The 62,239-nt window shown below is 39.7% G+C and overlaps 4 protein-coding genes across 7 annotated transcripts in view; 3 read left to right on the plus strand and 1 right to left on the minus strand.

Annotated features, from left to right (window-relative positions):
- The first annotated feature begins 4,022 nt into the window (after window positions 1-4,022).
- Window positions 4,023-47,874, plus strand: LOC149019838 (Gut esterase (DUF1350)). The gene is made up of 10 exons (XM_089147819.1): window positions 4,023-4,362; window positions 17,880-17,949; window positions 20,062-20,186; window positions 37,814-37,922; window positions 38,000-38,063; window positions 38,159-38,214; window positions 39,743-39,850; window positions 41,222-41,371; window positions 46,150-46,320; window positions 46,467-47,874. Exons 1-10 carry the CDS (start codon window positions 4,139-4,141, stop codon window positions 46,698-46,700), a joined length of 1,311 nt encoding a protein of 436 aa, XP_089003945.1. The 5' UTR covers window positions 4,023-4,138; the 3' UTR covers window positions 46,701-47,874.
- LOC149019839 (stress enhanced protein 2, chloroplastic-like) lies at window positions 15,818-17,862 on the plus strand. Its single transcript, XM_089147820.1, has 2 exons — window positions 15,818-15,922; window positions 16,020-17,862. Exons 1-2 carry the CDS (start codon window positions 15,833-15,835, stop codon window positions 16,287-16,289), a joined length of 360 nt encoding a protein of 119 aa, XP_089003946.1. The 5' UTR covers window positions 15,818-15,832; the 3' UTR covers window positions 16,290-17,862.
- A 6,207-nt stretch (window positions 47,875-54,081) lies between the features above and the next one.
- On the plus strand, window positions 54,082-60,809 carry LOC149019840 (putative protein S-acyltransferase 7). Of its 3 annotated transcripts, none has more exons than XM_089147823.1 (6): window positions 54,082-54,353; window positions 54,968-55,153; window positions 55,982-56,164; window positions 59,176-59,532; window positions 59,998-60,231; window positions 60,319-60,809. In XM_089147823.1, the coding sequence occupies exons 2-6, from the start codon at window positions 55,037-55,039 to the stop codon at window positions 60,757-60,759; spliced, it is 1,332 nt and encodes a 443-aa protein (XP_089003949.1). In that variant the 5' UTR covers window positions 54,082-54,353; window positions 54,968-55,036; the 3' UTR covers window positions 60,760-60,809. The 3 variants fall into 3 exon arrangements, with proteins under 3 accessions (XP_089003949.1, XP_089003948.1, XP_089003947.1); XM_089147822.1 differs by lacking the exon at window positions 54,082-54,353 and adding an exon at window positions 54,360-54,517; XM_089147821.1 differs by lacking the exon at window positions 54,082-54,353 and adding an exon at window positions 54,613-54,881.
- Window positions 60,810-61,509: 700 nt separating this feature from the next.
- LOC149019841 (DNA repair protein recA homolog 3, mitochondrial-like) overlaps window positions 61,510-62,239 on the minus strand; it is a 12,388-nt gene continuing 11,658 nt past the window's right edge. For both annotated transcript variants that reach the window (XM_089147825.1, XM_089147824.1), the window contains exon 8: window positions 61,510-62,239. This exon is cut by the window's right edge and continues 266 nt beyond it. In XM_089147825.1, the coding sequence (XP_089003951.1) occupies window positions 62,110-62,239 (130 nt within the window). In that variant the 3' untranslated portion in view covers window positions 61,510-62,109.

Genomic DNA, 62,239 nt, shown 5'->3' on the forward strand with positions numbered 1-62,239 from the left:
TAACCTAGAGGGAGAGGAGTTCAAATGGGTCCAATCTTGGCGTCTTGATTCTACGGTTCTACCCTCCGTCCTCTTTTTTTTAAGGCTGATTTTCTCTTCCCTCTGCCCCCTTGTTCCCCGTCGTACATTTTCTTCTTTTCCTCACTCGTTGGGGTTCTAGTGGTAATTTATTCATCAAAACAAGAAAACTTCTTCCGGAGAGAAACAATCAATTTTTCTGATGATGAGAAGATCGAGACGTTTCTTCAATTTTTATTTTTATTTTTTTCATTAAACTCTCTAGAGAATCTTTAGAGAATCTTGTCTGTTCTTAGTCCAGGGGCACTCTAATGTCTATAAGATGGGAGGGCTCTGACGATCCTAAGGCTCTTTTTGTTGGTATTAATTAGAGAAGTTTTTACTATTTTAAATTATTTGGTATCTATTATCAGTTTTGTTTTTATTTAAAATAATAGAAAAACCTTCGAAATTTGTAATAGACTTTTTCTTATTTTGGATTACGAGTGAGAATTTCATTCTCATTTATGCGGAAGTTTATTTGAAATTTTGAAGTTAAAATGAGCGTAAAATAGTCAATATACATTCTCTTTTTGAAAGCCATGTTTTTTCTTCCCCTTCTCACCGTCAAACCCTGACCTTACTTTACTGAGAAAGAACCAGCTGCTCCGTATTGCATCACTCTCTATCACCCATTCTTCCAGGTTTCTAAAGTGCAAGATGGATGGCTTTTTGATCTATGGAGCCGGAAGATGTGTCTGATTTTTAATTTTTGTGGTGGTTTTCAATGCTGGTGAGATGGATAATTTCTCGGCTACTCGACCCAAATCCTGAGACACGCATTATACATTTATACTTTCGTAGTGGTCTTCAAAGATGGTGAGATGGATAATTTCTCCGCTACTCGACCCAAATCCTGAGACACGCATTAGTATAGAAGCTCTCATGGAAGTGGGTTGGTTCAAGAAATCATTGCAGCTTCAAGCCTTCAATGGCATTGTTACCGAGATTCTATGTAGAAGACTTTTTTTTTTTTTTGTAAACGATTCTATGTAGAAGACTTAAATCAGAGAGTTGGGTTATGTTCAGTAAGTGTAAGAGGAAGGTGGTTGTCACTGGCAACCCCGGCAACCCTGGCAACCCAACTGTAATGGTGGATCTGTTCGTGAAGGATTTCCTTGGAGGAGATAAAGTGCTTGGAACAAAGATCGAAGTGAACCGTAAAACTGGTAGATCCCCTAGATTCATGAAGAAGCCTGGTGTGTTGGTCAGAGATCTGAAAAAACTAGGCTCTCTTGAAGGAATTCTCCAACGACAAATTGCTTCATCTTGGTTTGGGATATTGCGAATATGACCATACTTTCATGTTCCTTTGCAAGGTTTGTATCCAATTATACTGGCGAAAATCTTTACGTTCTGCTTCTTTTTTGGAAAATGAAACAGAGTCTCTGGAGCCTCCATGACCAACTAAAACGGAGTAGTAGTAATTGCATTAACAAACATACGTTTTCATTTTTTATCTTCTGGGCTTGAACCAATTTAATGATTTTGTTCTTGGAAAAGAAATTCACAATATGATATTAATATTGATTGATTATAATAGGAAGGATACATGGTTCATCATGACCCATCAATGAAACCTGTGCAATAGGGGAAGCTGAAGAGCGCAATCATCTTCCATGATGGGTGTTTGCTCCAGCGTCCAACCCCAAAAAATGCTATGCTCACCTTCCGATGGGATTTTTTTTCTTCTCTTTGCTTTGTGTTTACATCAATCTTTCACTCCCAGAACGAATCGTGAATTACACTTACACCTTATTTCTTCTTCATGACCCCAAAGCCTGTCTATGAGGTCAAGGTTCTTGATAAGCTTCCTCGGGAGATGACTTGCTGGGGTGGAGGCAAATCCGCCATTGAAGTGACCAACCTTGTTCATATGCTGCTTGGGGGAGTTTTGGGTTTTCAGCATACAATTTTTCATTTTGGATTTACCAAACTTATTTTTTATTCCATAATTTATTCTTGATAAAAGTCACAAAATCATTTTTCATTCTTGACCAATAATGAATTCTTTTACTCGTTTCTTTTAAATAGGCATAATAGAAAATGAGAATTGATACCAAAAAGAGCCTAAGTCCAGTTTATATAGGTATAATAGAACGTAAATACAAGAGTTTGGATGATTACTTATAAAGGGGTTTTTTTTTTTTTTAAGGCAGAAATTACTTGAACTTGTGACATCTTTTAGGTAATTCTAATGAGGCAATATGTCTCTACCAAAAAAGGAAAGAATGACACAATATGATGTGCAAATGAAGTAGCTATGTAAACGGATCGGGTAGTGGTAATACCATATACCATGTACGCATTCTATTATGTTTGAACATATTTAATAATATATCGTATCGATTCTCAGACGGATTTAGTTGGAGTTGGATGATAGTTAGATAGTTATTTTCTTAAGTATATTCTTCTAAAGAGGTAACAATTACGCTTTGATAGGCTTTTCATCTAAACTAATATATATTTTCTTCAATTCAATGCTTCAAAGGCTTGATGGAATTTATGGGGACCACATCTATGAGGATTTTCTATTTCACACACACAAACACACACAGATCCCATAAAACTAGGATCAAAACTCTGGTTTAAAGCTGCATTATTAATGATCTCCTCTTTCATTCTCTCTATCTCTCTCTCATGCAAAACTTACTAGAAAGGCAAAAGTGCCAAAGTTCCCCGTGTCAATTTTCTCTTGCTTACCTACATTTCCTTCTCCAAATCAAACCCTAGATGTCATAGAGGGAGGGGTTGTTTCCAGTAGTTTCCGACAAGATGTAGGTAGAAAATGGGTGACGGGAGATTCTCTTGGAAGAGTTGTGTAGTTTGTAACTTTGAGAGTATGCAATCTGTAATTTAGGACACTAAAAGGTGCAACCCAGAGTTTAAGTCCCACTAAAGCGTGAAACCTATAAAAAACTCAGTTTTGTCTATTATGAATTATGGGTGAGAAATTCATTCTCTCCAATTATGTGCAAGTCACTTAAATTCCAAAGTGTAACATAAGGGTATAATGGTCAATATACACTCTATTTTGAAAACCCTATCTTTTTTCGTCATTTTTTTCTTACTCTCAAACACTACTGATTCAGACCATCATTTCATGATCTCCCACTTTCCCTCCCTTGCATTTATTCTTCCTCTGATTAACTACTAATATTGGATAACTTGTAATATTCAAAGTTTACTATATTAGACAATATGTAATATTGACTACTTAAGTGGACCAGCAAAATTTTGGGCCCAACCTCGAGTTAGCAAAATGAAAAAAACTCTAAAAATTATTTCTTCTCAACTGGTTTTCTGAGATGTAGATCCAACTTCTAAGTCGTCATTTTTTTGAATGAAGCTTAGGCTACGTTTGTTTGCAAAGGTGGGGTGGGAAAAAAGGGGTTGGAAAAATAAATGTGGGTCCCATGTGTAGTGGGGTGAGGGAGAAGGAAAGGAAATGAAACGGTTTTGTGGGAAAATGATAGGGTGGGTCCCACTTTTTACTTTTCCCAACTTTCCCACAAAGTCCCACCAAATATGTGGGGTTTTAAAATGGCATGGGGTGGGAAAGTTGGGCTGCCACATCAGCAGACAAGTTTCCTTGATTTCACTTTCCCACCCCAAGCAACCAAACAATCTACCATTTTGGGATTTAAAGGAAAAGTAAAAAATCTACATGTTTTCAAGAATTTTCTCACCCCTTTTTTCCCACCCCACTTTTATTCCAGTAAACAAAAGCAGCTTAAGGGTCCAGATGAAAAATACTCAAAAAGGTGAAAAAGGGGCCTGTGCGTAAATCGGTTCGGACATTCCAATTCAGAGGAAAAAAAAAAAAGACGTTCTTTAAAAAAAAAAAAAAAAAAACGGTAAAAAGCCCACCCTCCGACGGCGGGGAGGTTCGGGCTCGCACCAATTCGCGGCACGGCGGCACCTATATATTAGTAACATTTTATGGGGAAAAAATAAAAATAATAATAATAAAAAAGAAAGAAGAAGTCGACGAAGTCGGGCTACTCGGGCGGCGTTTTGGGACAGATTTTCTCTTGTATCTTTGTCCGTGCACTGGTCGAATAGCTGATAGGTTTTGGAGATGAATACAAAGGCATGGATCCCCCATGCGTTCATTGCGCCGCGATACCATCAGGTTCGAGGTGAATACAGCTTGCGGGATTCTCAGAACCGCCAACGTCGCTGCCTTCACTTCCGTTCTGAAAACCGCTTCAGCGGACATAGGGATGCCAATCGTCGGTTATGTTATTCCGATAACAAACCTCCTGAATCCACCGGAGTTCAGCTCTACGGTGAGATTGAAAGGTACGCAATTGGTATCGGATCCTTTTTCTTTCCCACTAGGTATTTTCTTGTTGATCAAGACAGCGCAGTTTGGTGCTTCGTTGTTAACCTCTAATCTTTTGTTTTGGTCACATACATGTCCTTTTCTATTATATCACTAGCTTGGTCTTCTGCAATTGTGTAGCAACATCTTGGGGCCTTCCACTATAGCTGCCAGTAGGCATTGCCTACCTTCATCATAATGTGAACTTGATTCCCAGGACTATTATAGCGGAGACCATTCTTTCGAGTGAATAACAATTATCACCAAAAGGGGAAGAGACAGGGCTCCTGGAGGTAGAACACAAGGTCCAAAAATAACACCCCCCCCCCCCCCCCCCCCCCAAAAAAAAAAAAAAGAAAAAGAAAAGAAAAAGAAAAAAGAGAGAAAAGAATACCACACCCACAAGATTCTAAGAAAGAGAGGGCAGTTCACTTATTTTGTACACAAGCTGATCCCGGGTTCAGATGTCAAGTTTCAGCCCCAAATGGAGTTTACCTTGTCGGTAAATCATTAAAGTCGTAGGTGTGCATGGTGCATAATGCTTAGGATGCATGGAAATACTCCCCCCGTGCCCCCGCGGGGGGGGGATATTTGCTTGATTTGAGTTCGGATAATGCATACCATAACCTGTCTATAAAACTGTTTTAATCGCCATTTTCTCTTATCCTCGAGGCTCATAATGGTGGCCTATTTGAGAAGCCCTTCCTCAGTGGGGCTGTGCAAAACAGCTTTCCTCCCAAAGAAACCATCTAAATCATTGTCTCGATACTGGTTGAACATTTGGTTATTGTGCCTTGCTTAACGTTTCTACTTTGTCCCCCTGACACAATTGCTTTGGTTTGCTGGACCATTATGATAAGCTTTGGAAGCAAAAGCCCAAACATGCCACTCCCTTAGCCAAGTCCATGATGGTTAATTGCACTTTTTTTGGGTTTTTTCATGTAATTACTTTGAAGGTTTAATTGTAAGAAGTGATATTTTTTTTTTTTGGGGAAAATCAAGTGATAGCTATCAGTGAGTGTGGAGACCAGTTCATTTAGGAAGTCCACCTTAAGTAGGATTACATCTTCCTTTTCATTTGAAGAACTATTATAATGTAAACCCCAAATATTCCTCCCACAAGAACCGCAAGAAACCATAGCTGCCGCTAGGTTCTTGCACAACCCCCTTGGGGTACTTTGGTCTTTTGGCCTTAGACCCGGTTCTTTTATTTATTTAGTTGGACTCTTTCTAATTAAAGAGTCATATTTCCTCAGTTAAGGATAGGAGTTTGAGTCTAAGTTAAGAGTTCTAGATCTTTATAGAATTAGAATACCATTAAGTTCTGTTTGGAGTCTTATTGCTGTTTGGAGTCTTATTGTAATGTCTATAAATTCAAAGTCCTACTGCTGTAACAGATCAATTTTGATCAATAAAATTGCTGAGGATATAGCCAAGGAGGTATTCAGTGGGGTTCCTTAGGGGATCCTGCAGTTTCAAGAAGCTCTTCTCTCTAATTTCTTGATTGATTCTTGCTCACATACAGCAGCAGCAGCAGCATATTACAGTCCTCTTCACCTTCAAGAGCAGCAAGTAAGTAACCATCCCCAACCCTAAACCCTAACCCTATGCCCCCTAGAGCTCTCCCTCACTTCCTTCTTTGCCTGCGACGACTTTCTGGAAGGTTCTCAATCAAGAAAACCTAAAACCTTGCTGTCCAGCCATTCCAACCCCTAAATTACAGCCAGAACAATCCCTAGATTACCCATCAACTTTTGGTTACAACCTCAGCCGCTCTGACCCTCCAAACTTTGGAAATTGGCTCCCCCTTCTTGTGCAAATCAAAGCCCTAAAACAGAAAATTCAAGAATCTCAAGATTGAAAGCAAGAAAGAAGGAAAGTTGCCCTCTCTAGTTCCCTCTGGGAAAAACCCTTGCTTCCATTTGGCCTCGTTCAAGGTGCTCTTTGGCTTTGCCTGAAATTGGTCCTGGATTTTGAGAAACTTTTCTGGCTCATCCATTTGTGATTGAATTGGTAAGCTAGTCTTCTGTGCCACTATCCATCTTTGTGGTGGGAGCGCAATCTTCGAAGATGGACTTGCAAATTCCGTTCTTTAGACATGATTTGGAATACCATCTATTTTGATGTTTCGGCTAGGCTCATATCCATTCCCCGCCCCCCGGTTGTTGATTCCCCAAGGAACATGCTCATTGTTGTCTCCTGGGGTCTCAGTTCTTCTTTCTGGTCTTCCTCTTAAAGGCTGGTTTTCTCTTGTTCCTTCCTTTGTTCTATTATAATTATTTATTCATCCAAAAAGAAAGAAAGAAAAGCAAGATTCAGTCAAAAAAACTCTAGAACAGAAACTTTCCTTCATTCCAATTCCACCCTGGATCTTTTCTATCCTAGCTGCAAGCCCTATAACCCTTATCTCCCATAGCTGCAAGCCCTAATTTTTCCTTACCTCAAACCATAGAACCCTAAAATTACTGCTGTTGGTGACAACAACTGAAACAAAATTGTCCCGCCGCCTTGGTTTACATCATATTACCTCCGCTTTAGTCAATTATTGAATGGAACCGGAAATTTCTGTCTCGCCCCCCAAAACCCCCAAAAGACATGATTCAGGTTTGTTCTTCGCTTCCTCCTGCAATTTCTCTTTTGTTTTTCTGTTGCCCCTTCCTATTCTTCGGAGCAAGCCTGCAAGTTGATCCATCTTTCTTCCCATTCCATCAATCTGAATCCATTTATCCTGGTTAACAACTCAGTTACATCCTTTATCACCCCTTTTTTTCTTTCTTGAAACAAGGATGCTCTGCAGTCTGATCTTCACTGTAACAGAGGTCCTGAGAGAGAAATGTCCCTTTGGGTATATTTGTAACCTGTGATGTACCGGATCTGAAATATGTTATGTTCTGGCATCAGGTTGGTGTTTTAGGTCTGTAATCTGTTATTTGTTCCCTAGTAGCTGATTCTGTTATTTAACCACTATATTATAACTTTTTGCTTAGTTTCTAATCCTCATAGCTAGTGTTCCAAGTTGCTGGATTTGGGTCTGAAACTTTGCCTATTCTGAGTCAGTATCCGAAACTGCCATTCCTTTTCTGTTAATTCATTAGTTCTGTGTTTGTTGATTTGGCAACTGATAATTTTTTTATCTTTTTTCTGTTTCGATATTGCATTCTCTGTTATGTTTCTGCTGGGTTTGGCACTGCTAGTGATGTAAACCGTACACAGGGCCGAAACAGGGCCTAGGGTTGCTCCCCCAAACACTAAGGCCCCTAATCCCAGTAGGGGTATTTTGGATTTCAAATTTTCGTTGAGTCCAAGTTAGGGTATAATTAGGTCCATTATGTTTGTGGGACCTTAGATCTACTTTTATTTTTAAATTTGAGTCCGTTATTGCAATTTTCTTTTGGGTGAATAATAAAATATCATTAAAACCCCGAGAAGGGGAATGAAGGAGAATGTTGAAAAAGGAGGAAAGATAGAAGGGCCGCAACAACCACCCATCTAGGGGGCTGCTGGAGGGAGGAATCTAAACCCCAGGTAACAACAATGAGCTTGCTCCTTGGGGTATCCATAATCGGGGGGTCGAGAGCAGAAACATCGAAATATATGGCTTTCCAAATTGTGTGCAAGTATCTAGATTTGGAAGTCTATCTCTTAAGATTACGCTCTTACTACAAGTGGTGGATAGTAGCACTAAAAACCAACTTACCAACCTGATCACAAATAGAGGAGCTTGAGAAGGCTCTCAATATCCAAGACCACTCTCGAGCTAAATTGAATGAGCATCTAGAGCGGGGCCAAATAGAAGGGAGGGCTTTTCCCTAAAGGAGCAAGAGAAGGGGCAAGAAAAGAACAAGTGGTCAAGGTCCTCTAAACCATTCCAACACAGGATGGAGATAGGGTTAGCAGGGATATGGTGGCTGATAAGGAAGGATTGGGTGGTTAGACCATGGTTAAGAGCTTGCCAAAGGGTGAGGGAGTGGCGCGGGATATGACCTTTGAACCAAACCAGGAGGGATTGAGGAACCGAGGGGGAGGTGGAGCAGGTGAGGTTCTAGTCTGACAAAGAAGAGAAGGTTCTAGAGGGGGAGGGAAGCCATATCGTGAGGTCAGAAGAGGGGTTGAGGAGAGTGGGGAGGGAAGATCAGACTTGTGTGAGATAAGGGTGGGGTAAAGGGGACCAAGAGCCATCAATAATAAAGGTGGAAAGCAGGGTGGACTTGGGAATATGGGACTCATATATAGTACAACGGCCAAGGAGGGTGTAGAGAATACCCATCGGATGCCACAGATCTAGCTAGAAGGAAATAGAGGATCCATGAGATACGAGAAATGGTGGAGAGAGCAGTCGGTCTAAGAAGGAGGAGTTTCTCTCTGAACATAGGAAGGGTTAGAGTGGATGGGAGCAGTCCAGAAAGAGTCAGACCTGAGGAGGTAGGAATACACGTAGGTAACCCAAATAAAGTTATGCTTGGAAGCAATCTTCCAAATGAGGTTTAGGAGTCAGGCCAAGTTGACGTCTTGGATGCGGCGAAGACTTCTTGTTCTTTCTAGAGGAAAGCATAGAAGAGGGATTCCATTGCATGGATGGTGGATTTGGGAATAGAGAAAATGCTACATTAGTAGAGATAGAGGCTTGGGGGACCGAGTGAATGAGCATGACTTGACCAACAAAGGAAAGAAACTTGCATTTCCATAGCTGGAGTTTTCCCTGTATGCGGTCCAACATCGGGGCACAATGGTGAGAGGTGAGCCTCTAAGGGATGAGGGGAAGGCCAAGATAAGTCATCTTGAAGGAGCCAAGGGTGAAGCTAGTGAGGTGAAGGAGAGAATTGTGGATGGTGTTCGAGATGCCAGAGAGGAAGAGAGTAGATTTGTCAATGTTGACACAAAGGCCGGATAGGGATTCGAAGAGGGAAAGGGCAGAGAGGATGGAGGATAAGGAGGAATGAGAGGCTTTGGAGAAGATCATGAGATCATCTGCAAGGGCGAGATGGGTGAGGATGAAGGCCTTGCATTTGGAGATGGGGGAAATGAGGAGTTGGTTAGTTTTGGTTTGTAGGATGCGGGAGAGGACCCTTAAGGCAAGCGAGAAGAAGAAAGGGGAGAGGGGGCAGCCTTGGCGAATACCAAAATGGGAAGGGAAGAAGCTCGTGAGAGAGCTGTTAGTGATGATGGAGAAGTAGGGGGAACAGATGCAGACCTCAATCCAATGGACAAACTAGGGGGAATCCCATCGCTGAGAGGAGTGGGATTCCCTTTAAGAGGGTAGCAGGGGAGTGAGAGTTTAAAGCTTTGTCAAAATGCACCTTCAAAAGGGCAAGGGGGAGTGGGAGGCTCAGTTGAAACATCGGACGATCTCTGCACGAAGGAGGATGTTGTCCGCAATGCTATGACCAGAGATGAAAGCATATTGTTTGGGCTAACCATGGAGGGCATCACTTTTTTAGGCGATTGGCGAGGATGTTGGAGATGAATTTATAAAGGAGATTATATAGAAAGATGCGAAGGAAATCTGAGAGGGAAGAAGCTCCAGGTTTTTCGGGGATAAAGCAAACGAAGGTTTGGTTGAGGGGAGCTAGGAGGGATTAAGGAAGAAGCTATAGATGGCTCGAACAAGGTCCGCTTCTATGAAATTCCAAGTGGTCAAGAAGAAACTTATACTGAAACTGTCATGCCCGGGGGCTTTGTTGGTTTTATGGGATTGGACAGCATTGAGGATCTCATCATTTGAGGGGATAAAGTGGAGGAAGTCAAGGGAGGCAGGGTCCACAAATTTGTTAAGGAGGGGAGGGTGGAGGGGAGGACGGGAAGGAAGAGAGGGGGGCAAGCAATCAGAGAAGAAGGAAACCACTTCTTATTTGGTGCTTAAAGGGTGAGGGAGTGGCGCGGGATATGACCTATTTATTTTGCAAGCTATTGAATAGTTTTGATTAGAGTTGGGTATCTAGTTGTTGAAGGAGTCCTCTAGAGTTGTCCTACTCCTTACAAGGGATCTACATCTATTCTTAGAATTCAAATTGGATTCCTCTAAAGTAAGTTATGAAGGTTCCTTGTGTTAGTTGAAGTCTTGGGAGCTTTTATTTGATTTGAATTGCAAGGCAGAGTTCAAGTTTGATTTCTTTTCTAAAGTTGAGTGCTAGTCTAATTTCGTTCCTTAGGCTATGAATAAGCCTTCAAACCTTGTAAACAACAAATTGATTTGTTGAAGAAATATTGAGTGAGTTTTGGAGGAAAGCTAGAGAGGTTGTGGGTTCTCTAGAAGGGGCCTGCAACTACTTAAAGAAAGAGATTTCTGCAGTTTTTTTTATTAATTTCAGCGTTCTTCTTCAAAGTTCAGCATTCCTAATTAAATCCTAAGTAAGTACCAGCCCCCTTCCCCATTCCAGCCCAATTCCCCTTCTCTCTCACCCATAGTTCAAAATTTCGACTCTTTTGGCGAAACATTAAAATTTCGCTAGATTTTTTTCTTCCTTTTCCGATGCCATGTTTCAGTGGGTTTTGGGGCTTTTCTTGGCCTAGTTTTTGGCATAAAGCCTAATTTGAAGCCAATAAACACAATGGATGTTTTATTTTTGCCTGAAACCTAACTTAAAGTGGGGTTCTTGATTGGCACATGCATGGCTGTATACGGGCGAAACTAGAAGTCCGGAATATGCATTTTCACCAAATGTAAATATGGATGGTATGCTAAAGAACTTTCATTAAAATGAATCAACAAATACAATAAGTAGAATTTAATAAAGAAGTAGAAGTTTAGAACTTAATACATAGTTAAGAAATTTAAATGAATGATGTATAACAACTAAAGAATGAATTACAATTACAATGAATGATGTGGAAGATACATAAAAGAAGTTTGTAATAACAATACACAATGAATGAGAACTACTTTAATCTAATAAAAGTTGTTGTGTGGGGTTGGATCCATCTCCTAAGCCATGGAGCACTCTAAATATTGGACATATTGAGGCCATGACATGGTATGCCTAAAGTTGTCCATGAAGTCAATTGTTGCCCTTCTATAGGGAGCATCATGGACATAAAGTAGACAAACCCATCCTAGGTCATGTCTTGTAAGGGAAATGATTGTAGTATCTTGCTTTCGAAAGTGGATACTCTGGCTCTAGTTGTGGTACTGGTATTGGTGGCCCTAATGGACACTAGAGATGGACTCCACAAATGATGCACCTGATCCATCCATGGTGAGAGATCTCACCACTCCAAAATAGCAAGATCTCGACTGAGATGGCGAGATCTCGGTCGAGATCTACCAAAATTCTGGCGTAATCTCAATGGGCCATCTCAGTGGGTTTTAGGGCACCGGTTGGGCTGAAACTTGGTAAGTTGGTATTTAGGCTATTTAAGGCCTTTTGAACACATTGGTGGCCTTAGATTTGTGAGAAAATAAACCTAAGTATGTTTTCTAAGTGGCCCCTATGTGTAAAACCGAAATGCTGTGAAATGCAAGGTTAGACAACATGTAATGTAGAGATATCAAGTAATTCAAGTTATCAACCATCAACCATCAAGTATCAAATACATTAACATTACACATCAAACTATCAAAGAACTTAAATGTCTTCAAAATTTTACAACCATAAGAAGTTTTAGACTTTTAGTAAGTCATAAATCATACCGTAAGTTCACAATCATAAGAGTACCAGAGTAACAAGATTACAATTTATAACTTACAACTTGTAAGTTACAAGACTACAAGTCTACAATACAACGAGAGTATCACTCAGCATTCTGCATCAACTGATTTTGAACGGTGGCCACGTATGACTCCCAAGTCAACTCATCACTGTAATATGTCACATATCGGTTTATATGGAACTGATATGTCTCCATGTCGAATCTCTGGAGGGATAGCACTCTGGGATAATCGTCAATCGTGGGTAGGTGAAAGGGCCATTGCTGTTATTGCTGTTCATGTTGTTGTTGAATATATGGGTAGGGGTTTCTAAACCACTCAGTTAACAACCCACCTTCACTCCCATATGTGTACTCTCTAGGTGCAGGGTCTTGAGGAATATAATGATCTCCATAAGAAGAATACCTAGTGTAATTTGACCCGGTGTTGTGATCTCCGTCATGGTAGAAGATCTCACTCTCGAGCGAGATCTCGCTACCATGAAAACCGGAGATCTCGACCATCTCGGCAAGATCTCGGTCGAGATATGCCATTTTTTGGGCGTCAACTCGGTTGCCCATCTTAGTGGGTTTTAGGGTTTCAGTTAGGCTAAAACTTGGTATTTAGCCTATTTAAGGCCTTTTGAACACACTAGTGGCCTTGGATTTGTGAGAAACAGCCATAAATATGATTTCTAAGTCTACCCATAGTGTAAAACTGAAATGCTGTAGGATTAAAGAATGCAAGGTTATATAACATACAATATAAAACCATTAATGCTGTAGGATTAGAGAATGCAAGGTTTTATAACATGTAATATAAAACCATTAAGGCATATAAATTAAAATGAAGTGTATCAAATACATCAAATAACTTAAATGTCATCAAGATAACATTCATCTGAGTATTACAATCTTAACTTTTGAGAAGAGAATGATAAAAGTATACAACCCTTAGAAGTTCTATATAAGTCATTAACGCATAAGTTCATAAGACAAGTAGAGGATGATTGAGCTTCCTTTCATGTTGTAGATGTGTTAAGAGTAGTTGCAAGTGAAACTTTGGCTGAAATCCGCAAAAAATGGGGCAAAAATTGAGAGTTCTAGCGAGATATGACGAGATTTGGGGCGAGATATCCCATTTTGCAGATCTCGACCTTGATCTCGTCTCGGTTTATGAAAAAACCGAGATATCTCGCGAGATCTCCCACCATGATCTATGTATAGGGAACCCCGATTGCCAACTGTCCAAACTTTGCTGTTGTGAACCACTGTGACCATGATCTAGGCTCATGCTTTCCATGTTCAATTCAAGATCCTGCATGCTTGCATCATCTTTCATTTGCCCCTGGTTCGATCTACTCTTCCTACTCCTATTATAAGTCCGAGAGATAGGGGAACTGTGGCTGGCACGTGTCGGATGACTCGGACCTAGTGGAGGTGACTCCCTTTGTTGACCCTGACTTCCACCAATAACACCACCAGCCTGACTGCCTCCATGATTCGATGGTTGACTTGGGCCACTTGGCCCTTTGGTATCACCGGCATCATCTGAACTCCCACTGCAGTTGTTTCAAGTCGACCAGGTGGCTCCACAAATGGTACACTTGGTCCTGCTGATGCTGCTACAACACCCTCGTCAGAAGATACATGGTCAGCCACAGCCTCTGGGCCCATAGTAGCAGCAATGGTAGGATCTTGTTGCCCTCTTGGCCCATCCACCACTGGGCCACCTTGATCCCTAACCCACTGATATATGACATCATTTTCCTCATACTCTGCGGGGGGCTTGTGGAATATATCAGTCAACTCAATTGGTTCCCCATTTTCGTCATCTATATCATCTTGTATGTGCCCTACTCTCAATCTCATGTTGTAATGCACATACACTAAGTCCTCGAGCCTCTTACTCCCCAATCTGTTCCGTACTATGGATGAGCGACAAGGTGCTCCAGTTCCTCTCGTAACCAGAGGATGAGCGAGTTTGTGAGAGTACTTTAATTGCTATGTCCCTGAGATTTGGCGAACTAGTTCCATATAGCACCCACCAATGAGCTGCATAACCAAATATAAGAATGCATTAGGCAAGTAAATCTTAATACTTATATAACTTTTTTTTTTTTTTTTTTTTTGGATGAATAAATAATATAAATAACGAAAAGGAAAACAAAGCAGCCTGAAAGAGGGAGACCGAACAGAAGAGAAGAGGCCCCAGGAGACAACAAGCCTAACCCTTGGGGAATCTACAAACAAGGGGAGAAGACACAAGCCAAAGAGAGACAACAAAGAAGATAGCACTCCAAATCAAATCTTCGGAGCGGGATTTGGAAATCCATCAACGAAGATTGCACTTCCACCAAAGAAGATGGACAGAGGCACCAAAAACGAACTAGCCAACCCGAACAAATTGAAGAACCTGAAATTTTCTTAAACTTTAAGGCCAATCACTAGCAAAACCTAAAGAGCGCTAGCTTTGCAAGGGAAAAGAGCCCCCTGACAATCCAAAGAACAAAATCTGACATTTAGAGCAAAGAATGGGGGGAATCCATATTGCTACTGGGGAGAGGGCAAAGGGGGGTTGGAATGGGGCGATCCACACAGGGGGGAGCTGAGAGGGGAGGGGGTTTCAAAAAGGTCAGGGTCAATGGTTGAGCTAGAAGAAGGGGAAACAGGATCAGGAAGTGTTAGCGGCTTAAGAGGGTGGGCAAAGGGAGAGAATCAGGGGAGAGAGATATTCGGGTAGTCTTATATAACTTATCAGTTATCACTTACAGAGTTATAAACTTATAGTAATGAACTATTTACCAGGATCATTTTTTTTGCCTACCGCAGAAGGCTTTCCAAAACTCCTAGAGGCATCCCTGAACTCTCTGATCTGTACACCAATTCTTCAATTATTGTACTTTTACTATTGTATATGCACTAATGCAAGAAGTTGAAGAAACAATTGAATAAGTTCGCACCTCTCCATTAATTGTCCCCTGTATGACCGGATTTGACACAAGCTTCTCCACCACGTCTTGCACCGCATTCATCAGCCTTACATTAAGCCCTAGATCATTCTTGTAATGGTACTTTGGGTTGAGGTAGTAAGCTTGTATTGTGGAAATAAAAAATTTGGTTGTTTACTTGTTTATAAATTATAACTTATAACTTATAACTTATAACAAATTAACAATGTAAATTAAAGTATACAACAAAAACTTAAAGACTTGAAAGTGACTCACCAGCCAAGTGCAAAGGATGCATCAAGTGTGTCTCCCATCTATCATCGATGATCCTCTCGTAGGATTTGAAGGAGCCAGGGGCAGCAGCTCTAATCAACTCTTTCATTTGCTGGAGGGCAGCATATATGTGGGGCATTGTGGGCTTCTTCTCCGAACCCACCATCCTTAAAATAAACACAATAGGCTCTAAAATGCCCACTGTCCTGTTCAGCAGCCTCCAAAAGGAATCATCAGCAATGATTTGTTGGACAACTACTGCATCAGGATGGCTAGATCCACGCCAATTTAACCACTCCTCACTTGCAAACATGTGCCGTAGACCCACCACTTTCTTTTGGAAGCTTTTTAGAGCTACATAGTTGGTGGTGAATTTAGTCAATCCAGGTCTGACTAGATCACCCTTACAGTGGTTCCTCATCATCTTCAGCACATAACCATGGTTATAAATAAAAGGGTAATTTTCATCTGGACCCCCTGAGGTTTGGTCCAGGTCACTTTTAGTCCAATTTAAGTTTTCTTTTGCATATGGCTCCCCTGTGGTTTCAAAAAAGTTTAAATAAGGACAAGCTTAACGGAAACGGTTAGTTTGATAGTTTTTATGACGAAAATACCCTTTTTAGATTTATTTGTTTTAGTTTTTTTTAGGAAGACTCAGGACTTCGAGATCATCTCCGGCCGCGTCGCCATGGTAAATCTTTAACAACTTTCTTTGCTTCTAAATAGTTTTGATCGGACCTCCTTTTATCGATTGATGATTGAGATCTGTTCGGGGATTTGGTGATTAGATGGTGTTTGCGGCGACGGTGACGAAGGAGATAGTGACGGGGAATTCTCTGTTCCAGAAGATGGATTTGCAAGGAATTGAAGAGGCGGCAGGGGTGTGTTTGGGTGCGGTGGTTTCTGCTGCTGTTTTCGCTTGGTTCTCTAGCGCTCGGAAGAGAGTAGGTAGGATCTTCAATGTTGGCTGCAACAAATTCATCGATTCTTTGATTGATAATCTGGTTGATGGATTGTTCGTGAAACAAGAGCTCAGCGGACTGTCCGATGACATCTAACGATTATAAACATATGGTGATAAAATATACAGAACTCGTTCAATCCCTTTTAATTTATGTATTCCATAGCTGTAATTATACTTGTTTATGCATATGCATCTTTGTCGTACTTGTATAGCATGTGTAGTTCTGTGTTTGTACACATCAACAACTCTCAGAATTTTGTATGGTTGCAGTGTTTTTACAGTCATCCTGTGGAAATTAATATTAGAACGGTCTCGGTAGTAAACCTTGAGCGGCACATATTAAATCTGCTTTTTGCTTGATTAATTATGAAATGAAAACCAATTTTTTTTAAGAACTCGGTAGCTGTTCAAGTGAGTTCTTCAAATCCGGATCAGCAGATTCCACCCCTGCAAAATTAAATTCTCAGATTTGATATTTATTCACAATTGAATCTGAAATTAATAATGTAATATTTGTTTCTAAAGATTCCAAAACTAGGATCCGAGTTCTCGGCCGACGACGGCGAAGACAGAAAGAACACGGTGAGGAAATACCAGAGGTCTCACCTCGTCGTGTTAAGAGTTTTTTTTCACCAAAAACGAGATTTTTACATTTATATTTTGAATAAAAGAAATACACTTATTAAAAAAAAAACTAAAACAAATAAATCAAAAAAGGGTATTTTCGTCATAAAAGTTATCAAACTAACCGTTTCCGTTAAGTTTGTCCTTATTTAATCTTTTTGGAAACCACAGGGGAGCCATATGCAAAAGAAAACTTAAATTGGACTAAAAGTGACCTGGACCAAACCTCAGGGGGTCCAGATGAAAATTACCCTAAATAAAATTACTTACCCTTCTAGCCCAGTCAACCACAACGATGATTGACTTTCTTTTCCCCAAGTCCTTCAACATAAGATCAATCGAGTGTGTTGCATATGGTGTTCAAAAGAGGCAGATCCTGCTACTCTTCTTCTTCATCAACATTTCACCAGCTTTTTTGAAGTTAGCACCGTTATTTGTGACAATTTGGACAACATTGTTTGGCCCTACCTCGAGGACCACCTGCTTAAGAAGCTTGTAAAGGTAGTTAGCATCTTTGATTTTATCTGAGGCATCCACTGTGACTTAAGGAAGGATGTCTTTCCATTGCACCTCAACATGAAATTAATGATGGACTGTCTAGTAGGACCAGTCCATCCATCAGCCATTACAGTAACACCATATGGAGTCCATCTTTCCTTAAATGAACCAATGCATTCCTCCATCTCCTGCTTCACCTTTGGTAAATATTTATTCATTACTTCCCAAGCTGTTGGGCCTTTAACCCTTACACCTGCCCTAGCAACTGCATTGATCATCCCCTGATAGTATGGTGTTTTGGCTACATTGGCTGCAACGTTGTTGTAGAGCATGAATTTGCTGATTGCCAACCTAGCTTTTTTTACCTCCAGCAAACATATATGGAATGCTTCTTTGATAGGTGTCTTGATGCTTGAAGAGGGAGGGGTCTTGGTCAAATGTGGCATGATAATGACTAGTTCCATGTATCTTGTATTGGACTAGGTTTACTTCACATGTTATCTAGTTTGCAGCAGAATTTCAAGCCTGAACTGTGACTGACTAATTTAGTTCTTATTTGCAGATTAATTACGGAAACAGCAAAGCAATCGCAAGATGGTTGGGGTGCTTCTGGAGATTGGAGTGAAATTGAGGTGCTATCAATTTATTCTTCCCTGATTTTCTGCTATTCTTGTTCTCCTCGTCATTTTCAGAAACCATAATCATTTATTGTTGATTTTCTGATTTACTTGTTTGTTTTTCCAGTCTTCAAGTATATTATGCTGTTTGCCATAGATGATTCCTTGATTAGTGTTCATGAGTACTTTCCATAGTCCCATTACACTGATTGTTTCTTCCTCTTTCCGTGTTCTATCTATATTTATAAACTCTATTCCACTCTATTCTATTATCCATCACCTTCCCTTGAAGTTTAGTCTTGGGAATTTCATAAATCAGGTGTGGTGCTTCCAAAGTCTTCCATTTGGTTCTGTTACATATCTAAAAAATAAAATTGGAACATAATTATGGATTTGAATTCATAAATCAGGTAAAAAGGACTTGAACTTATGGTGTCACTTCTTGTCATTCAATTTATCCTGAATTTTTGTTGAACGATACATGTGTATGGATTTGATATTGTTTCTCTTTGTCAATACTTTTAAGATGCGTTCGAGGTGTCCAATGCGTGGTGCTGTGCGAAGATGTTAATACACTCAACTTTGTCAAGATTCATGTCTATGGTGAAGCCTAGATGATCCATTCGGAATACCCTCAGCTTTGTCAAGTTTGATGTCTTAAGACTAGGCGGTCAATCAGGGCTGGGTTAGACTGGCCTTGCTAATTTTTAACTTGGCTGTTGCCTATGACGTTGTGGGTTGAAGGCTGTTATTACCCCTCCAGCAAGGCTTCCATATTTGCTTGTGAGAGCCACACAATTTGTTAAAAGTGAACACTTTGCTATGAGTTGCCACTTTTTCGTTGAGGATCCAAAATGTTATTTCAAATTCATAGCAATCAGCATGATAAAATGAACAGAATTGTCTAACTCAAGGTGATGCAGCATCACTTGATTGGTTGCACCAGCATGCTAGACGTTGGTCCAAGAGTTTTTGGTCCAACAAGGCTTGGAACTAGTTAATTTAAATTATTGGGTTACCCATGTACGATGAAGTTAGGGATAGACTTTTGAGTCAAAATTTGTTTTTGAGTTCAGTAGAATTTTATTCCCTCGCCTTTAAATACAAGCTAGTGACACACAGCCTGATTAGAGTGAATTTAATAGAAGTTAAGTATTCTCTGTAGTGTCTTGTGTGTGTGTTTTGCCTTTCCCCTGAAATTCTCCCCTTCTTTCAATTCCCCCATTGTTTTGCCCACCATAGCATACCTATTCTTAGGTCTGCAATCTAAATTATCAGGTTAAAAGCCAAAAATCCCACCTGTGCAACTTTCTTCCTTTATTCCCCCTTCTCCTCACTGATTTTCTTCTTGCAATACAGCAGTGTAAAAGACAAAAAAAAAAAGAAAAAAAAGAAAAAGGAAGTCCTGCACTTCAGTGCAAACGAGAAAAAGAGCAAAGAGAAAGAAAACAAGAAGAGTATACCAGAATTCAGAAAAAGTAAAAGAAGAAGAGTGATGTAAACTGTTTCCAGGGTAGGCTACAATGGTTGACAATGAATGAAATTCCAAAATGTTAGCAAAATTTCATCAATAGGATGTAATTTTTCCATGGGTTCAAATGGGCTCTTTTAAAATGACCAGAAACTGCAATATTTGGATTGAAATGAAAAAATTTTCTTTTCTTTTCTTTTCTTCTTCTTCTTCTTCTTTTTTTTTTTTTTTTTTTTTTGGGGGGGGGGTTGGGGGTGGGGGGTTGTTGGCATAAATATTGAAATAAAATTGCCAGAAACTGCATATTTTGGATTGAAAATGACGCCAGTTTCTTGCTTCACCAGCTTTGGAATTTCAATTAATGGCTAGACCTTGGGTTTGTGTTTCTGCATTTCTGAAATATGAAAAGAGCTTGCTTTGATCCTTTTCTGTTGTAAGAGATGGTGCTGCTAAGCTGGGACTGGAACTTTTTTAATCTTGAACCTCTTCTGTTGTGGTTTCAATTCATCAAATCATTTCCATGTCTCAGTTATTGCAATGAAGTTGAGCTTTGAGTTCTGAAATGAATGACTTATTATTTCTCGCTGTAGTTTTAAGTAAATGTGATTGAAATGGATTAATATGTTGAGGAATTGTGGAAATTATTTTTATTTCAGGGAGCATGGGTGCTAAAACCAAGATACTCAAAGCCAATATCGGTTGTTCATTTCGTTGGTGGTATTTTTGTTGGGGCAGCTCCTCAGCTCACATATCGTTTATTTCTTGAGAGGCTTGCAGAAAAGTGAGTGACTTTAGTGATCTCTTTCTGATTTCTGCTGGAATTCTATAAATGCATAGGTGCATCCTATCTAGTTTGCTTTTAGCTTTTGCTAAGGAAGTTCCATCTGGTTAGTAATTCACACAATTTCACAATATATTCTCCCTTATGCAATACGTTTCCAGTCCCTAGTCCTTCTGCATGAGAAGTCCAAATGGGAGCTGCACAATTGAGAGAGCTAATGAAGTTAAAAGTGTGGTTGATGGGATCTTTTCTATCCAGTGGCTTGGATTGGCCACATCAGCCTTCCACACGCTGTCCTTTCTTCAGTTGTTGTTTCTTTCCTTCAAAAACTAGCCTCACATGTTTTTCTTTCTGTTGAAGTATATGCAAGTTTGGGCGGCTTTACTGTTCATGTTACTGTTCACGTGAATAGTAAAGGCTGTTTTGACTGTTTACGTGAACAGTAAAGGTGTTCACGTGAATAGTAAAGGCTGTTTTTACTGTTTACGTTAACGAACAGTAAAGGTGTTTTACGTGAACATTAAAGGCTGTTTTTACTGTTCACGTAAACAATATTTTCTAGTGATGCTACTCTACTTTTTATTTCTAATATAGGAGTCTTGCTACATAAGTTTTGGGAGTCTTTAGACAACATAGTATTTATTTTGGTGGTAGTTTATATTTTAAGAACTTTATATTTTAGGAGCTAGAAAGTTACTAAAGCTGTAATTTTTTGTTTTTTTCTTTTCTTTTTCTAGAGGATAGTTACTTGTCTCTCAAGTTGTATTAGATTCATTAGAAGCTATAAATAGAAGGGCTCTACGATTTTAGACTCTTTAGCTAGAATCACAGGCCTCTTCTGTTGGTTCTTTATCTCTCTTCTTTTTCTCTCTGTTCTTTGTTCAAGTTCAACTGCTGCTTTGATTATTTAAAGCTTGTTTTCAATCATAGTATCAAAGCTTTTTTGAATCAGAACAGTGTTGTTCTCAATATTCTCTTCTGAAGTTCTCTTTTGTTTTTTTTTGTTTTGTTTGGTGTGCAATCACCTAATGTTGTATATTATGGACTATTAGATCGGGATTAAATATTGTTTTCTACTTGCCTACGTTACCTCTTTTTGCTGCACTTTGCAAACCCTTTTCTTTTTCCTTCTCCTATTCGATCCTAAGGCGGCAGAATTTTTTTTTCTACTTCAAATTCTGGAAAACTTATTTGAGTGATATCTACTTCTGTTTAATGTCTTCACTTACAAGTGACTCAACCATGAGTACGGCTGGATCTAAAGGATCTCAAGGAGATCATGTAAACGTTTAAATTACATCTATTAGGCTCTAAATATGACTAGGATTTTTAGTATTTATGAAAAGCTATTTCAATTTCAGCAAGTTGACAAGTCTCTGTAGGATTATTATAACTCCTTTAAAGGCATGGAGGAGTTGAATGTCTTTCAACCTCATCATAGATATAGAGCAGTTTAATGCCCAACGAAATGAATTTTTTGTATCAAAGTTTCTTGCAGGATTGAACCCTGAATTTAAATCTATGAAATGACATCTTCTTGCTGGTGAGCATGTCCCCAAAGTTAGTGAAGCATATTATAGATTTCAACGTATTGCCTTGCCTGAAGGGAGTTCTCCAAAAGAAAAGTTCTGAAGGAGAAAATTCTGCTTTCATTGCCTCTCGTGGAAGGGGACGTGGTCGTGGTTCATGGGGAGTTAGCAGATCTTTTGGAGGTCGTGGTGTTCAGCTATCTGATAAGGCATCTCGACTTTGTACTCATTGTGGTAAAACAAGGCACTTAGTGGAAGCTTGTTGGGCCAAACATGGAAAGCTAGAGTGGGCCAAACAACTTGCCACTCATGCCGTTTCTAATGGTGGTACTAATACTGTAGCAAACAATGATAGTGGTTTTGGATCTTCTTCAAGGGACTTGTATAAGACTTTAAGAGATGATGTAAGCCAAATCCTTTGCCAATTGCAAAATATTGAGACCGACGCTTCCACATCCACTGGTACTTTTGTTGCCACACTTTCTTACATCAGGCATGAAAACACTAATTCAAGAATTCAACCACGAGGGATGCCAAGCAACTCTGATTCTCCTCACGACGAAGGAATGGTCCGATTGAGTCCGCTAAAGTTGGGTGAGAGATGTGGTTTTAAAAGACCTGTTGTGCCAGAGCTTAGGTATGGTTTTGATGTAGAGCCATAAGGCAAGGTGAGGAATTTCGCTATGCCACCCGCTAACCTTACACTCCTTAGAAAGTCTCACTTCTACTCCCACCCCTTAGATCATCGATTCAAGGGCCTCTTCCCACATGACTGGTAAGTCATCACTTTTTAGCTCTCTTTTTTAAATCTATCACTAAAAATTTTGTTGTTACCACTAATTGGACTTCCACACCTATTATAGGCTCTGGAAAGTGTTTCTCTTGCACCTTGTCTTACTTTGTCGTTCGTACTTCATGTTGCTAACTTTCCTTTTAACTTATTATTTATTCTTCAGTTAACTAAGACATTAAACTGCTCTGTGACTTTTACTCCCACTTCTTGTGTTTTCTAGGACCTTCACACGAGGAAGACAATTGGTGGAGGGTGTGAAAGGAACATACTCTACTATCTGGACTATGCTGCCCCTATTGCGGCTCTCTCTGATGATGGTGTAGATGCTCTCCAATGGCATTGTTGTTTAGGCCATCTGTCTTTACCCAGATTTATTTCATTATTTTAAGTCATTGTTTAGATTAAATTGTGAAGCGTGTGAGTTAGTGAAGCATCATCGTGCCACCTATCCTCCACGCTCTATCCCTCGTAGTGAGTCCTTGTTTTCTCTTGTGCATTCTGATATTTGGGGTCCTTGCAAAATTAGTAATAGGCATGGTTTTCAATATTTTGTCACTTTTGTGGACAATTTCTCCCGTCTTACATGGTTGTATCTTTTAAAGGATCGGACAGAGTTCTTAACTATATTTAAAAGTTTTATTCATGAAATTCGGACTCAATTTTTCTCTTCCTATTAAAATTTTTCGGTTTGGTAATGCTTTAGAATATGTGCAACATGATATATCTAACCTTTGTGATTCTTTTGGAATGATTCATTAGACTAGTTTTTCATTCACTCCCCAACAAAATGGAGTGGTTGAATGCAAAACTTGTCACCTCTTGGAGGTTGCACTTGTTATTTTGATTAAGATGAATGTTCCCAAGAGTTACTGGTGTGATGTGGTTTTGACGATTGGTCATTTAATTAACTAAATGCTTATGACTTTGCTTTCTGAAAAATCTCCTTTTTCGGTTATTTTTCCCAATAGAGAACCATTTTAGTTCCACCCAAAATTTTTGATTGTTTGTGTTTTGTTCAAATACAACATCTGTTGGATAAACTTTTCCCTCGTTCTATTAAGTGTATTTTTCTTGGGTACTCATGTACTCAAAAAGGTTTTCGCTGTTATGATCCGGTTCTTCGCAAACAATTTATAAGTGTGGATGTGACCTTTTTTGAAGACACTCCTTATTATACTAGTCAATCTGTGTTTGTTGAAAATTGTATTTTGGATGATACTCCTCCTATTCCCCCTTTAGTTCCTTCCACTAGCAGTGTTCCTCTATGGGTTTATTAGTGGAGCATAAGTTGACAGAGCATACTGTGGATGGTACAGTTCCTCCTAACGATACTAGTGGCTCTCCTTTAGTGGAGCTTGAAGCTGGCCCTACGGATTTTCCTTCTTCATCCTCTCTACCGGCGGATTCTTCTAGTGGAAATCCCACCCCGCCTTTAGATGACTTACCAAATGCTTTCAGGAAAGGTACTCGTACTTGTACTTTACGCTCTAACGTTGTTTATCCTGTTTATAATTTTGTCTGTCTCTCATCTCCCTCCTAACTTTCGTTGCCTTGCTTTGTCTATGTCTGCCATTCATATTCCAACCCATCATACCGAGGCTCTTGAAATTTCTTGCTGGAAAGCCACCATGGATGTGGAAATGGATGCTTTACAGTCTCGTCATACATGGTCTTTAGTAGACTTACCTCCTGGGAAAGATGTGGTTCGCTGTCGGTGGGTGTATATTGTTAAGTACCTTTCTGATGGTACGGTTGAAAGGCTTAAGGCCCGCTTGGTGGCTAAGGGCTATACACAAACATATGGTGTGGATTATTGTGAGACTTTTTCTCCTTTGGCAAGACTTAATTCTATTTGTGTTTTGATCTCTTTAGCTGTGAATTATAATTGGCCTCTTTTTCAACTTGACATAAAAAATGCATTCTTATATGGTGATCTTCATGAAGAAGTTTACATGGAGTAACCTCTAGGGTATGTTGCTCAGGGGGAGGACAATGTTCTTGTTTGCATGCTTCATAAAGCAATTTATGGACTCAAAACAGTCTCCACGGTTTGGTTTGAGAAATTTAGCATGTGGAGTCTTTTGGATTTGTACTGAGTTATTATGATCACTCTATCTTTGTTAGACGATAGGGTGATTATATTGTCATTATGACAGTTTATGTTGATAATATTGTTTTCAGGCAGTGATGTTGATGCAATCCATACGGTCAAGACACACTTACAAAAATCTTTCCAAACCAAAGACTTAGGTGATCTACAATATATCTTGGGGATTGAAGTGATCTGCAGTAAATAGGGAATAGTTTGTCACAAAGGAAGTATGTGTTAAATCTTTTGACTGAGCTTGACATGCTTGCTTTTAAGCCCAACGACATTCCCATGGATCCTTAGTTAAAGTTAGGACTTGATGATGGTGACTTGTTGGATGTCCATTCGTTACAGGAGTCTTATTGGAAAACTTATTTATCTTACCGTTACTCGTCCTAATATTTCTTATTCTGTTGGTATGTTGAGTTAGTTTATGCAGTCTCCTAGGAAGGCCCATTGGGATGTAGCGATGAGAATACTTCAGTACCTCAAGAGTGCGCCCGGAAAAGGGCTCATCTATCAACCAAATCGGATTATGGACTTGGTTGTCTTTTCTGATGCAGATTGGGCTGAATCGTTCGCTGATTGCCGGTCAACTACAAGTTATTGACTTTTCTTGGTGGAAATGTTGTGACTTGCAAGAGTAAGAAACAGTCCACCATTGCTTGATCTAGTGCTGAAGTTGAGTATAGGGCTATAGCCCACGCTGCTGCTGAATTGATGTGGCTTCGTTCGTTGTTAGAGGAATGGAATTTCCAATTTCTGCCCCTATGAAAATGTTTTGTGATAATCAGACAACCACTTGCATTGCTAGTAATCCAATGTTCTATGAGAGGACGAAACATATAGAGGTAGACTGTCACTTTGTGCATGATGCAGTCAAGAAGAAGCTTATAGCGACTCCTTTTGTGAGCTCCATTGAGCAACTAGTTGATTTGTTCACCACTTCACCAAAGCTTTGTTCATACAAAGTTTTCGGTCTATTTGTCGCAAGTTGGGCATGGGAGATTTTATGCTTAAGCTTGAGGGGGAGTGTTGAAATATATGCAAGTTTGGGCTGTTTTACTGTTCAAGTTACTGTTCACGCGAACAGTAAAGGCTGTTTTTATTGCTCACGTTACTGTTCTCGTGAACAGTATTTTTCTAGTGATGTACGAGTCTTGCTACATAAGTTTTGAGAGTTTCTAGAAAGCATAGCTTCTATTTTGGTGGTAGTTTCTATTTTAGGAGCTAGAAAGTTACTAAAGCTGTTCCCCCCCCCCCCCTCTCTAGAGGACAGTTACTTGTGTCTCAAGTTGTATTAGATTCATTAGAAGCTATAGATACAAGGGCTTTGCAATTCTAGACTCTTTAGCTAGAATCACAAGCCTCTTCTGTTGGTTCTTCATCTCTTTTCTCTTCTTCTCTCTTTCCTCTGTTTAAGTTCAGTAGCTATTTTGATTATTTAAAGCTTGTTTTCCAACACTTTCATTATATATTCTAATTGTTCACTTATCAAAATTTAATCTTTTCTATCAGCTTTATTCTAACTAGATGTGGTTGGTGACACAGATCTTGCCTTCCAACCAGCTCCATTTGAGGTTCTACTAAGGCCTAAGCATGCATTTCTATTGTTGGTCAGTTAAGGAGCATCATATAGATAAAGTTAGTGATGTGAACACAGAATCTCCTTTTGGGCAAAACCCACACAAAATGCTCCTAAGAAGCCTCCCTAGGCTGGCCGAATTCCTTTGGAGGGTATTTTGGGCATTTTTCAGCCCAATTTATTTGCTTAAATTTAATTTCAGAAATTTAGTTTTAATTCTAGAGTCCAATTTTGTCTTAATTTGAGCCAGTGGTTGGGTGTCCTAAGGAGTTCTTTTTCAAGTGAACTTCTTTAGATTAGAGTTTTAAGTTAGTTAAAAGTTTATTTCAGCATGTGTCAATTAGGGGCCGTTTGATCTTTTAATTTTTATTTGAATGATAATGATTATTGTAATAGGATTCTAATCTATAAAAAATCCCACTTGGTGTTAAAGTTTTTTTAGTAGGCTATAAATTAAGGCCTACTTTTTCTTTGTAAGTTAAGTATGATTGAATAAAATTTGAAGTCTTTGTGAGGAATTGGGTCATGGTTCTCTTTGGGAGGGCCATGACGGTTTTACAGCTCTTCTACACTCAATTACAGCAGCCATCTTCCACTTTGAGCAGTTTCCAAGTAAGTTCACACACTCTCAGCCCCTTCCTCTGCATCCTACTTCCATTGCAGCCCCTCCCTCTTGCCTCCCTCCCATCACAAGCCCTAGGAAACCCCTCCTCCACCATTGCAGCCCCCTTTCCCTATTCCCCCGTAGTTACAGAAGCCCCCTATCCCTCCCCCACCTCCCTTGGACCCCCGCAACCTCTCCCCTACCCTTCCCCTGTTCTATGCACCACTCTAGACCCCACCCCCTTGCTGCCATACCCCAGCAGCAGCATTCCCTACCCCCTGCGACACCTCCCGGCCCTTTCCACCATCTCTCCCCTTCCCTACGGCTTCCCCATTCCCTCTCCTCCATCTTCACACCCCTCCCACCCCCCCTTGTTTGATTTGCAGAAAAAACAGAAAAGACAAAAAAGAAGAAAAAAGAAAAGAAAGAAGACAAGAAAGTGAGTTCTAGTTTTGCCCAAAATTCTACCCATATTGATCCAAGCTGTCCTATTCTTCTTTCCCATCAACTTTAGGGTGATTTTGGATATCTCAAAACCATCCCATGGAGATTTGGGTAAAACCCTAGCCTTCCCTAACCCAACCCATACAAAATTAGTTAATTCCTAACTTGCCTTTAGGATCTTCCCATAAATTCTTAGGGTTCCACAACCATCCCAAAACCTTCTCATAATATTTTACCATTATTTGCTAGAAGATTCTGCACGAACCCTTATTTGAGGGAAATTATTCTAGAAACCTTGACCATAGAATTGGTTGGTATCAGAGCTAGGTTGCTAACAAACCCTAGGAACACCATGGATGAGCCAAGCATTGGTAGATAGCTAAAACAAATTCTAAAAGCCCAACATGAGATGCCTCCACAGTTGACAAGATATGAATACAAGGGTGACAAATCTAAAGTAGGCTAGAATTGGAGATGCCATGCAGACACCACCATCTGCACCTAGACTCAACTTACAAGTCTACGTGCCTCATGGAGGAGTTAATGGCGTAAGAAGGTACAAAGAAGATGAGCTAGAGCCTTATCACCCCCAAGAATATTAGGGAGAGAAATGGCCATACTAGGGAATCCAGTTGCAAAAACCTTGTCTATGAACGTTATGAGAATGACAATGGGCAACAAAGGAGGCCACAAGCTGCACAACTGTCAGTTGAAGAATACTTGAGGGCTTATTTCAATGGAGGCCAAGAACAAAGAAGAGTTGCAAACCATCACAAGTTAGAGCTAGAACTGAAGGAGTTCAATAGATCTCTTGATCCACAGGTTTTCTATGACTATGATCTATTTGAGAACAGGAAGATGCGGCTGGCCAAGGCTAAATTGGTTGGAGCTGCCAGAGATTGGTGGAGTACCATGGAAAGAGTTGTACTACGAAGGCTGAGAACCTACTACGTGGAACTAGATGGGCAAAGTGCTTACAAAGAGGTATCTTCCAAAACACTATAAAGCCAAGTTGCAAGTGCAGTTCTGATATGACCCCAAAACCTGTAGAACAAAAGTGACAAACAGCAGCAATACGATATTGGATTCAAATCAAATAATCAAAACAGAACACGCTACATCAGTAGGTGATCCTACACTACCCGAGAGCTATTGCCCCCTCCCTTATTTCCATCACAACTTAAAACGCATCATCAACTATTCTCCCTTCCCCTACTAATAGTAATTACTTTCCTAATAAAAATCCCTTAACCAAATCACACCAAATCCAATCCCAAAAGGCATTCTGTATCTTAATAGAATCACCCCACAGTAAATATCTCTCAAATATTTCCTTCTATTCCTGGCTGCTGTGCAGCAGATCATGTATTATCTTTCCTTCCTTGCCTGCAAGTATAAACTCGTGAAATGAGGGGTCTATGAATACTCCCGTCCAAAAGTTTCACGTTGTCCTCAAGGTGAAATTCTGGAAAATTGGACTGCAGCACATCAAAATCTTCCCCACATATTCTCACAAGAAGGGAGGCCTTTCCATTGAATCAAAACTTCCAAGATCCCCTGAGCAGAAAAGCGAATGCTGATCAAATGTTCTGGTGTGAGTTGTAACTTGCCGTTCTCTCGCAAATAGGAGGGAAGAAGTTGCGGAACCTTGTGTTGACCAACCGCTAGTTTCAACTGCGAAACGTGGAACACAGGGTGGATGCAAGTTCCTTCTGGTAACTGTAACCGATAGTCAGCTGGGCCCACTTGCTCTATGATCTGGTATGGCCCGTAAAAACGATGACTTAGCTTTTCGTTTGGGCGTTTGGCAAGCTTCTGAAAACGATAAGGCTGGAGCTTAAGAAAAACCTCATCCCCCACGTTGTAGTGCACTTCTCGGCGATTGGGATCCCCGGTAGCGCGCATCCGTTCTTGGGCCACTCGGAGGTTAGATTTGAGGTCATCCAGTACGCGATTGCGCTCATGAAGGAACACATCAACATCCTCAACCTTGGACCGGCCATCCTCCCAACGCAAAAGCGAAGGCGGTTCACGGCCATACACAATCTGAAATGGAAACATTTTAGTGGCTGAATGGAAGGTCGTGGTATACCAATGCTCCGCCCAAGGTAGCCAATTAATCCAATCCTTTGGTTGGCGAGCACAGAAACAACGTAGGTAAATTTCAAGGCTGCGATTCACGACTTCCATTTAGCCATCGGTTTGTGGATGATAGGCGCTGCTATTCTTCAGGTGGGTGGCTACAAGCTTGAATAATTCCATCCAAAAGTGACTAAGGAAGACACGATCTCGATCAGAAACAATGGACTGCGGAAGAGCAAGGAAATGGGCGTATTTTGAGAGACGATCCACTACTACAAGCACTATATCCCCGCCCTTAGACTTGGGTAATCCGCCAATAAAATCCATACTAATATCCTCCCAAATGTGGTCCGGAATTGGCAGTGGTTGGAGGAGACCTACAGGTGTCATAGCTAAGTATTTATTGCGCTGACAAGCATCACAACTAGCCACAAAGTCTCGAACGGCAGCCTTCATTCCCACCCAATAGACCACAGCTGTCAATCGTTTGTAGGTTCGTAGAAATCCTGAATGTCCACCGAATGGGGTGGAGTGATACTCAAACAATAATTTGGGAATTAGGGGGGATCCTTCAGGGATGACTAACCTGCTTGTATAGAGTAATGTTCCTTGTTGGAGCTGATAATTAGGATAGTCTTGTGATCCTTTCATCAAGACTTGAATAATCTTCTGGTAACGTTATGAGGCGTGAACTACAGCATCTAAATCCTCACTTTCCTGCCAGGTTGCTGTTGTCATAGAAAGAAGCTGCATATCACCCTCTGGCCGTCGCGAGAGGGCGTTGGCGGCTTTGTTCTTGCTGCCCGGACGATACGATATCTCAAAATCAAATCCCAATAGCTTTAAGACCCACTTCTGTTGATCAGTAGCCACAATGCGTTGTTCCAACAAATATTTCCACACTTTTTTGATCAGTTCGTACTTTGAAATGTCTCCCCATCAAGTAGTGACGCCATTTTTGGATAGCTAGCACAATTGCCATGAGTTCTTTCTTATAGATAGACTTGGTCTGTGCACGAGGGGACAACACTTGGCTCCAGTAGGCAATTGGATGGCCATCTTGCATCAAAACCGCATCCAGCCCAAAACCTGAAGCATCAGTCTCCACCCAAAACTCCTTTGTGAAATCGGGCATAACCAACACATGAACGGTTGTCATGGCTGTCTTGAGGGCGTTAAACACTGTTGTTGGCTCGTTACCCCACTGAAATGCATCTTTCTTCAATAAGTTAGTGAGCGGGGCAGCAATCTTTCCATAATCTTGGACGAATATGCTGTAATACCCGGTTAAACCTATAAACCCTCGTAAGGCTTTAAGATTGTCTGGTTGGGGCCACTCCACCATGCACTTGATCTTCCGTGGATCCGCCGCAACTCTGTCTTTAAATATGATGTGCCCTAAATACTCCAGTGTAGCAATCCCAAACATGCATTTTTTTCGGTTGACGACGAGGTGGTGCTGTGAGAGGAGTATAAAGGTGGTTCGTAAATGACCCACATGTTCCTCCATGATCCTGCTATACACCAAAATATCGTCAAAGAACACCAAAATAAATTTTCGCAAATGTTCTCGAAATACCTCATTCATGAGTGATTGAAATGTGGCCGGAACATTCGAGAGCCCAAATGGCATCACCAGGAACTCGTAATGCCCATTATGGGTACAAAAAGCCGTCTTTTCCTCATCACCTTCCGCCATTCTGATCTGGTGGTATCCTGCTTTCAAATCAAGCTTGGTGAACACTGTGGCTCCGCCTAACTCATCCAACAGTTCGTCAATTGCGGGAATGGGGAACTTGTCAGGAACTGTGAGTTTATTTAGGGCACGATAATCCATGCAAAAGTGCCACCCGCCATCCTTCTTTCGAACCAACAGTACTGGACTGGAGTAAGGACTCGCACTAGGCCGTACCAATCCTGCTGTTAACATTACCTGTACCAACCTTTCGACCTCGTTCTTTTGAGAGTGTGGGTAACGATAGGGTCGAATATTAGGTGGGGTACTTCTCTCGGCTAGCCGTATCCTGTGGTCTTGCTTCCTTCTTGGCGGCAGTTTAGTGGGTTCCGCAAATAGTTGAGCAAAATCGGTTAATAAATTCGATACTGCTATACTCTTGTGTACCTCTATATCGTCTCCGTCGGCTGCTGAGGCTGCAAGCAATATCCATCACCGCCTACTTGAACGGACTATAGCACACTTTTCAATGTTGTTTCCAATCGCAACAAAGTCGGGTCCCCATTCAGTTTCATGGGTTGTCCCTGCCACTCAAAGCTCATGGTTCTCAAACGCCAATTACTGCGTACGTCCCCGAGTGTCTGCAACCATTCTACGCCCAAGATTATATCAATGCTACCCAAATTGAAAGGGTAAAATTTTTGTACAAAGACCTCACCGCCCAAATGAATCGGAATCTGTCGACAGACACTCGTACCTTTGCTAATCGTTCCATCACCCAAGGCGACTTGAAATTTTGTCTTCTGGACCACCAATCCCAACGGCTCCACCAACTCTTGAGCAACGAAGTTGTGCGTTGCGCCACAATCAATCAAAACGATGACTACACAGCCATTTATCTGTCCCGTCAGTTTCAGGGTATGTGGTGAATCGATTCCCACCAAAGAAGTATGCAAGAGTTCCGTCTCAAGCACCGGTTCCATTTTGACCGCAATATTATCATCATCGATCACTCCTACCGCCGCTGCAGCTTCTGGATTATCATCGTCATGGAGTAACAACAACCTTAGTTGCTTCAGGGGGCATCGATGGCCTTTGGAGTATGGAGTGTCGCACCTGAAACACACCCCTTTGTCCATTTTATCTTTGATTTCTTCCTGGGATAGCCATCGTGAGCGTCCGGAGCTTACTGTCACCGCTGTGGTTGCAGGTCGAGATTGTGAGGAGGAAGATGTTGGCTCAATTCTTTGGTTTGGGCGAACCGAGTTGTTAAAGCCTTGGTTCATTCCGGTTCCTCTAATATTGGTGTTGGATGGGCTGAAGTTAATAAAACGTGGGTTTGAGTTTTGGGCCGTTTAAGTGGGCTGGGCCAAAAATGATTTCTTAACTTTCCCTACGCCATTTTTTTCCTCCACGGCTTGGGCCAGGTCCATTATTTTGCCCAAATTGGTGAGGCCAAATAATCGAACCTCTGCCCTCACTTCTTCGTTTAAACCAGCCAAAAACACCCCTTTCAACCATTCTTCTTCTACCGCTCCGGCTGCCGCTGCTAATTTCTCAAACCCTTCTCTATATGCTGCAAACGTCCCACTTTGCTTATGGTTAATCATCGCTTCTTGGGGAGTCTTCATCTGTGTTGAGCTAAATCGCTGGATCATCGATTCTTTCAAGCCTCTCCACGATAACAATGGCTGTTGCAATTCTCGGAAGCGTATCCATCCCAATGTTGTACCTTCAAAACAAAGAGTTGCGGTTTTGAGTTTCTCTCCATTGCTCAATTTGTACAGATCAAAGTACCTCTCAGCCCTTGCGATCCACCCCATTGGATCTTCCCCCATGAAAATCGGCATCTCAAGATGTCTAGGAAGGAAGTCTTTCGATTTTTCTGGTTCGATCGTTTGCTCGCTGTAATCTGGAGTTCCATCGGTTTCAGTCACCTCCGGCGTTAAGGTATGCCCCTCCGCTGATTTTCCTTACAACAGCATAAGCCTTAATTCCTCTCTGAAGTCGTCATTAGCCTTTTCTCCTTTTCTATGTGTTGTGCTAAGAGCCCAACTTGACCTTGAATCTCTTTCACGATACTTTCCAATTCCTCTACCCTCTGCTCCATTCAACTCTTTACCATTCCCCTGGAATCGATGGCTCTGATGCCAAATTGATAAGACCCCAAAACCAGTAGAACAAAAGTGACAAACAGCAGCAGTACGATATTGGATTCAAATCAAATAATCAAAACAGAACACGCTACATCAGTAGGTGATCCTACACTACCCGAGAGCTATTGCCCCCTCCTTTATTTCCCTCACAACTTAAAACGCATCATCGACTATTCTCCCTTCCCCTACTAATAGTAATTACTTTCCTAATAAAAATCCCTTAACCAAATCACACCAAATCCAATCCCAAAAGGCATCCTGTATCTTAACAGAATCACCCCACAGTAAATATCTCTCAAATATTTCCTTCTATTCCTGGCTGCTGTGCAGCAGATCGTGTATTATCTTTCCTTCCTTGCCTGCGAGTATAAACTCGTGAGATGAGGGGTCTATCAAGTTCCATACACTGAAGCAAGGTACAATTTTTACTGTTGACTGCATCTAGCAATTTGATTCCCTAGCTTCTAGAACAAGCACCTGAGAAAGCAAGCTCCAAACCATGACTTGGTTCAAAATTGGTCTGAATCTGACATCTAGTTGGCTTTAGGAGTCGTAGACATCATTGATCTGAGAAACCTATTCAATGTAGCCCTTTGTGCATAATCCCTTGTAGTGTAGAAGAAGCAAGACAGTCAAGATTGCAGGAGAGACCCACCCACCACCGGACTGTTTGCTCCCACTATAGTTGTAACACCTACAGTAACAAATCCTTTCAAACACCTACATTAACAAATCCTATCAGAATAGAGAATTGTGGGCCCATCTTCAGCAATAATCCTAGTGGGTGCTTTTATTATCATTAAAGAGGTCACTTTGCCAGAGAGTGTTCCAGGTGGAGAGGACTTGCAGTCCTAGAGGTGCCCAGTCAAATCCAAATTCTAAAGAGACCTATGAGTGTCCACCACTAGAGTTTGAGGAGTATAGTGCAAATAAGATAGATCTAGAAGCCCAACTTAATCTGGTCTTTAAAATCCTAGTAGCTACTACTAAAGAGGAAGATTGGAAGTGGAGTTCTATTTTCCACACAAGACTTAAGAGGAAGAGGGTTCATTGCACAAGCCATCGTGGATAGTGACAGTAGTGTAAGTACAATCTTAGAGAGTTTCATACAGAGGGCAGGACTCAAACTAGAGAAGCATCCCAAACCCTACAAGGTAGCTTTACTTAACAATTGCAAGATGGACGTGGTTACCAAATGCCTAATCCCATTCACCGAAGCATCCCAAACCCTACAAGGTAGCTTTACTTAACAATTGCAAGATGGACGTGGTTACCAAATGCCTAATCCCAATCACTCTACACTCTTTACTCTAATGAGATTTGGTGTGATATAGTCCCCATGAAGATGATTGACATCATATTAAGAAGGTTGTGGCTATATGACAAAGACGCAACTATCCCTTGCCAAGAGAACACATGCGTTTTTGAGCATAAAGAATAGAAGATCATACTCCTATGCCTGAACATTGCTGAAGATGCCAAGAAGAGGTAGACCATGTGCACCATTCAGCAGAGTGCTAGTTAGATCTAGCTAGTCATGATGAACCAACCTGGTAGAGTTCTAACGTGGCCCTGTGGCTGTGTGAAGATAGTCCCAGTGGCCCCCATAGTTCCAGCAAAGACCAACCATTCATTAGGAATGAATGCCTTCAGGAGGGGGAGAACAAACGTGAACACAAAATCTCCCCTTGGCAAAAACCCTAAGTGGGCCCCACAGATTGCACCTAAGAACCCTCCCTAGGTTGGCCAAACCCTGTAGACTTTGGAGGGTATTTTGGGCATTTTCGAGCCCTATTTAGTTGCTTGAATTTAATTCCAGAAATTCAGTTTTAATTCTAGAGTCCAATTTTGAGTTAGTGGTTGAGTGTCGTAAGGAGTTCTTTTTCAAGTGAACTTCTTTAGATTAGAGTTCAAAGTTACTTAAAACTTTATTTCAGCATGTGTCAATTAGGGTCCATTAGATCTTTTAATTTTTATTTCAACAGTTATGATTATTGTGATTGGAATCCTATTCTATAAAGGAATCCCACTTAGTGTTAAAGTTCTTTTACCAGGCTATAAATTAAGGCCTACTCTTTCTTTGTAAGTTAAGTCTGATCGAATAAAATTTGAAGTCCTTGTAAGGAATTGAGTCTTAGTTCTCTTTGAGAGGGCCACGATGGTTTTACGTCTCTTCATTACACAATTACAGCAGCCATCTTCCACTTCCAGCAACTTGCATGCAAGTTCACACTCCCCCCAGCCCCTTCCCCTGTATCCTACCTCCATCGCAGCCCCTCCCCCTTGCCTCCCTCCCATTGCAAGCCTAGGAAACCCCTCCCCCACCATTGCAGCCCCCTACCTCTCCCCTCACCTCCCCTAGACCACCACATGCTCTCCCCTGACCTTCTCTTGTTCTGCGCACCACCCTGGACCCCTCCCCCTGCTGGCGCATCCCAGCAGCAGCAGTCCCTACCTGCTACGCCTCCCCTGTTCCCCACCCTGCCTCCTGCGACACCTCCTAGCCCTTTCCCCGGTCACCTCCCTACCCTACAGCTTCCCATTCCCTCCTCCTCTCCCACTCCCGTTTTCTGATTTGTGGCTGAATCTGAAACCAAAAACAGAAAAGCAAAAATTAGAAGAAAGAAAAAACAAAAGAAGGGAGACAAGAAAGTTAGTTCAAGATTTGCTCAAGATCTTTCCCCCTTTCCAAGATCCAATCCATAATGATCCAAACTGTCCCATTCTTCTTTCCCATCAATCCTAGGGTGATTTTGGATATCTCAAAACCATCCCATCGAAATTTGGGTAAAACCCTAGCCATCTCAAACCCAACTTCTACAAAATTATTAATTCCTAACTTGCTTCTAGGATCTTTCCATAATTTCTTAGAGCTCCACCAACATCCCAAAACTTTCCCATAATATTTTACCATTATTTGCTGGAAGATTATGTGCGAACCCTTAATTTTAGGGAGATTATTCTAGAAACCCTAACCTAGAATTGGGTTCACATCACTTAGTGGACTGAAAATGAGCATGTTGAGATGGATGAGGAGCAAAATCATGTTAGAGCTGGTTGGGAGTAGCTCCGGTACATGATAAGCTATGAGAAAGTAACTTGAGGTGGCATAGCCATGTTCAATGGAGGCCTTTAAATGCAGCAACACACGGGAGTGCTATAATCCAAGTTGAAGGAACTAAAAGAGCTAGTGGCAGATTTAAGATAGCCTTAGGAGAAGTGGTAAGAAAAGATGTGTGTGGCTTAGGCGTTCTATGTAGTGTGACCTTGTATAAAGCTGATTGGAAGTCAAGGATCCATGTGGCTGGCCCCATTTAGCCGGGATAAGGCTGAATTGCTGCAAGAATTAGAGTAGAATAACAATATTAAAAAAAAATTGGACACTGTCACATTGTACATCAGTCAATGGTGTTTTAACATATATTAAGTAGGTTCCCATCCATCATATGTACCCTTTCTAAAAGAAATTCCTTGCAGGAAAATGCTTTTTGAAAACAGAAAATTTAAAAATAAATTCAGCAACAATAAAGTAGTCCGACTCCATAGATGTTGTAGATCAGGCCAATCTAAATTTCTAACATATAAAGGTTTGAAAGAAATTTACATGTATTGTAATATATAATGGCAATAAAAAAGAGAATTTGGGGAGAAAATTTATTAACTTTATGCTTCAAGTTTAAAATGAGTGTGATAGAACCCTCAGGAAGTTACCCTTAGTTCCCATGAATAACAAACATGAAGTAATTACTACTGACATCCACCAGTACAGAATAATAAGAACAGCAACCAGGTAACAGCTGATTTCATTGAATAAACATTGATGATTATCACAAAGGGATACAGCCCTGTTCCTATTCAACGATACTCAATTCTTGAATCAAGAAAAACAAACTAAAAGCTCTGTAAATGATAACAACACAGTCCCAAAACCATACCTGAGAGGTTCCCCTCTCCCAGCAAGCTCTGCTTGCTCCTTTCTTCCTCTTTTCCTTCCTCCCCTCTCACCTCTCTCCCCTTCCCTACATAACCGAACATTTGTAACAAACTCTTACACTTCCATCCAATCCTCTTTTGCCATCTGGACTGTCTCCTCTGCACCTCTGCTCACAGCAGAGTAGTGGTTGCTGTCCAATAGGGAATTGCCATCTGTCCTCTCTTTAATTTGAAGTTGATCCCCTGCAGCTGCTGCTAGTGATGCTGTGTTCCTCCCTCTATCCTTGCATTTGTACACCCGAGTTATGAGGGGCTTATCAGAGCGTTTATGAAGGTTGGTTGAGGTGGTGGACGCTATAGATCTATTGTTTGAAACTGCTTGAAATGAAAAAGTTCTTATCGAGTTTGACCTTTCAAGCTTTGGTCCTTCAATGATTGGATCGAAACAGTGTCGAATCTTGCACTTTGACATTTCAACCCTTAGTTTTTGTCTTAGTTTCTTGCAAAACCAAGATATCTTGGTTGGAACTAAGTTCTTGAATTATGCTTCTGGTAATGTGAATCATAGTATTATCAATTTCACTTACAGTTTTATCCAATTTGATTTTCCTTATCATTTGCAGAGTTTATCACTTGTAGTTTTGTAGAACAGCTTTTGCTTACGGTTCTATTAGAAATCAAAATTATTTATTTATAAATTTAAGAGAAAATAATTTAAGCTCCCTTCTATGACATAGGGGTATATTGGTGGTTGCCACACCTTATGCTAGTGGATTTGATCACTTCCTAATTGCAGATGAAGCACAGTTCAAATTTGATAGGTGTATACGTCTTTTACAAGGAGATGTGAGTTTATCCTGGAACGGTAAATTTTCTTCCAACTATTTTTGTTTTATCAAATTTTAATTGCCTTTTGTTTACAGGTGAGTGACCTCCCCATTTTTGGCATTGGCCATTCTTTGGGATCTGTCATCCATCTTCTGATTGGTAATGTCTTTATTACATGGTCTAAACATTGTCTCTCCCAACTTTCAAGTGATAAAGCTGGTGTTCACTTGTTTTGGTAATTTCTGGTACATCAGGATCACGGTATGCCATTCAAAGGAGTGGGAATATATTAATGGCATTTAATAACAAGGTATTTGTTTGGATTACCATTTAACTTATTTTTAGTCGCTGACATGCCAATAGAATCTAGAGGATGTACTAAAAGTTGTGGTATTTTTTTCCCGTTTATCTGGTCTATTCTGTAATCTTTTGCAATAACATGGTAACATGCTGAGATAGAAATATTCACAAATACATTAAGGATATGTCGAAATCCTGCAGATTTTTCCCTGGGTTTTGATTTAGTTGAAATGAAATGTGAAACAGCTTTACAGGTATTCCAAATTTTGACTGAAGGTTCCATTTTTCAGTTGTAATATTGTATATCGCATTTGGTTTTTGTCGTTCTGAAGAAATGGAATATCCTGAAAATCATGTAAAAAATGTTTAGTTTTTAAATTTCTGTTATACGATTCTTTCTGAAAACTATTTGGTTGCCTTAATCTTGTCAAATGGTTCTTCAGAAGAAGAATATGATGGGATTTGAAAAAGGTTTCACATAACAGAAAGAAATCTCCCTGAAATCCATCAAATGTTCTTTATAGATGACTTGTAGAAGCTTTAATACTTTCCACCGTGATTTGTAGGTGAAATGAGTTTAAAAAATAAAAATAAAATCTAAGTGCAATAAAGTATTTATGTAATCCAATTGTATTATTTCAGTGAAATGAAGCACTAGAACATAGTACAATTTGGTTTACATGATTCTTCAGAATCACAGTTCTCCAATTAAAAATTCTATTTTGGTTTTAAAAATAGAGATCCTTTTGAAATAAATTAAAAAAATTTACTGCCAGAAGAGAATTGAGGACTACAACAGCAAAACAAATGCACAAATACACTAGATGACCTCAAGGGTAGGAGAGAGGGAGACCTAGGAGACAAAAATATGCCCATTTTGTGGAGTCATCGCAATATATCGGAAAAGCTGAAAGTGTACCTTTTGATGTCGAAGGAAATGGAATCCCAAATCCGGTGAAGAGAATTGTAGCTGGAGGTCCATTTAATTGGTTGAGCTTTTCTTATTAATTGAATTGAATAATTTCCTGTTGAAGAGGCTCAGTATGACACATGGAATGTAAAATAATCTGAATGTCTTGATTTCTGCCCGTCAAAATTTGCTGCTTTTGACTGAAATGGATCAGAAAATGCTTTCATGTATTATTCTAGATCTATCCAGTGTCCTGGAGCCTTAACTAATCATATGAATTCCTTTTGGTACCTTGTTGTGAGGCCACTAAATTTCTTTTGGTTGCATTCTGAATGAATTACTAATGTTACTTGAAACATGGTTGGCCACATCATGGTACCAGCTTATATCTTTTCTCAAAGGTTTTATTCTTCATATAATTCTCTTTGTCAATTTCTGCACATGGGAAATTGTTAGCAAATTATATTATCCTAGGACAATCACCAGAAAGGGTATAGCATGCCAAAGGAATTTTTTTTTTATGTACAATCTCATATGCTACTGAATGATTAATATCTTAATGTTTTTCTCACTGTTTGTAAACTTGCTGTGAAATTACTAAAAAGATTATGATTAATACATTCCCCAGGAGGCGAGCCTAGCAATCCCTTTGTTCTCACCTGTTATTGTCCCAATGGCCCAAAGCTTTGGTCCAGTTTTCTCCCAGCTCGTATCATCTCCAACAATCCGCCTTGGGGTGAGAACTGAAATCTCTTACTTATCTGGTTGCGTTTTGTCTGAGTTTGTTTTGGCATCAAAATTTATCTAGTATCTTTTCTACTAGCTAGGTTTGTTTATTCTTTAATGCACTTCATTGTCTTTTTGTTTCTATTCAACATTGGCATAAGCATTTGGTGCTGATTATGTCAGCATGTAACCCATTCTTAGTTAAATGTGTCAATCGAATAGCAAAGAACAGAAACAGAAAGAGGAGGAGAGGAAGAGAAGCAGCAGCTAGAAGAGAGGCTGTATTGTATTGAACTAAGGAAGATACAAGGCAGCTTTATATGAGACAAACCAAAAATAAAGGACCAAGGAGATCCCTTGAGGTCTTAAGTATAGTTCTGTTTTGGACACACTATCTATTCCAAATTTTGTGGCACTTCCATTGTCTAAAATAAGCATATCCTAGGGCAGGCATATTCACTGCAACATATGTTTTATTCCCTTTTCCTGCTTATAGGTGTTCTAGAATGTTGGGACCCATTTTATTTCCGGAGTCCTTATACCAGTTGCGGTATTTTATGTTCATTATGTGTGGTTCTGTCATGTTCCCATGTGGCTAATTTTTTTTTTCTTGGGGGGACTATCTATGTTGGGTATAGTATACAGGATGGCATGGGAAACTGGAAGAGTCAATATAGCTTTCATATTTCTTGGATATGTAAGCAAATAAGAGTGTGTTACTTTGAGCTCAAACACGGATGGACTAAGAGTTGGGTATAGTATACAGGATGGCATGGGAAACTGGAAGAGTCAATATAGCTTTCATATTTCTTGGATATGTAAGCAAATAAGAGTGTGTTACTTTGTTAAGACTTTGTTACTCGGAGCATTGGCACCATGTAGTGTTATAGTTGACCAGTCTCGGTTTTTTCTTGTTGGGTAGATCTGTTAACCAGAAGGTTGTAGGTGTTAAGGTAACGCATACGTTTGTATGGTAACAGGCAAAGGGCTTCTACTTACCTCTTTTGGGGAGGGGGGAATGGGTGAGGCGAGCATTTATGGGCAGTTTCCTCTTCCAACTCTTCTAAATAATTTAATCAGCCAAAGGAGATTAACCATTTGCCTATGATTCAAAATAAAAAGGGACTCTCATTAGGAGTTGAGCCACTGGGAAGAAGATAGATGTCTTTATCATTCAGAATTAGACCTAGAGAAGGAAAAATTGTATGCTCCTCTTCCAACGTATACTGTGACTCCTGTCTAATCCCCACCTAGGCTACCAATGGTCAGCCAGCTTCAAACTAACCCAGAAACAGTCTTCTTGACACCATTTTCTTTGGTACCAATGATCTATTAGTCATTTATTAATCAAATGTACCATCTCTTGATGGAATGTTTGCAGGCGGAAATGGCTCTGAAGCAATTAGAGAACCTCAGTCCACCAATTATGAAGCAAGTTCTTCCTCTGGTTGAACAACTCCCTCCTTTATACATGGATTTGGTTAAAGGCAGAGAAGATTTCACTCCTAAACCTGAAGAAACTCGGAGATTGGTATGTATAATATTTGACTATAGCATCAAGTAAATGCCTGAGTTGCTACATATGTTTTGCAGGACTATCACAGATATGACTGGGAGGCAAATTTTTTAACCAATATTATTCATTCCTGGTTGTTCATGGATTGAATTTTGATTATTGCTTTTTCTCCTTCCTGAATGTTTGTTTCTGGGAGATATGCATTTAGACTGCACACTTAAAGGTTTTTTATTATTATCTTTATTCCTAATGCAAAACACACTGATGTATCCAGGTTAGACCCCCAACCCCCCCCCCCCCCAAAAAAAAAAACAAAAAAAACTGAAGAAGAAAGAAAAAAGACTTTGGGCCCAAACCCAACTGTGAGTTAGGGAGGCCAGGGGTAGAATGGTCAATTCCTGCCCCTGGATCGGGTTATATTGAATGCCAAAGTCCAGTATAGTTTAGTTTATTTTGAAGAGAGTCATAGAGTTGTAAAGCAGTGTTTCCTATTAAGAAATCCTACTTTTAAGAATAACTTGAATCATGAAACTGTTATTTCCTTTTGAGTCCAGTTTGTCTGTTATCTAATTAGTGTTAGGTAACTTAAGTGTAATCTCAGATCTGAGGACTGAGATTGCGTAGTAATTAGATTGCTTTGTCAAGTCTAATTTAAGTTGTGGTGGGGCCCTAGTGGTCACGGAAACCCAGTAGGAGTCTGAATCTTTTGTTTAGGCTATGAATAGCCTTTCTAGTGGAATTTTTTTTCTTCAGAATTGATTGAATGAAAAAGAGTTTTGAGAAAACAGACTGGTAAAGTCGTGGGGATCCTGGGAGGAGAACCTGTTGCTGGTGTAGTGATTTGTTTCTTCCACCTCAAGACCTTCAATCACCAAGACAATCATTCTACAAAGAGTTTTCTGCAGCTCCTTCAATATACTAGTAACTACAACCCCTTCCAAACCCTGGAAGCCATTCCCCATCTCTTATTTCTTCCCACGTTTTTCAGCTCCCACCCCTACTAGGACTCCCTCATCCCGGCCCCCTTCCCTTATTAAGGGCCTAAGGCCTAGAGTTGCCCCTAATCCCATCGGAAGTCATTCCCCAGCCCTTCCCAGAAGCATTCCCCATCTCTTATTTCTTCCCACGTTTTCAGCTCCCACCCCTACTGGGACTCCCTCATCCCAGCCCCCTTCCCTTCCCTTCTTGTTGAGGCCTAGAGTTGCTCCTAATCCCATCGCAAGTCATTCCCCACCCCTTCCCTTTACTTTCAGCCTTTCCCAAACCTCCCTTAGCCCTTTTAGTTCTTCCCCTCTTTCCTTGTTTCCTTGCAAGCAGCAGCAGTAGTTTGCCTTAAACCTTAATTCCCCAGCCCCTTAGACTCCCAAAACCCTTTTCTAGAATTGCACCAAGCTTAGGATAATAGGATTACGTTCCCCAAGCCCTGGGCCCCCTTTAAACTATTAAACCCTAATCTGAAATTTTTTAGCATATCATCTTCTTCATAGAAAAGTTGCAGAAATTCAAAAAGCTTATCTACTTCTGTCCTAACGTCCCAAATCTGCCTTAATCCTTAAGAAACCCTTTTTAGCATCCTTGAACTACCAAATCCACAACCCTAGACTGACTACCAGCCCTAACTGAAACCCTAAGCCTTCCAATTGGCTGCTGCAACTTGTATACCAGGTCCTGAAAGGGAACCCTAATTTTGGGATTACATCACTCACTAAGGGGTTTTTTTGGCTTCTAATGTATTACAGCTTAATCCTGAATTTACCATTAAAAATGTGTACTTTGTTTAGAATTAGATATACAAATATGGGTACTGTCCCACCCCACCCAGCCGGATTCGATCATACCCGAATACCCGTGGGGGTGATACACCGCAAGGTCTAGGTTCAGTGACAATTCCATACAATACATGATATAGCATAATTAAATGGACAAGAAATAAATCAAGTTCAAGTTTTAAATTATCAAACCCGAAATAAAAGAATTACAGTTGTCCAAAACTTCCAATCAAAAGCTAAACATCAAAGTTCTAAGAAGGAAAGAAAGTCTAAAGTTTGTTGTAGAAAATAATCTGAGGAGGTGACTCCATAAGAACAATCCTAACACGAAGAAGAAGCATCATGTGCTTCCACTTCTCCAATTACCTCTCCTGGTAACCACTCGACAAAGGATTCTCAATGAAAGTGAAGTCCTCATAACCCTGTAGAGAAGTCTAAAGAACAAACAAAAATAAATGAATGAGTTCGCAAAACTTAATGAGGTTAACTAACATCCATGTCATACAATCATCCCATTTCCACATCATAATTCATAAGATAGCCATGTAATTGTAATATAAATAAACAGATGCATGATGATGGTATGATGTTCCTAACTCTATCATGTAGTCTCTAAGGTAGACACACATTAAGTCACTTTCCCTCAACAAAAGACGTCTATTGTGTTTTCCGCGGTTGTTGGGTAAATCCTGTCGAACCGTGGTTAGGGTATAGGTCATCACTCTCTCACATCACCGTTTGGTATGAGATTTGGTGCGTGTCAAGGATAATCCTAAGCCCAGTGCAAGGTCATACAGTCTCGTACTACATATGGTTCGGATATCTCCCCATGCCTAGTGCCCTTTTGGTTCGATACCTTCCCACCTATAAATGAAATCCTCAACGGGAGGCATCTATTGGATCCCATTCCTTAACCAAGTGGTCATCCACATATAATGGACGGGATGCTCTCCATGTCCTCTCACGGGTTGGTTATCGGTCTTGAGCGCCCAGGAGCCCTTATCTATTATATGCAACCCTACTTCTCTATGATGTTAGTGGGCTTGTTCGACATCCAGGACCTAGCCACTAGCATCACGGGTTAACCGGCTTTAATACCCCTACCGGAAAGGTAGTAATACTCATAGGGATTCCTAGCCTAACACTTCTAAACACCTATCAATCATGTAATTTGGGTCTGGATGCAATCACATAAGGTCACTAGGGTAATGGGCGAACCCACAACCCTAGTTGATAATACAAGGTAAGGAGAATAATTTCATTCCTCCTCTTTCATCTCATACATTGCCATACCATTTTTATATCAATAATATAGGATTCAAAAGTAAATAAAAATACTCAAACAATAAATCTTACCTTCCATTCACGCAAAGTCACATACAAGCATATCATGGTAGGTAGAAATTTACAGCAATTTATATCAACAATAGAATTTAAAATGGCGACAATCAATTATATAAAATATGATTAGTCATTCCTCACCTTTCACTTTGATTCTTTTCTTCAAAGTCCAAAATTCACTCCCATAAGTTGGTGACTAAAAGATAAATAAACGTATTCATGCAAGAGAATTAATTACCATAAATTAGAGTCAATTTGGGTTTCAAAAGATATCCCAAAAATCATCCCACAAAACCCAATCTAAAAACTAGGTTTACAAAAAGTAGTTCTCAACCTCAATCGTGAATGGTCACTATTTCGCCACCGATTCGAGGTTGAATCAAAACGAAACTTTGAGAAAGTCTAATTGGCAGTAAAAAGATCTTAAGGGTACCTTCAATTTGATCCAATTTGATCTAGATCAAAAAACCCAAATTTGGCTCTCCTAAATCGCTCATGGCCGTCTCAAAGAGTCCTAATTCTGCCCCGGAGTTGGAAAAGGGATGGGGGGTTGGGGCAGTCAACCGGTTCAACCGACCGGTCCATGGTTGGACCCCCAAATGGACTCCGATTGCGGTGATTTTTGATTTGATGGAAAGGTCTTTCGACAATCTTCGTTTGGATACCTTAATCTCGTCAATCGGACTTTCCATCGCCGGTCTACGAACGTGTCAAAATCATCTTTTAACACCGTCGTGATTAATCTTCTCTCTTCTCTTAAACTCTAGGAGATTTGTCAAATCATCACAAGGATCATCCACAATCATTGGATCCACTTCCGAACCTTCGGGCTCGACTCGAATGGCTCATAGTTGTCACCGACTTGAGGCCTAAGTTTGCGGTCCTAAAAACATGGGTTAATGGGTTGGAAATCTGGGGGATTTCACAGGTACCACATTCATGTATCTACTGGCTGTAGTTGATCTTTTGAAACTGATCTAATGAATGAAATTTTGGAGGATGGGTTGTGGTTCAACGAAATTTTGAACATAGCTGCTGGCTGTAGTTTTTCTTTTTTTGGGGATCACTTTCTAAATTGTCGGTTTGGAGATTGCTCTTATGGTTACTACTTGGATTCTTTGGTCGTTTAAGTGAATTTTAGTTCTGTTTGCATATTTGGAGTCTTATAAGATTTTCACTTCTTAATGAAGGTGAATTTTTTTAGTTAACCCTTGTCAAGATTGAATTCAGAAGTTGCTAAATTTACTACTACACAATTCTTCCAGCCAAATCAAGGCCTGTAGGATTGTTTGGGTAATTCCATTTTTCTTCTTTATTTTTTCTGTCCAGCCTTCCTTTTATCTGCTATAGACTAAACAGTGATCGGGGAAGGAAGGAATTTCTCTTTTTTGGGGTGGGTGGTGTAGGTGGAGTTTCATTATGTCACCGTAGTTCACTCACTTGTGACAAGGTGCATGTGAGGTTTTATCAGAAAGGCCCAAATGCGCTAAAGGTCATTCTAACTAGTAGGTGCAATTCGTTTAAGTGTCTTTTTGTCTTCCTTTTCTGGGGAGGAGGGGGTGTTGGGATCGGGTAGAGGAAATTTGCTTGTTATATGGGCTTTGGGTCTTTCTGTAAGTAATAATTTTGCAAACATCTACTTTCTATAAAAAGATTCATGATTCTTAGTTGAACAATTCACAGATAAGGTCTTACTATGGTGTTTCGAGGAATCTACTGATTAAATTCAAAGATGATACAATTGATGAAACTTCGACATTAGCACAGGTGCTGACCTGTGATTCTGCCATTAGTTCACTACTCGATATCTCAATCCGTATGTTACCTGGAGATCATGGGCTTCCACTGCAACAGGTTAATACTATAGCCACTAGTGTATGTTAAATTATCAGCGGTATATGATCAGTGACATTTTGAACAAGGTTCTTAAATATGTTTTCATTCATTTATGTTAACAATTCTTTTTATACAAAATTAATCTCTTTGAATCCAATTTGCAGGTTCTCCCGGATGTACCCCCAGCAATGGCAGATGCGGTAAATCGTGGAGGTGAGCTGCTGGCAAATCTAACAGTGGGAACACCATGGGAAACAGTTGCCAAAGAAGTAGGGAATACTTTTGGCACGGATTCAAGGATCCTAGGAGCAGAGATTTCAAAGGACATAGAATTGCTTGTGAATGTAATCACTTATTGGATGGCATCAAACTCAACTCCAAGACTTCTAAAGTCATAGAAGTGTGTCGAAGGCCAGAAGCCAAATCAACGAAGATGGGGTGAGAATTGCTGGATTAAGCGTTTGAGAAATGCAAATTGTTGATGTATAGTGTGTATATATATATAGAGAGAGAAAAAGGAAAGTAATTTAGGTGTTTGGATGCCAGGTATTATATATTTCAGGTAGAATAATTTTCACATTTCAAAATGAGAATGTAATTTTAATTTACTTGTCAAAAATACAAGTAAATCAAACAGATAATGTCTCATGTCTTTGACTCTCCATCTTGAATGAGAGCCTTGGTAGCCAAAAGTAAATCAATTTGCTTCTCCATATTGCATTTTGAAAGTTTGAAATTACAAAAGCTGGACAAGGCCATCTTCAACCGATCGGTCTTTCGTATGCATCCTTCCCCTAATGCCTGTCAGCAGCCATAGAACACCATTTTGTCACAATCTCTCTTCTTTCCCATCTCTATATGTTTGAGTAGGAAGACAGAGAGAGGCACAAGGTAAGAACAGAGAGTTCGGCTACTGTTGACTCTAATGGAGTTTTTCAGTTCCTCCAAAATGGTGATCTTCGTCTCCTCAACGGTAATGAAAGTGTTGTATGGGACTCCGGCACCAGCAATTGCGGCATTATGACTGCAACACTCGATGATTCAGGTAATCTTTCTTTGATGAATGGTTCTACAATCTGGGTTGTATTCTTTTAATCTTCTCAGCACGGGTAATCTTACTCTTATTTAAGGATTTATAGCTCTGGTGGGAGTAATGTTTGTATGCAGTTCCAACCAAACAAAGTAGCTTCGGTTTAAAGCTGCCTTCCATAGTCATTGACGTTTTCAAGCTCTGCAATTTTTGATAAAGAATGGCTAATGATGTTACTCTTCTTGATTTCTGGCCTAGCCCATTTGGGATGAGATGCAGAATCGCTTTAGCAGAGAAAGGCATCAAATATGAATACAATGATGAAAATCTTAGGGAAAAGAGCCCTTTGCTTCTTCAGATGAACCCTGTTCATAAAGATCCCTGTCTTCATTCACAATGGCAAACCCGTCTGCGAATCATTGAACATTGTTCAATATATCGACGAGACTTGGAGTGATGTTTCTCCCCTGTTGCCTTCTGATCCTTACCAGCATGCCCAAGCCAGGTTCTGGGCTGATTATGTCGACAAAAAGGTAGGTTCTCTGCCACTTTTCCATTGGTTGCCTATTAGCATTTCAGAGAAGTTGCTTTGAACTGGGTTTCTCTTGTACACTGCTGTTCGGTAGACAGGTTTACATAAGTAATTGATCCATGCTAGATCTATAAAATTATTAAGGTTATCAATTTTTCATCGCTTTTTCTAGTCAGATGGGTATTTGCCCTTGTAGATTTCTTATTCATCTAACTTCTTTTGTTCTTTAAGGATTTATAGCTCCGGTGGGAGTAATGGTGTGGATGTTGAGACATGGGCTGCTGTTGCAGATCAGTGTATGGTTTTTGGGTATTGTGGTAACATGGGCATCTGTAGCTATAATGATACAGACCGATCGGTTGAAGAACGATGAAGCCAGAATTTCTGAACGGTTGAAGAAGATGGATTTGTTTTCTTCTCTCAGATTTTATTAAGGGTATTTTTTGAATTAAAAAAAATAATAGTGGGTTAACAGTTTCACTAACAGAATGGACTAGCGTGTTTATTGAATTGGGGTGTTTAGTGGGGTGTCAGTGCTTTGAAGCCTCCATTTTGGGGTGTCAGTGCAATTTGCTCTAATTATAATTTTCATTATGCTCAATGGGCTAAGTTCTACGCCATCCACTGATCCACTTTGCTTTTTGTGAAATTACAAGTTTTTCACCGTCAATTTTTCTTTTCCGTAATATGTTTGTTGGTTTTTTTTTTTTTTTTTTTTTTTTCTGATGTTAGTTCAAGGCTAGCTTGCACGCACCTCGATTACATCCTCAGAGGGAGTTTTGTTGTCCGCAAGGGTCGAACCATGACTTCTCCACGTGTTGTGGTGGTACACTTAAATATAATTTTTCCTAACCCGACCCGACAAGTGTGTCCTTAGTTCCTTCTTTGCGCCTATGAAAGTCAAATATCCTTTGTACAGTCATTGCATAGCACTTCATCCAAAACAACTATTCTTCTTGAATCTTGACATAACCCCCAAAAATCATTTATTTAAGACATAAATCACATCAATTTCATACAATCATCAGATCGAAAAAAAATAAATAATTGAAACATATTAAAAACTACAAATTATGTTTAATACAAAAATAATAGTACTTACTAAGAGCTTGAGCGTGGGCAACCCTAAAACATAACGACCAAAAGCATTTTTATTCGCTTAATTCAAGCATGAAGCTATAACCGATTACAAGGAGAAGCTCTTGAAGGAGGAGGATCATCAATCAAGCAAGAAAAGGAAGAGGAATATTTGAAGGATGAATAGTGAGTAGATAGATGTGCAGGAATGAAGAACATGAAGAAGAAATGGTGAGGTGAAATTTCAAACAAGAAACTCAAGGAGATCAACAATACAAGTCCTGTTAATGAGTAGTTGAGTAGAAGTAAAAGATTTCTTTTTGTAAATTTAGAAACTTAAAATACTTATATACAAAAAATATAATTTTTTTTGTGTGTTTTCTTTTAGTGGACTATAAACTAATGTTAGGTCCTCCTAATGCAATATATTAGTGTCGTTCTTTTTTACATTAATTTTCATTTTTATTTTTATCTCCACGATTATTAGGTATTCCCTCTCTCAATTTTTTTTACTAATTAGTGACTTAGTTTTCAACTTGTGAATATTATTGTTACTTTCTTTCTCTATTTTTCTTTTTTTTTTTTTTCTTTTTTTTTTTTTGTCCCCCCTTGGGGGCCCCCGGGGATTTTTGTATCCACAAAGATTCGATACCGGAACCTTGCTTAAGCGAACCAAGCTGCATACCACTTGAATTCAACTAATTATTTAAGTAATTGTTCTATTAAAAAAATTATTAATCCCCTAATATTTAATTCAGGCTCCAACTTAAGCCAGGAGGTGGAGAGGGAGGGACCGAGGGAGAATAGAAAAAGGAAAATCTGAATTATAGGGTACGATTGTGAAAAGGTCTTTATCAAGGAAGCGAAACTAATATTATTTTAATTGGAGGTTGGATTGATTGTCTGGGCTCCGCTTGTTACTTTTAAGTTTAGAGGAGATTAGCTAACAATGAATGGGATTTGATTCCATAATTTTCTTACGCCTCTGTTTTACCCATATATGTAAGAGAAAAGTCTTATCTCTTAACATTGATTAGGTGGATTGAAGATGAGTTTCTTAGTTATAAGTAGTATGTGATGAAAGAATGCAAAGGTAGAGTGCTACATGCCAACCAAGGTAGTAAAAGTGTTGAAGATCCCAATTCCCAACCCAACCCAACCCAACCAAAGTATGTTCAAAGTTGTGAACAACTTCAAAGCAAGCAACAGTTTCAGTTCGAATCAGCAGTTTCTACTTCCTCTTTTTTTCTCTTGTTGGGGTTATTATTATTAACCTTCGCTTTTTTTCTTTCTTTCTTTCTTTTTTTTTTTCGTTAATTTTTAATATACTTATATAATAGTTTCCGAGGACTCTTTTTTAATAAATAATGATAGTATTATTATTATTATTATTATACTTTCCTTTGTTGCTTTTGTTTTCTTTAATTTAATTGTTTAGGGTTTAGATAGAGATAGAGAGACCCGAGAAAAGGAGTCGTCGGTCAAAATCAGTTGTTTTGCCAAAAAGCAAGAGAAAAAGCGAAAATCCTTATTCCTTTGAATCCCTTCCAACCTTAATCAGAGAGAAGACTCGAAGAGGCGATGGGAGAGAGAGAGAGAGAGAGAGAGATAATGGGCTTGAGCCTGAAAACCTAATTGGACCTGAAGCTGCTATGGACGGCTATGATAATGGAGAAACAGTTGAATTTGGACTTGAGGTCCAAGTCCAACACGGTTCAGATCCAACTCTATAAAAAATCGTACATGTGGCCCACCAACCCTCTTTTTTAGCTTTTGAAATAGATTTTTGGCTTGGAAAACTGGGGTCTACTGTTTTCCTTTTTCCTTTTTCTTTTTTCTGTAGGGTCCATTTATTTGGCTCCCGTTATCATAGAAGCCCAAAGATATTCAATCCTTTACCTTTTAAAATAAAAAAAAAATCAATTTACTAAAACTTTTATTAATAAAATACACAATGCTTGTGGAATGCGTTTGACGTGGTGCTTACCATGGTGCTATATGCCATGTGCACATCTATAATCAAATTTAAAAAATTCATTTTTTTTTTCTTTTAAATCTAACTATATTTTGAGCAGTTAGGATTTAATGAAATTTACATGTCATGCATCCAATATTAGGCATCAGAAACACTATCATGATCCAAACAAAATAACCGATTCAACCAAGGGTTCAAGAATTAGGAATCTAAAATTGGATCAATAAACCAGCTTATTTGAATTAGAAAAACCAATAGTGATCTCAATTTTTATTGTTGCAATTGTTACCACCTGAAATTGATCTTAAGTTCAATTGATTCGTAGGCTGGTTCTATTTTGACCACAAAATAACTTTGAACCAGTTTGATCAAACTAATTTAGATTACTCTCAAGTCTCAACTACATTTTCTCTCTCCGATCCCTGTTTGTTGGGTGTTATCCCACCTGGGTGTATTATACGGTAGTTCTAATATATTATACTATTTTCACTAGGGGGAAAAAAAAAATTTCTTGATGACCAAGTGAGTTGAAAAACTATTATTTGGTATGAGCGCACGGTGTCACTATGTTGGGATGGCTCAATATATTGCTTTGACAAATAAAGTTAGAGTGATTTGATAGGGCTCAATGGATAACAAATGTGGGTAGGGGTGTCAACGAGCAAGGTTGGGTCGTGCCAGTGTTGAACTCTAACCCAATCTCGAAAATTAAAATTGAGATTCAAGTCCAACCCAAACCTGTGAGGGTTTAAAATTCTCAACCTTAACCCGACCCGGTCAAAGTTTCTCGAAGCCTGGCTCACCTTGATTAACCTTGATAAGCAAGCAAGTGCAGCAAACACAATCTCCTTCATCCAATTGTGACTGCTATTGTTCAACAGCTCTCTCCTTGAGAGGGACTTCAATCCCGCTTCCAAGTCATACCATAACCAAAATTGATTGCCCTTTCAAAAAAACCTATGGATCTCCCCCCCCCCCCCCACCTAGTCACCTCGTATGCTACTTATCGACTATCTTCAAATGGGATCCAGAAGAAGATTCCTTTTGGGATTCCTAAGAAAAAGATATATTGTAAGATTGGCTTGCCTGCCAGTTCTCCTTTGACCTCCCCAGGAGTAAAAAAATATCCGTTCACTATTTATGGGTAGTCCCTAATGGAAGGGTGATGATCGCTTGCCAATCTTTCTTTCGTTTGGCTTTTATGTATGCGCTACCCTCTCTCTTTGGCTTCCCCTTTCCATTCACGGAATTCTATTTGGGACCGTCCATTTCAATCCTTGCTTACTAAACAGTTGCACCGTTGGACATGCTTCTCATTAATAGAATCGTAAGATTCATTTCATCAAACAAGACTTGGATCAAGGAGCTAAAGTCCTTCAGATGTAAAATCCAATCAAAACATTTCGAGCTCATGCTCAACTAATGATAATTATTATATTATTCTATTAATAAATATTGTGTTTATGAGTCATAGTTACAATTTTGGACCTTATTCTTAAACGATTTAAAAATCTAATGAATTGAATAGACAAGAGCATTTTTGGAAAGATAAATGTAAACATGTCCTTTGAATTTGTAACACCTGCACCCCAAGATTTAGGCCTAACCTGAGCCAACTCAAACCACTAAACCTTGGTCGACTCCACTAGATCGATAGCACAAGCATTTCAAAGAATAACTTTGTTGATAACTAATAGTTGAGAAGTTGGAATATAAACAGAATGTTACTATGGTCATAAGATAATTTGACAACCAACCTCAAAGAAGTGGAGTGGTCATTAAGATTATCAATGACCCAAGTTTTTCATAAATTCAAACTTTGATATTTTAGGAATAAAAATACAAATTATGGATATGAGTATCCACTGGTTTCTTTTTATTTTTATTTTTATTTTTTTGGGGGGAATGGCTTTCCAGTTTCCACTACCCGGTGTGGAGATAATTAAAGTGGAATTCAAATGCATAATTGAAATATAAATTCAAGCACTCATCCGAAAATATATATATATATATATATATATATATATATGAACTGAAGCCTATTAATATGAAAAATGAATTTTATTCAAATTATTTTTATTATTACAAAAATATTTATTTGTTATAATCCTCTTGAAATTGGCAGTTCGACCACTAATCAAGCGACTATTTTTTGTCGCAGGGAGTGTTCAAATATTTACACATATCTTATGGGAGATATTGGGACTCAAACAAAACTGGAAATGCAAAAGCAAGGGTGATAATAAGTAAGGAGGAAGGGGATTTTTCAACTTGGGAGATAGGGAGGGAGGGTTGGGATGCTTGTACAGGGATTTAGAAAGACACAAAGTGGGAATGACACAGGAGGTGGGGGGTGATCACAATTCACAAGGAAGGGAAGCAAAGAGGCAAGGTTGGGAGAGTCGGATCGTCTCCCTCGACAGGGAGGACAACTATTGACCACAAATTATAAGGAGGCCCAAAGGATGAGGGTGATGGGATATTTTTTTTAAAATGTTTTATTATTTTTTATTTGTGAACCCCTACATTTGTGTTCCTCCCGTCAAGAGAGATGATCCACACTCTAGTAGAAATGGCGGATAGCAAGAAATGAAAGGATGGCAAGAGTAGAAATGTCTAATCCCTTGTGACTGTGATTTGTGTGTGTGTGTGAGAGAGAGGGAGAGAGATCTAGTGTCATTGTATCGTCTATTTATCCAAACTTATTGTAAAAATATTTATTTATTTTCTTTTCAGTGTCTACTTTTGTTAAATCAACGTTAGGGGGAAGATAATCTATGCCTCAGTTAGAAGTTAGAAGTTAAAAGCTGGGAAGGGACCTAATCTTTATTTTTGGCATTGGCAATTAGGCATGTCCATTGTCCCCCGATGCCCCCAGTTGTTTGTTTGTATAATATATAATATAATGTAATCTAAAATTGTAATATCCTTTCTACCCGAAAAGACTAAAGAGAAAAATGTAATATGCGGTCGTTGTCGGATTTTTTTTATTTTTTTATTTTTTTATTTTTATTCTTTTTGTGTGGGTCAATGACTCTCAAGGTGGGGTCGTTGTCGAGCATACGCAAGGCAGATCTTCTTCTCATATGATATGATAAATAACAAGTGGTAAAGTTTAAAAAAGTGTTTATGCTCTCCGACATTTTCGTGAAGGGCGGGTGATTCCGATCCGAAACCGATCCGTCTTTGCCCTGAAAAGTGAACACTATAATAACGCACCAGTCGTCGCCACCCTGTTCCGCCTGTGCTGCTGTCCCGTGTCCGCTCCGCCAACACTAACGCTACCACCGCCGCCGCCACTTTCTAATGTTTTCATCAGATCAGATCAGTTCAGTTCAGTGGCAGTAGCCACTAGCCAGTAGGACTGTTGGAGTAGGGCTTGCTCAAATAGTTAAATAGAATTATAGAAACCGAAACCGAGACTAACTCCACCGTTCGTGAGTTTACTACTACTACTAGCTACTACTAGTAAACGATCGACTCTTTCTAGTATCTGCTGCTTTCCCCAAGATGTTTCACTTCCTCCCTTACTCCACCTCCTCCTCCTCCTCCTCCTCCTCGAAAGTCGAAACCTGGGCTTCGGCTTTCTCCAACTTTCCAGGTAAGAAAGAATAATTAAAAGACAATCCCCACCCACTGAATCCCAAGACAGGCAGCAGCTTCCCTCTTCTTCTCTCCTCTTCTCTCCTTTCTCCTTGCATAATTGCATTCCTTCATCCTGCATTATCTCCCAACTCTAATTCTTCCATAGCAGAAAGAATCAGAATCATTTTTGAACATTAATTACATTTCTTTTTCACTTTAAGTCTTGCTGTCTTTCTTTCGTTTTTCTTACGTTTCTATTCGTCTCTTCTGAGTTCCCTCGGACTTCTTTCTACATTTCTTGTTAGTAGTTGCTAGGTTCCTGCCCTTCAGCTCCACTACTCCTCCCTTCCTCTCAAATCGAACGAGGAGCGAGTGATTTGGTAGATGGGCCTTTTATTTATTTCCTGGCTACTTTGATCAAATCTTTTTTTGGTTGATGGTTGCTTTACTCTCCGTTCCCTTGCAGATCGCAGGGCTGGAGGTTTAATGCGTTCACACTGAAATTTGGCATCTCCCATGCCAAGATCTGTTCAGGATGCAGGGGAAGTTATACATGCCTCCTCCACGGCCGCAACTCTCGGATTCCAATCGCCGGATCATTGACTCCAACAGCTCATCAAAGCGAGTTTATCAAGCCTGGAAAGGCAGTAATGTGAGCTTACTTAAACCCTCTATCTATTACACTGGGAGGGATTTGCAAATTATTCTGATGTTATTACCGTATATGACATGCTGTTAGTGATATCTTCTAGTTGTTTCCCCAGTTCCGATCAATCTTGAGTAACATTTTCTTGAAGCCTACCCAGTAGCTTTTTCTTTCTTTCTTTCTTTTTTTTTTTTTTTTTTTTTTTTTGTGGGGGGGGGGGGGTGTGGTAAAGTACCAGTAGCTTATTTATTTACAGCCTTCTGTTAGGGTTGGAGGCAGTTTATTTATTTACAAAATTTTGTTTTGAGTTGTATATATAGGAGTGAGTTTGAATTGCAATTTATTTCAGTTCTGGAGTCTAAGTCGGGGTTTTTTGTTTCCTTTTTAAATGCTTGCGTGTGCTCAACAATGTACAGAGTGAATTGAGTAGAAAAATATGGCTTTTACCTCTCTAAATACTTGCATACCCCCCTTCCCCCCCCCCCCCCTCTTCTTCCAGGAGCGCCTGTTACACTTTTTATCATCAATTCTACATTTCTGGTCTTGCTTTCTTATTTGGTGGAAGAATAATTGATTATTTTTTCTCTGATAGTAGAGGACAATTTTTGGTAGAAAACAAAGTTTCATAGTTTAATTAAAAGTGAATCTTGTTTTATATATATTCTCAGTTTCTCACATATTCTTATCGTCGTGACATGAAGATCTTGCATGCATTATATAGCCTTCCTAGTTATGGAAAAAGATTCAGAATTCTTAATAGCCTTTCCCTTTCCATTACAGCTAAAAAAAAACTGATTGCCCCCCCCCCCCCAATCTTCTAAACACATTTTGCAGAGGTTCTTTCTTGGAGGCAGACTCATATTTGGTCCAGATGTTAGGTCACTATTGTTTACGATATTTCTAATTGTTACTCCAGTGATCCTGTTTGGCACTTTTGTTTCCCAAAGGCTGGTTACCGAGTTCCCATACCATCTTGGCAATCTTATAGTGGCAATTTCCGCTATCTTCACAGTTTATGTGAGTTTTCCCTCTTTTAAATATATCTCCACCAAAGAAAAGTAGCTGACAGCTTTGTTGTGTCACATCTCTGAAAATTTACTTTGTTTTTCCCTTGATAGATGAATGCTTACTCTATTTGGAGCTGCTATAATGATACTGGACATTGTACCATATTAAAACAATTCAGTGGGATTTGAAGGGATTCTAGGGTTGGCTTTTCTCTAAGAAAACCCATGTCCAGAAGACTGAAGATTGAATTGTGAATTTTACTCAAGGACTTGGTTCAATGTTGGTGTCAGTATTGTTCTCCATTTTTAGCAATACTGATACTGATACTGATATGGATTGGCAGTACACAGGCCTGATCCAACAAGTTTGCCTCCCCAGATACCTTTTTTACAGTAAATAAATAAATAGATTCTTTGCCTTCTACTCCTTTTTTTTTTTTTTTTTTGGGGGGGGGGGGGAATTTGCCCTCTATTCTTTTTGTGAATTAATCCAATTATGGGCATGTATTAGCCATATCTAATACTGGTTCCTAAATCCATTATTTGCTGATTATCCTTGAGAGTTATTGAGAAACTTTGACTGAGAACCACCCTACTGTAGGATCGACAACAGTAGGTGACAGAACGCCTGGTATAGGTATTTAGGGGTTATTTCAATGAAAATATGCTTTAGGTTGGTTCATATATTTATCGGTCCTTCGATTCAATAATATTTGCTTTGTAATTGGCAAATTCAATGGGCCTAAACTATGGATAGAACATAGGAAAAGTGGATTTATTTCATCAGTTCAGTTAGAATTCTATTTTGAGTCTGTTTCCTATATTATTTCAATTCCCTATTCTTCTCGTAATATAGGAGTCATTTTTTGTATTTTTAAATTAAGTTAATGTGTTGAACGTGGTTTGATTAATGAAATTGCTTTGCAAGCTGCTGCTGTTGCCTCCTTCCTCCTTGTGAGGGCTCAGTTTAGTATGTGATCTAAACCCCGATGGGGTTGTTGTGGAACCAATTGACTCCTTGTGATGGGAAAGTGCTTGGAAGGTTCGAATTATGGGATGGGTGTTGAATCAAATTGACTCCTTGAGTCCTTGTTATGGAAAAGTGTCCAAGTTCTTATTTTAATTTCTCGTAGATCCATTTCATGTTGATATTATCAAGATTCAATTTTTATTGAATTGCATTCCTGTTAAGTCTATGTCAAACTCATCTCCGAATCCATTCCAAAACCAAATTTCTCACCCATCTGTTGAGATTGTCATCGCCTAAATTTCTTAACAAACTGACCAGTATTTAGCTAAAGCCATCCCAACCATCAAGGCATCGACTGCTATCACCTCCAAATCAATACCAACCATCTTCTCACTGGAGGACTAAGTCAAGAAGTTGATCTTACATACCCCCAATCATCTCCGTGCAAGAGAACCCAAATCATGAAGTGGGAATTTCAACATTCCCAGGTCTATCTAACCAAACTTGACTAAAATTCCATCCATCAAAGGAAAATCCTAAATTTGATCCATTCAAACCTGCCTGTTTATCAAAAATCTTGCTTTACTGGCTCCCAGAGTGCTAATTACTCTTCTTTTAATCTAGGACCACATCAACGCCAAACTCCAAATTGATTGAAAAAATAAAGAAGAGATCCTAGTTAACTAGCTCCTAGTTGATCTTCATTGAATCTAGGACCCTGTCATCAGCAGACTCCGAATTGACTGGAAAATAGGAGAAGATAAAAGGTAGAAGGGAGGATAGGGACATAAGGTGTTTGGCTGTCGCAGCCTTCAACATCTCACCCCCAACTACTGCTTCTGTTGAATTAATGATCTTGGCTATCTCAACCTGGGCATCTCTCCCTTCTTATCCTATCTGATAAAAATGCATTGGAAAACAGCTACATAACTTTTTCCAGTAAATTGCATAGAGGCGTCAAAAGGTATTACAATAAATGGGCTCGAGGGTTGAAACTAAGTAGAAACAGTAAAAATGGAAAAGTCTCTAGAAGATAGGAGATTTCAGTTACAAGTAATTGAACTTTGCTAAGAAACAGAATTTAACTCAGTAAGCAACTAAAACAGAAACCAGAACTATGCCAAAATGAGGACTAAGTTGTTTCTGCTTCTAAATTTTAATATAGCATTCTGCCAACATCCAGCATCTAGTCTTCACACCAGCTGTCCATATGTGCTTCCAACAGTAAGTTTTAAAAAGGGTAGAATAACTTCCTGTCTTGGCCCCTCCTCCATATGCTTCTCTTTGGGATGCAGCTGCCTTGTAATGCTCCAGCAAGCCCACAAACGCCTGCAACGTCATCAGACCAGGCTGCCTCTCGCAGCAGTTGCATTCCACATCTACAACTGGCAGGTTTTGGAGGTTGTTCTTGCAGCTACACATGCACCTGTGATCTGTCAGAGAAAATCTGGGAAGCACCATTTTCTTGATTCTTGGTGATTCTTGTGTTAATTCAATGATAGCATCCACACAAAGGCATTGTTGACACTCTGAATCTGATTCTAGCTAAGAATCCAGTATCAAAATCCCATCTTTATTTTGGTTTAATGTCCGAGAGCAGACATATGTTTCACTTTGGATCTTCCAAATCTGAGGTCGTCCTGTATACTTTATCTGAACCATGCCACTTGTATAACTCTAACTAGACGATGGGCTGTTGGGATTTCAAAATTTTCTTGTCTCCATCGTTGAAATGATGACTGCTTGTCAGAGAGTCATTACTTTGGTTTGACTTTCCATTGTCTGACTAGTATCCTAGCAGTTAGACTGTTTAATTTCAACATGTTATCAGATTTTCTAATTTCCAAATAACTTAATTGAAGGAAATCGTGTGTGTTCATTAACGTTCTGTGTCATGCATCACCCCAAAATGCATGAACTGCTTTACCGGCCATCTGCCTAGGGAGTGTCAGAATAAAGGAGGATGAAAGACAGTGACTTTAGTTTTTTGGATGTTTTGGTCACTTCTCTGGTAAATTCTTCACTCAAAATTGGTGATTATACTCATGCAGATAATTGTTCTTCTCTTCATTACTTCTGGACGAGATCCAGGAATTATTCCTCGGAATCTTCACCCTCCTGAGCTGGAAGATGATGGTGATGCCTCTAGCTTATCCACAGACTGGGCAGGAAATCCAAGTGCTGCTGCTTCTTCTAGTTTATCCAAAGACCCGGCAGCAAGTCAGAATGGTGCTACAAGTTTACCACCCACAAAAGATGTCCTTGTCAATGGTATTGTTGTCAAGGTCAAGTACTGTCAGACATGCATGTTATATCGACCACCACGATGCTCTCATTGCTCTATTTGCAATAACTGTGTTGAGCGGTTTGATCACCATTGCCCTTGGGTTGGGCAATGTATTGGGAAGGTACGTATGCTCTACTTCTGAACATCTTATTTATCGAATTTACTTTGGTATTTGAAGTTTGACGCCCTAGTTTTGGTGCTTTCGAAAATTGGTGTAGAACCTTGAGTTCGCCATTCACATCAAACCACAGTTGTCTTCTTTTATATGGTTGCTTGAAATATATCAGATGCCTGCAAAAGTAGTATTATGCACATTTCTGCAAAAGAGATCTCTACCGGTGTTGCAGCATTCTTTCCAGTAGAAATGATTATACAGTTAAATAAATCAACTATTTTATTCAGTTATAACTTTGTTGTTGTTCTTGTTGTAAGCTGGTCTCTTCAGACTTGACCCTTTCTATTGAGTGAAGAAATCTTTACTTGAATAATTTTTTATTGGTCTTGGTTGAGACTTGAGAGCTGTTCTTCCAGATGCTTTTGTTCCTTTTTCAAACTAACTGTTTATTAAATTGTCCATTTGATGTAGAGGAATTATCGATTCTTTTTCATGTTCGTGTCTTCTACAACGATGCTGTGCCTATATATTTTTGCATTCTGCTGGGTGAATGTCAGAAAAATAATGGAAGTCCATCATTGTAATCTTTGGAAAGCCCTTCTCAAATCCCCTGTTTCAGGCATACTCATACTATACACGTTCATAGTTACCTGGTTTGTTGGAGGCTTGACAGCATTCCATCTCTACTTAATTTGCACCAACCAGGTTTCTTTCAACTATCCTCATTCTTCACAAGCATCTAGCATTTTTACTTGTTTTCTTGTCTTTAACTCAATTCTATTGCTTACACAGACTACATACGAAAATTTTAGATATCGGTATGATGGGAAGAGGAATCCATATAATCTTGGATGGATCCACAATATCAAGGAGATCTTCTTCTCCAAGATTCCCAGTTCTAGAAACAAATTCAGGGCCAAGGTGCAAGAGGATTCGTCTTCTGCCTTCAACAACTCACTCTCAATGGGCCGTGTCATGAGCCCAGAGATGCCTAAAAGGAGCTTTGATGTAGAGATGGGCGGGAAGCGGCAGGCTGTTGCGGCAGAGGAGTTTGAAGATATACAGAATCAAATTGAGAGTGTAGCTGCTTTAGAGAGGTGTGGTACTCAACCAAGGCATATAAACTGGGTTCAGAAAGGCAACTGGGAGATCACGCCTGAATTACATGCGCTAGCTGCTGAGTTTGGGACTGAACATGGCTCAACAGATAGAGTAAAGATTGGGGGCCATTGAAATGACTGTATAGAAAGAGTATGACATGAACAAATGGAAGGTGTCTTCTTGTTCTGGAAACACACAAAATATGTTCGTATTGTTGGAACCAAGCATGGAGCTAGCTGGACCAAGAGCAGTGAGAATTTTTGCTGCTACTTAAATCACATCATATGAGAGGTGTTGCTTTGATTGAGAAGATGAGCCTGTAGGGTATTGTTTTGTGGTTTTCTCTTCCTTTTTTCCTCGTCCTTCACAACCAACTCCCCCGTAGTGAATCAACCCATCAAGGAGAGAGAGATGCTTTAAAATATTCTGTACAATGGAACTCCTTCTGTATTTTACAAGTGTAGTCAATGGTCATTCATGCAATGAGTGTTTTTATTGTTTCTTCTGAAGTTTGGGCTTCACTTGAATTATGACTTCCAGTTTGACCTATCGTGGAAGATTTCCAGCCTGGAAGTATAAAGTGGACTCCAGTCACTTCAACAAGGCTGCGGTTGGAATCCACCATTTGTTTTAGTTGACGGAAATAAACCGACCTGATTGCCACAACACATGTAAGCTCTTAAGGATGTTTTCTTGATAGTTTTGATTCTCCCTTCTCGCCAACCCACCCAAAGATGCCTTGGAGCAAGAGCACCATTACTCCAAGAGCCATTCAGACCTTGAAATCTCATCACCAACTTTTATCAAAAAAATAACTCTCATCAACAAAACAACAAGGATGACCAATCTTTCTGCCCTGAGTTCATATTATTGAAACTCTATTCCAACGCTCAAAGAGATCAATAAGGAAGGAGTAAAGACTTGCAAAAAATTATAGAAGGAAAATTATAAATTGACAGTTTATCTCCATTTTTCTATAAATTTCCGCACCTGTAATTAAAGATACTAATACAAAAAAGGCGCCACAGTCCCCTAGCACCAGAGACGACTTTCAGCCCCAGCATCATTCGTTCATACCACTACCATTTATGCACATTGTTATATTGACTTGTACATCAACCGACTGAAGAACAGAAGGAAAGAAGGAAAGAAAATAGAAAAAACGGCACTATTCCCCTAATGCAACCCAATTTGTCCGTCCATATTCATAAAAAACAAAAAACACCCAGAAGCCTTAGTTTGCCGGAGTATGTCGGTTCAACTCAGTAAACTTGAAGTGGATTGCAACCTGCAACCTTACCGGTGAAAATGCCTCAGTTTTGTGTTGGAATACGGTGACCCAACATGGTAAACAACTTTTAGTAGCATCCTAACTTCTCAGCAGCAGTGATTAAAACGAAACACTTGCACACCCACCCAGACGCCAAGCCTTCACTTTGTGCTGAAACAGGCACAACTTAGAGAACTTCGAAGATTGCAACCTTAGGCCTCAGCAGCACTGACTGCTTCCTCATCAGTTGTATCAGTTGAAATAATCTCTTCTGCTGCGTCTGTATCTGGAGTATCAACTTCTGAGTCCTTATCCTTGTCAGTCTCTATGCCCATCAGCTTA

Source organism: Hakea prostrata, chromosome 3 (assembly GCF_041222555.1).
Source record: "Hakea prostrata isolate BN-2017 chromosome 3, UWA_Hpros_2, whole genome shotgun sequence".
NCBI lineage: Eukaryota > Viridiplantae > Streptophyta > Magnoliopsida > Proteales > Proteaceae > Hakea > Hakea prostrata.

Excerpts from the sequence above, each read along its gene's own strand:
- LOC149019838 (XM_089147819.1), top strand. The coding sequence starts at position 4,139 with ATGAATACAAAGGCATGGATCCCCCATGCGTTCATTGCGCCGCGATAC. Across the intron at positions 38,064-38,158 it reads TGTCATCCATCTTCTGATTG|GATCACGGTATGCCATTCAA; the intron begins GTAATGTCTTTA and ends CTGGTACATCAG. Across the intron at positions 41,372-46,149 it reads CTGAAGAAACTCGGAGATTG|ATAAGGTCTTACTATGGTGT; the intron begins GTATGTATAATA and ends AACAATTCACAG.
- LOC149019839 (XM_089147820.1), top strand. The coding sequence starts at position 15,833 with ATGACGAAAATACCCTTTTTAGATTTATTTGTTTTAGTTTTTTTTAGG. Across the intron at positions 15,923-16,019 it reads TCTCCGGCCGCGTCGCCATG|ATGGTGTTTGCGGCGACGGT; the intron begins GTAAATCTTTAA and ends TTTGGTGATTAG.
- LOC149019840 (XM_089147823.1), top strand. The coding sequence starts at position 55,037 with ATGCAGGGGAAGTTATACATGCCTCCTCCACGGCCGCAACTCTCGGAT. Across the intron at positions 55,154-55,981 it reads AAGCCTGGAAAGGCAGTAAT|AGGTTCTTTCTTGGAGGCAG; the intron begins GTGAGCTTACTT and ends CACATTTTGCAG. Across the intron at positions 59,533-59,997 it reads TTGGGCAATGTATTGGGAAG|AGGAATTATCGATTCTTTTT; the intron begins GTACGTATGCTC and ends CATTTGATGTAG.